The following is a 60,948-nucleotide window of genomic DNA, read 5'->3' as shown; positions in this document are numbered from 1 at the left end:
GAACCAGTCATTGACACATGCACATGTAGCCCCCAGCCAAGACCCAGCCCACAACAGCCCTGCCAATCGGTCTCAGCCGTTGGTCTGGGCGAGTGGGAGCCCTGGGTTCAATCCCTGCTTCCGCGCAATGCTACACACACACACACACATACTGACACTGGCGCACACACTTGTACAGCGCTCACATTTGCGCTGATTCAACACATTCCATAATGTGTCGCAAGAGCTGTCAGGAGAGCCATATAATGTTGCAGTCTATTGTGATTTGTAGGTCCACAACACATGGCCCGTGACAAGTCCCTCGCTCGCCTCATCTACTTGGCTGACTCCCCCAGGCTGTTGTTGGGAAAGAAATGGATGCCAGACGATTCTCCATGTGGAACCTAGAAATGTGCTGCGTCATGCGCGGCTGTGATCGGGCTGGGGCCGCTGAATTGACATTTAATACAGTTGGTGATGAGGTCTGTGATGAATACGGCACCGTGCAGAACCCATCATTATAGCGACACCACGGTATAGGCGAGAGGTATAGAGTCCTTCGACTACTTGGGGAGTATCATCAGCAACCTGCAGGGTGGTATACGGATTATGTGAAAGCTAGGATAGGCAAGGACAGCATTGTGGAGTGGAGGCCACGGACCTCCAGGCAGACGGGTCACCCAGGTCCTCTTTGAGCAGGCCACCATTGGGCAGGTTAAGAGAATTGTGTCTGACCACCAGTAACCCCTCCCATGTTTACTATACCCTGAGTATAGGCTAATGCCATCGGGTAGGAGGTACGAGGTCCATGCGTGTATATAATAGGTACAAGCATTCCTTTGTCCCTCTGTCAATCACACTCCTTAACCGAGTCCCTACAGCCAGCAGACAGGGTAGTAGGGGTAGAAGATTTTGAGGTGGTGCTACAGTAGGGTGTTGCTCTCTTTTATGTTATTTAGATGTTGTACGACTAGTCACTGTGTACCTCTATAGAGCGTCGCAGCCCCGCCCCCTCGAGAGACCCGGAAAATAATTCCCTGTTCATTTTCCTCATAGACTTTTCAAAAAGTATTTATTTAAAGACGTTTACGCCGCGGACAAAGCCAACTCTTGTCGTGACAAATCATGACAATAAACACAATGTTTTGGGCCGATCAAATAATTATAATGAAGGAAAGAAAAATGCTTTTTTGTTGTTTTTACTTCTTTGTAATTATTTGTTTGGTCCAAAATATTGTGTTTGTTGTCATGATGTGTCACGACTCGAGTTGGCTTCGTACGACGCTTAAAAAGGTCTTTAAATAAATACTTTTTGAAATGTCTATGAGGAGAAATGCATTGGGAATTATTTCCTGGGCCTGGCGTCGTCATGAAAGGGGGCGGGACTGCGACTGTAACGAAGACTCTGACTAGGACGTTGGGCTATATGACATATGACATGTTTAGTATGACAACCCCTATATTTGGGCCAGAGCCGACCTAGTGCTGATATCAGATAGATATGGTAGAACCATATATGGATAGATCTAACTGGCTTAGTCATCGTGACAAGCCTGGTCGGAGAATATATAGAGGGTCGGCTTCAGGAAGAAGGCAGAAGTCGAAGCATCCTGGTTTAAGTTCTAACCGGACACCACTGCGGGGGTCCTAACCTAAGTAATCAGCAATAGAGCCTTGAGCTATTTTATAGCGACGCTCTATTGTCTTGTATTGTAATGTATTGTATTTTTGTATGCTGCAGGGAGGGTCCTTCTTGTGTCCAGGACAAAGTTCTCCCTCGTGAGACAAAATAAAGTGACCTTGAACCTTGACACCAAGAGACTGGGATACACACCTGGTCGCAGATAGAACGCCAGTGACCGTGAACTCTGGAGGTATACATACCTTGTCGACGGCCTTTACCCCAGTAGGGGTGAAAGGCATAACGGTCTTGTCCATGTCTAGCTATAAACACAAAACTGCATCAGCAACCTAAATTCAATTAAATTTTCAGAACGTTATATACACTAAAGGCGGCAAAGGCCTGTTGCCTCTCCGCCTACTACACACACATAGACGCCACATAGAACTCCTCACACAGCTATACACACAAAGGCACATGACACTAAATATGTATATACAATCCTTATATGGTGACACATATTAATTATGTATATATTCATATAATGTGGGGTGGTATAGCTCAGGCAGAGCGGCCGCTTGGGATATGGAAGGTTCCTGGTTCGAACCCTGGCTCTCCATCCCCCTGGATTAGCGTCCCAAGTGTCCTCGAGCAAGACGCTGAAACCTCTAACTGTCCTATTGAGCAGGTTGACTTGGTGCCTTGCGTGGTTTCATTCACCGTTGATTCGTGCGTGCGTGCGTGCGTGCGTGCGTGCGTGCGTGCGTGCGTGCGTGCGTGCGTGCGTGCGAGAGAGAATGGATGAATCTAATGCACACAATGTATGTAAACTGCTTTGGATAAAGATGCTATGCTTGATGTACAACATACTCGCCTATTCCTCACATTACTACCTGTTGCTATTCTTTTTTTTAAAATATATATATATATATTTTTTTGCTTTTTACCTTTATTGGTATAGATTTACAGTAGTTTGACAGGAGGGGGGAGAGAGATGAGGGGGGGGGGGGGGTGGACACGCAGCGAGGGTCGTCGGGATCGGGACTCGAACCCGCGACACGCTGTAAGGCTGGATTACCAGCCAAGGTGCCTGGACCGCTGGGCCGGCCTGGGCCCGCCACTGTTCCCATTCGTATCTATTTGCTATATTGTTGCCATTTGCTGCTATAAGGAACTGAAACAAAATAATGTAACACATGGTACAAAAAAAAAAGAAAATCTTGAACAAATGACATTTGTAATGTGCTTTCAGAATCACATACAAATAAAACTCTCACACGCTCATGCTTGGCATTTCTCCATTATTTTATTAATGTAGAAGACATGTCTTCCATAACCACTGCATGGGAGCAAACAGTACATAGATAGGGGAGATACACAGTACAAAGATAACCTGGACTTAACCCATTTGGACCTGAGAACAGAATCATATAACCTCTGTTTCTATATGTCAGTGGTGCTCAACCAGACCCCCAGAATTATCTGTATTTGGCCGTGGACCCCCCGGACCCCCCCAGTAGTTTAACTTCTGGGACCAGCAGTCCCAGAAGTTAAAATCGTTCGCTCTGAAAGAATATATATTCAAATAGATTTGCGGCACATTTTCAAGATTCTTCAAAAATAGCAGATCTACAAGCTCGCGCTATGAGCTAATAGCTATTTTTCGAATAAGTATGCTTATAAATCACCAAAAGGGGTTCTCGTCTTGAATGGGTTAAAAGTGCAATCCTTACTCAAACATTCCCACAGAGATACACTGAGTGTATGTAACCAAAATATATGTCTCCTATACCAAAGTTCAGGTTATGAAAGATTGAACGTTTCTGTCTGAGTAGAGATAAAAGTATATTATTATTGCATCTGGTGGGAACTGGAAAATATGTGATAATCCAGTCAAGATTAAAGAGTTTTGAACATCAAGAAAAAAAATGGGGGGGAAAAAAGCTTAAAATAGAGCTACACTCAACAGCAAGTAAAATGGATACAGTTGGCACAAAGCCACGGTGAAAAAGCAATGTCAAATTTGTATTCTATCTATTTTAAATAAAACAAACAAACAAAGATACCGTAATCAAGCCCCTTTTTTTTGTTAAAGGAACAAATATGAACCCAATTGTAATTTTACAAACATTTGTTTTGTAAATTTGAAAAGAAATAAAGTTCAACCCCTCTGGAAAAAATAAAATAAATAAATAAAACAAAACAAAATAGCAACAATGGATGCCTGAGCAACATACCGGTATCATGTGTAACCTGCTCCATTCCTCCGTCTCTCTCTCTCTCTCTCTCTCTCTCTCTCTCTCTCTCTCTCTCTCTCTCTCTCTCTCGTTTTACTCCTGAAAAAAATCTGAAATTGAAAAAAAAAAAGTCTAAACTAAATAGAAACGATTCAAAACGCTAGTGGCATCAATGGACCGTGTATATGTATAGGATCGTATATCAAGACGTATATATATACGTTTATTTTCCATTTCTATTTTAAGTTTGTTTAGGACTCAACCTTTTGCCCTGAAAACGTACAGCTTTAGTTTCAGATTAATGTATAGCTTGGCAAGAAAAAGGGAAGCGTTTCCCGGCCGTGGTCGGTTTAATGTCCTTGGTCCGCTGATAATATAGGCTATCTGGTACACGTGGCGGTCAAGGAGATATCATGTAATAAACGACAGCAACCTTTGAAGAAAAACCCTCTGTGTTCACTGACTGAACCTTTGAAGAAAAACCCCTCTGTTCACTGACCTTTCCCCAGTTTGTGACACCATTAACCCATCCTGACAGTTTTCTTGAAAAACCCATGTTTCTATGTCAGTGGTTCTCATACATCTGACAATATGTTGTTCCAGGGACCCCCCATCCCCCAGAAGCAAAGATTTGAGTTAAAAACGTTGGCTCTGAAAGAATATAATATATTCAAAGATTTGAGTTAAAAACGTTCGCTCTGAAAGAATATCATATATTCAAAGATTTGAGTTAAAAACATTGGCTCTGAAAGAATATCATATATTCAAAGATTTGAGTTAAAAACGTTCGCTCTGAAAGAATATCATATATTTAAAGATTTGAGTTAAAAACGTTGGCTCTGAAAGAATATAATATAGTCAAAGATTTGAGTTAAAAACGTTCGCTCTGAAAGAATATCATATATTCAAAGATTTTCACTACATCTTCACGATTATACTTATAGCATCATACAGCTTGTAGATCTGCTATTTTTCAACAGCTAAAGCATAACGTAACGCTTAAAACACCAAAAGGGGTTCCCGCCCAAAACTTAACTGACATGAGGAACTAATACAGTAGATATAAAACAAAGTCTGAAGGTTATGTATGCCTCAACGTCGGGGGAAGAGAATAGTTAGGGAAGAGGATATTGTATTGTATTTATATCATAATGCTTTGCTGAATTTAAAAGCAAAGATATGGCATTTCAAGAAGGGAGCGTATCATTTTGTTATGACTGTTAACGTGACCTGGCAAACTGCTTAAACCAACAATTCTAAAAGTACATTAGATAAAAGAGTTTAAAATAACCTACTTATTTTATTTATGTATCTATTGTGGGCTACGGTTCAAGGATACCATATCATTATATCATTCATATAATAAGTAGTATAAATAAGTATATAAGAAGTATTTCTCTAGTGTGAAAAGGTTAAATTCTAGTTTTGCATCAAAAACACATCAGCTTTAGTTGTATAAAAATGGTGGAGAATCTCTTGTTTAGCTGGAACTATCTGCTGAGGTTATCTGCTTTTTGATTCTATGGTAAAAAAAAAAAAAAAAAAAAAAACATTACAAAAAAGAGATCTTGGGGACAATAATGAAATACCCAGATCTGTAAAGTGACTGTTTTCTGACCCGTAGGCTGTTCTGTTTTTAAGACAGATGTTGGCACAACCAACCACAGAGATTCTTTGACCCGTAGGCTGTTCTGTTTTTAAGACAGATGTTGGCACAACCAACCACAGAGATTCTTTGACCCGTAGGCTGTTCTGTTTTTAAGACAGATGTTGGCACAACCAACCACAGAGATTCTTTGACCCGTAGGCTGTTCTGTTTTTAAGACAGATGGTGGCACAACCAACCACAGAGATTCTTTGACCCGTAGGCTGTTCTGTTTTTAAGACAGATGTTGGCACAACCAACCACAGAGATTCTTTGACCCGTAGGCTGTTCTGTTTTTAAGACAGATGTTGGCACAACCAACCACAGAGATTCTTTGACCCGTAGGCTGTTCTGTTTTTGAGACAGATGTTGGCACAACCAACCACAGAGATTCTTTGACCCGTAGGCTGTTCTGTTTTTAAGACAGATGGTGGCACAACCAACCACAGAGATTCTTTGACCCGTAGGCTGTTCTGTTTTTAAGACAGATGTTGGCACAACCAACCACAGAGATTCTTTGACCCGTAGGCTGTTCTGTTTTTAAGACAGATGTTGGCACAACCAACCACAGAGATTCTTTGACCCGTAGGCTGTTCTGTTTTTAAGACAGATGGTGGCACAACCAACCACAGAGATTCTTTGACCCGTAGGCTGTTCTGTTTTTAAGACAGATGTTGGCACAACCAACCACAGAGATTCTTTGACCCGTAGGCTGTTCTGTTTTTAAGACAGATGTTGGCACAACCAACCACAGAGATTCTTTGACCCGTAGGCTGTTCTGTTTTTAAGACAGATGTTGGCACAACCAACCACAGAGATTCTTTGACCCGTAGGCTGTTCTGTTTTTAAGACGGATGTTGGCACAACCAACCACAGAGATTCTTTGACCCGTAGGCTGTTCTGTTTTTAAGACAGATGTTGGCACAACCAACCACAGAGATTCTTTGACCCGTAGGCTGTTCTGTTTTTAAGACAGATGGTGGCACAACCAACCACAGAGATTCTTTGACCCGTAGGCTGTTCTGTTTTTAAGACAGATGTTGGCACAACCAACCACAGAGATTCTTTGACCCGTAGGCTGTTCTGTTTTTAAGACAGATGTTGGCACAACCAACCACAGAGATTCTTTGGTTCGGCGGAAAAAGATCCCTGAAGTTGTTGTTTTTTGGTGAATGCTTTCACTCAGAGAAGGAGAATAACTTCATAAACACTTGACTGCTGACCGACCGTACATGCACAGAGAAGCTTCTCCTGGTGGTAATCTCTGTGGTGATAAGTGGTATATCATATTCCACTTAATGTCCTCCTATCCTATATATTCTATATTCTTGAATATTCCTATATACATTATATAAGTCAGCATAAAGACTAAAGAGAATGTGTATATATGTAGGATATGGTGTTTACATACGTTATAGGAAACAGAATATAATAATTAATAGGCCTACTGATTGTCCTGAAGAATTATTCAGAAGAATACCAATGATGTGCATGTAAACCCTATCGTCGTAGCCGTGGGTGTCTCTGTCTCTCTCTCTCTCTCTCTCTCTCTCTCTCTCTATCTCTCTCTCTCTCTCTCTCTCTCTCTCTCTCTCTCTCTAGGACTTCGCCGCTTCTGAGGCTGACCGGCAGAAACCATTCCTGAGGAGAGGAGAGGAGAGTCTTTTAGTTTTTCCAACAAAATGTATTCGTTCATGAATTTAGTTGTCTGAAGTAGCATGTCATGTATACGAATACAACGTAATATGTATACACAGGGACAAAGTAGCCATTGGGCCAGTGGGGCCGTGGCCCAGGGGCCCTTGGCTCTCAGGGGCCCTTCGGGGAAATTGGACCGTGAGGTACTAGGTTTGACGCCCTGAAAAGGGCTCCTGGGGCCCTTCATTATTGGCTGTTAATTTTGTAAAATGTAGGTTAAAAAGATGATAAAAACACGGAAACACACGAAAATGTCACGCGCACGTTGCGCTATGGGGGCCCTGCAAATAGTAACGGCCCAGGGGCCCTCATGGGGGTTAATCCGTCCCTGTGTATACATGCTGTGCTGTATGTGTTCATTTGACATGCCAAGTATTGTTACTCTCAGTACAGTAAGTATATTCAGACTCATAATTATCTAGATGCATCGATATAAAAAGAGTTTTATCACTCCATGATGAAACTTGCTGGAACTGACCAACCTGAGGCTTGTGCTACAAAGGCATCATGTCAGACTGCATAGAACGTACCATTATATTGACCGTTATACTGTAATGACATGATGAGTATTCCAGTTACCTGCAGACACTGGTGGAGCACTCCATGTTTTCCTTGCAGTATGCGTTCAGCGGCTTGGTCATGATCCTCCACAGAGGCGTCATGCGGGCCACTCTCCTCGGGGTGTGGAGGCTCTGCGAAGAACTGGACTGGACCGTGTCGTGGGCCTGGACTGGAGCCGCACACGCCTGGAACATACATGCACACATACAGTATGTTGCTTTAATATGGATGGCATTGAGTAACAGACAGACAGACAGACAGACAGACAGACAGACAGACAGGCAGGCAGACAGACAGACAGGCAGGCAGGCAGACAGACAGACAGACAGACAGACAGACAGACAGGCAGGCAGGCAGGCAGGCAGGCAGACAGACAGACAGACAGACAGACAGACAGACAGACAGACAGACAGACAGACAGACAGACAGACATGTCCTCTGCCCTCTCTGTCCTGTGTCATTCTGTTCTAACAAATTAAGTAAAGACACACAACAAATATCACGATATTGCTCAGAAGTCCAAATAATAATGCATTTTTCCTTGCATTAATTGAATTACAGAGTATACTGTAGTTTGTATGAGTGTATTTAATGGAGAGAGAGAGAAGACATCATATTTTGTATGCCCTATATATGGAGAACAGAATGATACTGTAGGTAATTGTTGGGATCTGCTATTGAAAAATAGCAGATCTACAAGCTCATATTGCGGCACCGAGTGCCGCGCTACGAGCTTGAAGGTCGAACGTTTTTAACTCAAATCATTGCTTCTGGGGAGGTCCCTGGAACTACATATTTTTAGATGGGGGTCGGCGACCAATTACATATAATTCTTGGGGTCCTTGACATGAAATGTTTGAGCACCACTGAGATAGAAACATGGGTATTTCAGAAAACTGTCATGATTTAGAAGACCATGTTTTAGAGAGTAGAGAGACATCAAGCCAAGAGCACAGGGAATGTGACATGCTGGACTCGAACCCGGGTCCTCGTTCACTCGGGGGATAACGGCCCGCGCACTAAAGAGCTGAGCCTATACAGGCACCCTGTAGTCTATCTATGAGTCTAGGGGCTCCATTTTCGTCACCGCTAAACCCCTTATCCCTAAACGTCTTTGTCTTTTTTTTTACTATATTGCAAAACATTTTTGAATAGTTAAAATGGCCAGTCTACAAGCTCACAACGTGTCAATGTAGATTGGCTAGTTGAACTATTCAAAAATGTTTTTCAAAATAGTAAAAAAAAAGGCAAAGAAGTTTAGGGATAAAGGGTTTAGCGGGTGACGAACATGGAGCCCTATATGTTCACTCTCAGAGTGAACCCATTTAGGCCTGACGTCGAAATTTAAAAAATGTCTTCTAAATTCTGACAGTTTTCTGAAATACCTCATGTTTCTGTATCAGTGGTGCTCAATATTTCATGTCAAGGACCCCAAATAGCAAAAATGATATGTATTTGGCCGCCGAGTGTGTGTGTGTGTGTGTGTGTGTGTGTGTGTGTGTGTGTGTGTGTGTGTGTGTGTGTGTGTGTGTGTGTGTGTGTGTGTGCACTGCACAAACGGAAAATAAAATATACTTTGCATTTATGTGGGGGGAAAAAAAGACTATCTATCTATCTATTCACCATGCCAATCACTTTAACCCATTTTGACCTTAGATCAGACTGAGTTTGTCTGAGTTTCTGTGTCAGTTCGTTTAAAAAAACAGCAGACCTACAAGCTTGTAGATCTGCTATTTTTCAATAGCTAAAGCATAACATAATGCTAACACCAAAAGGGGTTCCCGCCCAAAATGGGTTAAAGCGAGTACCGTACGTACAGTGAGTCAGAAGTGAAATGAACTGACCTGTTGAGCTGCCATCACAATGAGCAGGCTGAGAACCACCACTGCCATCGTCCTCCTCACCAAGAAGCCTTGCTGTCGCTGCATCTTGAACCAAATGGCAGAGCAGATCCAGAGAGTTGTGTATGGACTTGACTGAAGACTTGACTCCTCCAAAACGTCTTGTTCTTTAAGCCTGACCTGGTGTGGCAGCGCCGCGGTGTCACAAACGTCTTGTTGTTTAAGCCTGACCTGTGGTGTGGCAGCGCCTTGGTGTCACAAACGTCTTGTTCTTTAAGCCTGACCTGTGGTGTGGCAGCGCCGCGGTGTCACAAACGTCTTGTTCTTTAAGCCTGACCTGTGGTGTGGCAGCGCCGCGGTGTCACAAACGTCTTGTTCTTTAAGCCTGACCTGTGGTGTGGCAGCGCCGCAGTGTCACACCGGCAAAGTATACATACACTTAGATGTCTTATAAGTATAATTGAATTGTCATCGGTCAGTCATCAAAATGTTTGCTTCGAGGCACAAACACTTGATTCAACCCGATTTCAACCTATATCACTGCTATTCCAACTTAAAAGAAAAGAAAGCAGCTTTTGCGGGTGTCGTCCTGCAATCTGTCTTAATAAATAATGTCTCTAAAAGATTTGCTGCAGCTCTTTGATCTGCCCCTCAGGTCTCACTCAGAAGAACATTAAGGAATATAAGACTGGTCTCAGGTAGAGCTGTGTGGAACGAGGGAATCCAACCTGCAACCTCTCGTCTGTTCAGATCACTGGACTGTACCCTGCAACCTCTCGTCTGTTCAGATCACTGGACTGTACCCTGCAACCTCTCGTCTGTTCAGATCACTGGACTGTACCCTGCAACCTCTCGTCTTGTTCAGATCACTGGACTGTACCCTGCAACCTCTCGTCTGTTCAGATCACTGGACTGTACCCTGCAACCTCTCGTCTGTGGCACTATGGGAGGGGAGCATCCTCTTTATAGCGAGCCAGCCAGCCAGCCAGCCAGGCCCCTTTAGCTGTCCCCGCGGGGAGGGGTGTGGAGAGAGGGAGGGAGAGAGAGGGAGGGAGGGAGAGAGAGAGAGGGAGGGGTATGTGAGACAGAGGGAGGGAGAGAGAGAGAGGGAGGGATGTGAGACAGAGACACAGGGAGAACGGGGAAAGAGAGACAGTGGTAGAGATATAGGTTAATGAGAGAGAGAGAGACAGAGAGAGAGAGAGAGAGAACATACTGTATAAATAGATAGAGGGGGAAGACTGGACCCCCACTCCACCCCAACCCATAATCTCTCCTGTCCTTTTCTCTCTTTTCCAGAAGTGACGTTATGTCTGCAGAAAACCATGCAGTCATTTCGAATGGGGTGAATGTGGCCAAGATACACACACACACACACACACACACACACACATGCACACTCACGCACGACACACACACGCACACACGCACACACGCACGCGCACACACGTGAGCACACACAGGGCTGTCACGATTATGACATTTTACATGACGATTCATTGTCACAGATAATTGTGTGACAATGCCTGAAGAAGGTCAGTAGACCGAAAGCTTGCAAAATAAAGATTGTGCACAGATTCCCTCATGATCCCTCTGTGACTCCACCTCACTGAAGTGTTTTCAGCAGGTGGTTCTTTTTACATTTTTTATCATTTTAAACTTTAAAAGCGTAAATATAGCTGATATTTATATGAACATTTGTCAACGTGGCAACGATGATGATGATTATTATGTATCGTGATTAACTCTAATAATAATGTGATTTCATGATTATGTAATAATGCCATATGTTCTGCAGCCAGCAACAGTTGTCATAAATAAGTCCTATACAGAGATACCATGACCAAAGGTAGACTACCGTATAGTGCCCACGTGATCAGTCTAACATAAAGGAATGTCAACAGCGAAAGGACAAAGAATAAGGCTTAAATTAAAGGCACTATGTGTGCGTGCGTGCGTGCGTGCACACGTGCGTGCGCGTGTGCGTGCACACGTGCGTGCCTGTGTTCGCAAGCCCTTGCTATGAGATAAGCGGTGTGTGTCATTTTGGCTTACATCACTATATCTACCCGTGTGCCATATTTATATTATTTGACTTCAAATGACCTTTGATATGATACCGCCCGCCTATCTATGTGTCACGTTCAGTATGTCAGCCTATATAAACTAACTGAAACTATATATTGTTGTTTGTTTAATGTTTACACAAAATGTCCTTTAGCTTTATGGCTCTTTTCTACTACAACAACTAAGATAGCGTGCCGTTCGTGGAACATCTTTCACAGGTTCTAGATAGGTTTCCACAGGGATAGATTTCAGAATTCAGATGAGGTTCCTGTAAATGGTAAATGGTGCATTTATATAGCACCTTTATCCAAGGCACTTAACATAGATTGTGCATTACATTCACCCCACACACATTCACACACCGATGGCGGTGGAAACCATGCAAGGCACCAACCAGCACATCAGGAGCAATTCAGGGGTTCAGAGTCTTGCTCAAGGACACTTCGGACACTAACTCTAGCGGGGCCCACAGGGATCGAACCGGAAACCTTGCGGTTACCATCCGGCCACTCTACAATATCATACGACTTTAGTCGACTAAATCTACAGGTGATTTAGTCGACTAAAGTTGTATGATATTTAGTCGACTAAAACTAGACTAACACTAAAACATTCCGGGCGACTAAAATGTGACGGAAACTAAATGAAGACTATTGAAGAGACTATGACTAAAACTTAAATCAATATTTGCTGCCAAAAACAACACTGGTGTAAGGCAGGGGTTCTCAACCTGTGGGTCGCAACCCCTCGGGGGGTCGCCAAATTATTTTAGGGGGTCCCCAAATTATTTTCAAAAAATAAAAATAAAAAGTTTTTTTTTTTAATTTTTTTTTTCACGATTTTTCAAAAATAGCAGACCTACAAGCTCGTAGCGCGCCACTCGGTGGCGCGCTATGAGCTTGTAGATCTGCTATTTTTCAATAGCTAAATTATAACAATTAGCTTAAAACACCAAAAGGGGTTCCCGCCCAAAATGGTTTAAGGTTATTGTAGCAGTCAATTTATATTGGGGGTCGGGAGGGGGCGGGGCGGGGGTCCCGAGACGTTGCCAAAGCATTTCCGGGGGTCCCCGGCCAAAAACGTTGAGAACCCCTGGTGTAAGGAATCAAGGAAGAAAGTCAAAGCAGAAGGAGGGTGCTGTCATCAGGAGAGGAACATCTAGAGAATGGCCGCCACACACTCTTGTATAGAGCGCCACAGCCCCGCCCCCTGCGAGGGCACCGGAAGAGAATTCCCCATTAATTTTCCCCCATAGACGTTTCAAAAGCCACCGGCTGAGCTGATAAACACATTTGTTTGGGCCGAAGAAATAATAAGGAAAAAAAGGGCAGGGTAAATACAGCACCTTTCTTACCGCTTTTATTCTTTCTAATTATTTGTTCGGCCCCAAAACATTGTGTTTATTGTCATGATTTGTCAACTCGGCTGTTGGCAGCTTTGTACGAGACTGTTGGCAGCTTTGTACGAGGCTTACAGGTCTTTGTACGAGGCTTACAGGTCTTTGTACGAGGCTTACAGGTCTTTGTACGAGGCTTTGTACGAGGCTTACAGGTCTTTGTACGAGGCTTTGTACGAGGCTTACAGGTCTTTGTACGAGGCTTACAGGTCTTTGTACGAGGCTTACAGGTCTTTAAATAAATACTTCTTCTTTGGGGGAACCTTGACAGATGTGATACAAAAATAAAGTAGGCCTACCAGGTACAATTTACTATTTTTGGAAAAGAAGAATTAGTAGAATTGAGTCGTGTTGAGTGCATGTTGTTGGAAAAGTGCCAAATCACACGTGCGAGCACACACCCCCCCCCCACACACACACACACACACACACACACACACACACACACACACACACACACACACACACACACACACACACACACACACACACACACACACACACACACGCCTTCTTGGAAAGCCCTGCTGAGATGGCTAAACTTATCTTTTTCAACACCTACCACCGATAAGCGATAAGCCCACCAACGCTCACGTGCAAATGCACATTTGAATTGTCTTGACTGTCCAGACAGACAGGCAGGCAGACAGACAGACAGACAGACAGACAGACAGACAGACAGACAGACAGACAGACAGACAGACAGACAGACAGACAGACAGACAGACAGACAGACAGACAGACAGACAGACAGACAGACAGACAGACAGACAGACAGACAGACAGACAGACAGACAGACAGACAGACAGACAGACAGACAGACAGACAGACAGACAGACAGACAGACAGACAGACCAGACCAGACCAGACCAGACCAGACCAGACCAGACCCGCCCCGCCCCGCCCCGACAGACAGACAGACAGACAGACAGACAGACAGACAGACAGACAGACAGACAGACCCGACCCGACCCGACCCGACCCGACCCGACCAGACAGACAGACAGACAGACAGACAGACAGACAGACAGACAGACAGACAGACAGACAGACAGACAGACAGACAGACAGACAGACAGACAGCAGCTGACAGTAGTCCAGTGGTGGACAAAGCACTCAACCCTAGTGCTTAGAGTAAAAGACCAGGAGTATCTAACTGTTAGATACTCCTGGTCAAACATTAGCCCATGTGGTTCCCAAACTTTTTCATGTCAAGGACCCCCAAATTGACACTAATTAGCCCACGGACCCCCATTTGAAAAGACATGCCAGGGACCCCCCCCCCCCCCATGAGAGAAGATGTTTACAGCTCTAGCAGTGATTTAAAGTAAAAATCTTTTTTTTTAAATGTTTTTTTATTTATATATTTATTATATATTTTTTTGGAGGATCATGTATGAGAGTCGGTCTACTTTCTCTTTGCTTTGTCCCATTTGGTTCCATTCGTATACTCTCTGAGTTACAGACCCATAAGGGTCCATTTGGTTCCTAACTATCATTTAGCTGGGGACCCCCTGGAACTCCCTCAAGGACCCCTGGGGGTCCCCGGACCCCACTCAACTACATGTGAAAGTGTACTATAGTATTCATAAGTACATTTTCTTTTTAATGTTAATATGTAGCAAACACATTGTCTTAAGTAACCAGATTTTAATTGTATTTAACATGTGATATGTTTCACACCCCCTGGTGGTTGTTCAGTGTCGTTGTGCTCTTCCTGTGTCTTATTTTGATAACCTAACAAGCAGGAAGTGCTTCTTATTGTGATAAGCTCGCAAGCAGGAAGTGCTTCTCATATTCACCTGAAGATCTTAATGCCTGAGGCAGCTCCATGTTGCTGCTGTCCTCCTCTTGAGCCTTGGCTCCCAGTGGGTTTTTAGGATTGATTTTAAAGTTATTTTACTTGTATATAAAGCTCTAAACGGTCTTGCACCTACCTTCCTACCTCCTCGACTGCCTACCTAGTTATGTCCCAGGCCGCCCTCTTAGGTCCTCAGGTGCGTGCCTGCTCGAGGTGCCTAAAAAGATGGCGACCAAGAAATATGGTGAGGCTGCCTTCTGCTTTTACGGCCCGACGGGCCTGGAATAAACTTCAGCTCAGACAGGCTCCCTCGGTAGATATTTTTAAAGCACAGCTCAAGACTCACCTTTTCACTATTGCTTTTAATTGAGTGTTCTTATTCATGTAGCCTACTCACCGGTTTTATGCTCCATGCTATTGTTTTACTGTCATATTGCACTGCTTGATTTGCTGCCGGTTTTATGCCTCAACGTTATTTTGTTTCTGCTTGTTTGCTAATGTGTGTACGGTCTGTATTTTATATGATTGTATTTGATATGTTTGTTCTCTGCCTTGTAAAGCACTTTGCGATGCATTTCTGGCATGAAAGGTGCTATAGAAATAACGTTTATTATTGTTATTGCTGCAGAGGATGGAGATTTCCTTCTTCTGGAGCTCCATCTTCTCCCTGTTGAGCCTCTCAACGTCAGCTGAAGTGTACTTCTGATTATCCAGGAGCTGCTGCAGTACTCTGGCCTACTCCTCCTGATTATCCAGGAGGTGCTTCAGTACTCTGGCCTACTCCTCCTGATTATCCAGGAGGTGCTTCAGTACTCTGGCCACTCCTCCTGGGCTAGAGAATCAAGATGGTGGCCATGCAGCCCAGCGGCCTACAGCTCTTCAGCCAGTCTGGAGTCCTCTCTCTCTCTCCAGACTATAGTTTTGAAGGTAGGTAGGTCCATTTTCTGGAGCTTATATATCCTTCTCAATTCTGTTTTTCATGAGCGGATCCAAATGTTTCTCCTACTAGTCCAGCTGCTCCACCTGGTGAGTCAGCAATGTGTTTTTTGTTGCTCCATGATTGACATCAGCTGGGCCTCATCGGTAACTGGAGAGCAGTGTTTTTGGCAGCAAATTTATATTTTAGTTTAGTCAGTCTTTGGACTGAAACTTCATTTAGTTTTTGTCATATTTTAGTCACCTGGAATGTCTTGGTGTTAGTCTAGTCTAGTCTAGTTTTAGTCGACTAAATGTCATAAGATTTTAGTCGACTAAATCTACAGTTGATTTAGTCGACTAAAATGTATTTTGGCGGGCCTTGATGCCGTCGCAATGAGTGTTTTTACACTTGCTGAAAATAGCCGATCTACAAGCTCACAACACGTTGCAGCGTGACGCGTTGTGAGCTTGTAGATCGGCTATTTTCAGCATGCAACCAAGTGTAAAATTACTTATACTGGATCTCTTGTCCACTAGTCCCTTCCTAACATTTTAGTCTAGTTTTTATTTGTCGACGAAATTGTCAGTATATATTTAGTTTTAGTCATCGTAGCTTAGTTTTCATTTAGTTTCCATTCGTTTTTGTCAGTGAAAAAAGGTAGTCGACGAACATTTTTCGTCTTAGTTTTAATCGACAAAAACAACACTGGTGGAGAACTCGCCGGTTTAGTACATTTTAGTTTTACTTCAACCTTTTATTTAAATTGCATTGAATTGAGAGAGAGAGAGAGGATAGTTGTTTAGAGTTTACACTATGAAGCAGGAAATAATGCTAAAGTTGAAACATTGCTCTTAATTAGAGCAGAGCCAGGACAATAGCAGAAACACAAAGCCATTTAGATTCAAAATCAGACCATGATCTGATGGTCTGAGGTTGACACTAGTGGGCTTGATGGGTGGACTTAATCCCCTCAAAGATAATCACACTTTAATCATTGACCTCCAGAAACCTACCTCAGCGGTAACTAGATTAAGCCAGACTAAATCTACATATAAGATTGAGAAACTTTTAGTACTTCTAAACCTTAATTGCCCAGACTCTTCTTCAACAAAGATGGCGAAAGCAAACATTATTTGTTCGGTACTCATACAATAGTATGGTACAAAACACTGAAGTCCTTAAACCAGAAACTTAACCTCAGTAAAACTATGCCTAAACCTAACCTTATTCCTAACCTTAACCCCAGTACAACTATGCCTAACCCTATTCCTAACCTTAACCCCAGTAAAACTATGCCTAACCCTAAACTAACTTCTAACCTTATTCTCAGTAAAACAAAATAAGGAATACAAGAACTGTCGGACCGAGCGGTCGGCGGAAAAAAATCAAGGGGCGAGATGGTTTAAGGGCGACCGTACCTGATGCCACATCTGTGGGTTTGACATTCTAACTATACTGATGAAGATAGCATGTTAGCATAACCATGAAAGACATTGAAACTTGCTTCTCTCCACTTTTCGCTGCGGTGAGTTGGTGAACCGGCGAGTTCTCCGGTATTCCCTCATCCACACTGTATGCCTTTTTCTTTCAGTTCTGACAGGAAATAGACCAGGGGTGCCCAAAAGGTAGATCGCGATCTACCAGTAGATCACAAAGGCTGTGCATGTATAGATGACATAATGACATGTCCCTAAAAATATCCAATTTAGGCCTTACGTCGAAATAAAAAAAAGTCTTCTGAAAGAATATATTTTCAAAGATTTGTGCCTCATTTTCACGACATTTCAAAAATAGCAGACCTACAAGCTCGTAGCGCGCCACTCGGTGGCGCGATATGAGCTTGTAGATCTGCTATTTTTCAATAGCTAAAGTATAACATAATGCTTAGTTAAAACACAAACGGGTTCCCGTACAGAATGGGATATATATATATATATATATATATATATATATATATATATAATATATATATATATATATATTATAAAGGCATCTGCCACTTGAATTCAGGTGACTTGATTGATTGATATCAAAAAGGGCCTCTCGACTCAAACCCACAATGAAATACTTTGTTTTGTGTTGCGCACAAAATGTCAACTTTGGCATTACAAAGTTTTATAGGGAAAAAAGCCCCCCCCCCCCTCCTCTATTTCCCATTCCAAGTGCGTTTGTCTCATATCCAACGCCATTATTCCACAGGGTACATTCTCTCAGGGTACATTCTTTGCATATTGTTTTTGTTTATTTAATAAGAAGATCCTCTTCTTCGAATGAGTCTGTCTGCTCCCTGCAAGAACTTGGCGTATGTGTGTCATCATGTCAGCCACCATGTCTTTAACACGCAGCTTGTTACTCTCAACAGACTCTCCAGTTTCTTCAGAAAAGCCCTCGAGCATGAGGCATCACTCTCAACGAGCGTGGCCCTCGAGCATGAGGCATCACTCTCAACGAGCGTGGCCCTCGAGGATGATGCGGCATCACTCTCAACGAGCGTGGCCCTCGAGCATGAGGCATCACTCTCAACGAGCGTGGCCCTCGAGGATGCGGCATCACTCTCAACGAGCGTGGCCCTCGAGCATGAGGCATCACTCTCAACGAGCGTGGCCCTCGAGGATGCGGCATCACTCTCAACGAGCGTGGCCCTCGAGGATGATGCGGCATCACTCTCAACGAGCGTGGCCCTCGAGCATGAGGCATCACTCTCAACGAGCGTGGCCCTCGACACACTCAAGACCACGGGAGTGCAGGGACATGCACACATAGACATCAAAGGGGGGCTTCAGCCCACTGCCCTTTTACCCGTCTGTAAAACAACTGCCCTTTCCAGACCACAAATGCAGCATTTACTATATTGTGGAAGAAATGCAAATGCCACTCCCTTCCATGCCATATATGTATACCGGTAGGCAGCATTCAGGAGAAGTGCTTTTTTTCCCCCTGAAGTCTCCTGAACTTGAACACAGCATTTTTGCCCACATCTCCAGTAGATAAATAGTGCTGGGGTTTGCGCCCCGAAAATAGCAGATCTACATGCTCTCAACGCGTCACGCTGCAACACGTTGTGAGCTTGTAGATCTTCTATTTTCGGTATATATTTTAGTCCAAAAATAAACGCCAACTTCAGAATAATCGAGCTTAATCAGAAGTTGCGTCGGAAGACTAAAGTTCACTGCAGACATCAAGTCAGTCAGAAGTCTGAAGTTCATTGCAGACTAAAGTTTCCAGTAAAGCATAAGATAAGGCCTTACCCAGGTTTTGTAAGGCTTCCAGAATGTGAGCAAAATCTTTATATTTAAGGAGGTAGTAGGCCTACAAAGCTAAATATGTCTTGTTGCACAATTTGACTGATTGATTTACGGGATTTCAGCCCCTGCCTCGATAACATTCTCTGCACGTCCGCCCCTCCACGGGGAGATTCTGACCGTGTCAATGATCCAGATGAGAACTCCCCTGCTGCTGCAGCTGAGGCCATGACGTGAGGAGCTCCAACAGAATAATAATAATGATAATAATAATATCTCAAACTTATATACCGCTTTTCTGAGTACCCAATATCTATAGAGGGCGCAAATCCACGGGCATGATGTGAGGAGCTCCAACAGAATACATAGAGCTCTTGGACAACAGAGGAATGGGCATACCAGAGGTCTGATGATGATGATGATAATAATAATAATGGATTGTATTTTTATAGCGCTTTTCTATGCACTACGTGCTTACTCAAAGCACTTTACAATGGTCTATTCATTGGGATGTGAAGCGGAGAACAGTCGACGCCAGCGTCCTCACGTCCCACACTCGCACACCAATGGTGGCAACCACTGGAGGCAAGGTGGGGTTCAGTGTCCTGCCCATGAAGGACACTTCGACACGTCGACAGGAGCAGCCGGGATTTCGAACCGCCGACCCACGGATCATTGGACGACCTGCTCTACATTCTGAGCCACAGCCGCCCCAATAATAATAATAGTAGTAGTAATAATAATAATAATAATCCACGTCGGATTTAGGCAGCACAAAGGTTGCGTCCAGCTGTTGGAAAAAGGACCTCAAACACTTTGAGGAATTCCTTGGCAGAGGGAGACTGGAATGTTTTGGTGGACAGACGGCGCTCCATCCATACGCGTTTTCAGAGGAACTCGGACACAATGGCTCCGAAGGGCTGATTGCCATTGATGGCAGACCTACTGATAATTAAGTTCCTTGAACTTCACACATGATTCACATTCGCAGCAGAAATATATATATATAGTTTTATTAGGATCCCCATTAGCTGGTGCATGGCAGCAGCTATTCCTGTGGTCCACGACCCTGCAGGACACAGCATTACAGCAGTATTGAAATATTTTCCAGAATTACATGTTTTTAGTTTTGTTTTATCATTTTTATCCCACGATTTTGTAACCCATTTTTCACCCCTGTGTCAATTATCTAATGAGATCCTGGGCTCTACACACCCTCCGCCAACCTGGGGAGAGCAACGGACTTGAACTCATGCTTCCTTCATGCATGAGTGTCCAAGTTGCTGAAATACATTTTTTTTTTAAAGAAATCAATAATAATAGTGGGACTCGCTGACTCTGTGATGATTGATGATCTCTTTACAACACTGATTCCCAAACATTTTCATGTCAAGGACCCCCACATTGACACTAATGAGCCCCGTGGATGGACCCCCATTTGTAATTATATGCCAGGGCCCCCCCCCCCCCCCCCCCATAAGATTTTTACGGCTCTAGCAGTGATTCTCGACCCGTTTATTTTCACATTTGACAATTAGTCTACGGACTGTAGGCCTACATTTTTTGATTTCCTGTTTTTATAGAAGTGTATATTTGTATGTCTCTAAATGTTCTGATGAATTGAAAATGCTGGACCCTGTTGTAAACAAGTGTAATGCTTAATAATCATGGTGTGTCCAGACAACAGTTTTTGTATTGACTGACTTGACTTGATGTTTGTATTGACTTTCGTTTTATTTCTGCATACTGTGAAATAAAACAATTACAATCTATCAATCAATGCCTAGGCTGAATGACCCCCCCCCCCTCTCCCACCTGATGGACACTAAAGTAAACTCATTTGGTTGCATTTTAGTTATTCATCATCTACAGTATAGAATTGCTCCATATGGATTTTAATATATTATGCATTTAAGTACTATAGTTCTCTTTTAAAAGTAGGGTTTATATAGTTTTATTGCATTTGTGTATTGTGAATTGTTGTCTTTTTAACCACTGTACGAAAGACGTTTCCCGTTTGCGTATACGTTTAATTTAAAAATGCACAGAGTTGTACGTATACAGGCTTTCACAAATACAATTCTTCGTTAAACGCACCTCAACAGTGATCTTAGTATCTGTGACCAAATTTGACTGGGGGACTGCCAATTGGATTTTTTTGAATTTTCGTTTTTTCATGTCATGAAAGCAGGGAATCGTAGCTTCAAATTGACATTGGTTGTTCAGTTTGACCCACCAGTTTTGGAGATATGGCTTATAGAGTAATGTCTTGCAGAGAAACGGCGAGTTGAGAAAATAGGCTTGAAAAGGTTCACTTCGGTGGTCTCTAACATTACACCTAGATTTAAGCATTTATTTCATATTTACATGTCCATTTCAGCTCTGACACTTGTTTCAGACATGCTCTAGTATGTGAAGAGTCTGCCTGTGCTATTAACTCATTTTCTTTTGGGGGGGGGGGGAGTTTTTCTCCTCTGGTGAAAAGCTGGAATGTGCGCGATGGCAGTCTCTCAGTCAAATCTGATCACATCTGATAGACAGTAGTAGGAATTGGCTGTTTTCCCAATGTTCTATCCCGCAAAAGAAATCTGGATAATACTCCAGTGTTCTAACCACTATAGCAGAGAAAAGACCATGCATGGAGGGGGTGCTGCATGCAGGGACAAATTAGCCATTGGGCCAGTGGGGCCGTGGCCCAGGGTCCCTTGGCTCTCAGGGGCCCTTCAGAGAAACTGGACTGCGCGGTAATAGATTTGACGCCCTGAAAAGGGCTCCTGGGGCCCTTCATTGGCCATTGATTTAGTTAAATTTAGGTCAAAAAGATGATAAAAACACGGAAAATCATGAAAATGTCACGCGCACGCGTGCTATGGGGGCCCTGCAAAACGTACCGGCCCAGGGGCCCTGGTGGGGGTTAATCCGTCCCTGGCTGCATGGAATGCACATAACAACGGGAAAGGGTTAAAAAGAAACATGGGAAGCACAGGTTCCGACTCACTACACTTATGAAAGATGTTATGCACTATTTGCAATTGGAAAAGATAAAGTTTGAATTGAGAGGGAGTGAAGATAGATGTTACCAGACATGGCAACCCTTCATTGACTATTTCAATAGGTGCACGCTAACCCCTCCTACACAATAGATAACATAATCAAAAATTGGAAAGAAGAAAAAAAAGGAGAAAGGAGTGTTTTTTCTTATTTTATTTTCTCATTTAAAAAGAAGAATGTCGTGTTGGGAAAGTTTGAGAGCAAGAGTGTCTGTCCTGTTGTCTTTATTTTGTTTGTCTGTTCACATTTGTCACTGTTTAACTGTTTTTTGTTTTTTCTTTATCACATTTATGTACCTTTTTTATTATGTATTGTATGTCACTTAATTACTCTATCTGTCAATGATATTCTAAAGTTATGTCATAATACAAAAAGCCTAATAAAAACTATTTTAAAAAAAAGAAAAGAAACATGGGATATTTCTGTGCCACATCTAGTGACACATCGATAAAGCGGCACTGAGGATTGTACTGTCTGTGCACCAGTTTATTTCCACAGTAACGTAATATCTAACTGAAAACATCTGCACCGTAACTCACTGCCAAGTCTGAGTCATCAGAACGGGTCCGTTAGACATGTGGCTCATCATTAGCCCACTGGAGAGGATCTGTGAGGGGAAATAATACATAATACAATGTGCTTCTTTATTGACACATTAGAATAGGCTTTGCAGTTAAAGATGTAGCATTAACCCATTTAGGCCTGACGTAAAAAATAAAAAATAAAGTCTTCTGAAAGAATATATATTCAAAGATTTGTGCCGCATTTTCACGATTTTTCAAAAATAGCAGACCTACAAGCGCTATGAGCTTGTAGATCTGCTATTTTTCAATGGCTAAAGTACAACATAAATACATAATGCTTAGTTAAAACACCAAAAGGGGTTCCCGCCCACTGTTGGGATTTGGGAAAAGAGAGGAAAAATAGGGTTTAAAACCTTCAGAGCAGATGTTGTGCACTTCAGTCAGGATGTTAATACAGTTACAGTGGCCTTCTCTGCAAATATGACTTATGAGACAAATATCTTTGACAGTTTTGAGTGACCATACATGTCTGCACTTCACAGAATCATAATGCCAGCCATGAACGTGCGCTATCACACACAGTAAGTTATATGATCACAACACTTATCCAAGTGTCAGTGTCGCCTATCATGATGATAATAGGCTTTATGTCTGTTTGCTTTCTATATTTCTATATCCTGGGGTCGTGGCTGCTATGCACCAGCTAATAAAACACTAAACTCCATATATTTCTGCTGTGACTGTGAATCATCTGTGAAGTTCAAGGAACTTAAAGGGATATTTCACTTTCAAGAAAACTTTCATTTTATCGTCTATATTCAGGCTAAGTTGCTTGATTGAATATTTACTGATATTTGATATTCATTAGAAAACAGTAATTGGAAAAATACGGCTCCCTCACGTATTAGGAGGGCAATATCAGTCACCAGAAAAAAGATTGTTGTTGTAAAAAGAGTGTTATGATCAGTAGATCAAAGGGCGACCAACTAAACCTAACCTTAACCCATGTCTAACCAATGACTAGTCTAAACTAAGTATGCACCCCCTCACGTTTCCCTCTTTCTATTTGGCAGGTGAAGCCCTCGTGGTTGTAAATAAGTTTAAATACCTGGGGCACATAATCAGGGAAGATTTATGTGATGATGATGATGTTCAGCGTCAGTGCTGTAAGCTATATGGGCGACATGCCAACATGCTGGCACGAACGTTTCATATGTGTACAGACAATGTTAAAATAGCACTTTTTAAAACCTCCTGCACTCCACTTTATACAGCTCACTTGTGAAGCAATGCGAAAATGAAAAAAACATTATAAAAAAAACTATAATGATGCTTTTCGAATCTTCCTGAAACTCCCAAGATGGACCAGTGCAAGTGAAATGTGTGTGACTAGTAATGTACCTTTCATGCTGTACGGAGGCATTTTATGTATAGATTCATGTGTAGACTGAAGGAATCAAAGAATGTATTAATTATGGCCTTAACAGAGATCACACAGAGTGATACAATCTTTTCCTCATGTTTCTGGAAACACTGGAGGAAATGTTTATATGTTTTTAATTGATAAGGACTATGGAGTGAAAATAGCTATCTCTGTGTTGTTTTGTTTTTGTTGTTTTGTTTTTTACTGTGTCTTGTTTTTCCCTGTTGTTTGTATGGACCCATTGTGTCTGAAATAAAGTTTTCAATCAATATCGCTCTAGAAACTGCTTCTCATTCTCTGTCAGGAAAAGACTAGTTCTACAGCTTATTTTACCCATATTTGATTATGCCGATGTCGTGTATCAAACCGCATCTAAATCCAATCTGAATAGTCTCAATATAGTTTATAACAAACTTTGCAGATTTATCTTAGGTTGTCCTTTTACAACTCACCATTGTACTATGTATGAAAATCTTGAGTTGCCCTCTCTCACTATAAGAAGACAGAAGATCAAAGTACTCCAATGCTGAAAACCAAATTAACTATCTTAATGCTGACCTATGGTAGTGACACTGATATTTGACGGAACAAATGATCCATCTTGTTGCTACTCTGCTTGTCTAGTGTAATACCCTGTTTTGTTTTGTGTTGTTTTGTAACCGTTTGTTTTTCTTTTCTTTTTCTTTTTTGAGTGGTGCAACCACTCCCTTACGGAGTTATGTGGGTGGCTGGCTGGCTGGCTGGGTGGGTGCCTCCCTGGCTGGCTGGGTATGAGCACGAAAACAGCATGGTTGGCAACCTAACACACACACAAACACAAACGCACATATTAACTGTATATATGATGATTTTGGGTGTGCCAGTACAGTACAGTACAGTACAGTGACAGTACAGTACAGTAGAGGGTACAGTAGAGGGACCGGCACACGGTCATTTTATTTTTCTGTTAATTACCTTGTATTGACTATACGTGTGGACCCTCTCAAACGAGATATTGTATCTCAAGGGGTATTCCAAATAAAGAATTTCAATATATAACATAGTAGGTCTGCCATCAGACAATGCAGTGTTCCACAATGGAAATCAGCCCTCAGAGCCTTTTGTGTTGTCGATCAATCAAAAATAATCAATATGCATTTCAGATCACGCGATCGGAAGTCGGGCCGATCGTGTCATTTTCAAATAATCAGATCGGGAGCAAAAAAAACTTCATAGGGGATCAATGTTATATCCATATCATGATATTAGACTGGATATTGTCTTTGATTTGAGATATTGTACTATTGTGATATGGCATAAACGTGTTCTATACAAAATGAATAGGCTATTGGATCGGGGAAAATCGCTATCGGCAGAGACTCAAAATTGAATCGGATCGGGAGCAAAAATACTTGATCGGGACATCCCTATAATTTCAGATATCCACTACTCAGAAAGTTACAACAGAAATCTTTACCGAAAAAAACAACAACAACCAAACCCTAAATCAGGGGTAGGCAACTTTGACGCTGGAGTGGGCCCATATATTTCCACACTCACTCCAGAGGGCCACAGTAGTACATATTACTCGTACTCGTACAGTCGTAGCAATTTTTTTTTGCTATAATTGAATTGAAAACCTGAATAGGTTTGTTTTTGCCATTTTTTTATTGGAATCCTGAGAAGTAACCTTTTTATTGATTTTCAAATGCATTTAGTTATAGTTATGTTAACTTTATGAACTGTTAACATAACTACATTGGACACAATATAACAGCTGAAATCAATACTATATCAGTATTCTGATATTAACATGCGGGCCGCATTAAGTGAAAGTGGGGGCCACATGTGGCCCCCGGGCCGCCAGTTGCCCACCCCTGCCCTAAATGGAGGGCCACAGACTTCATATTCAGGTTCCAGTCAGAAAATGGCACACGTACACCATGTCTGAATTCCATAATCCTCCTGCCACATGATCCAGAACAAGGCATTACGTCAGCCCTAATACAGCAACGTCTGAAGTTGAACTTCAAACCTTGATCACTGAAAAGGGGTAATTAATCCGATATGAAGATACACTCTGCCTTTGATCAAATAAAGGCCAGAGGTGCATTGTAAACATGACCTGGCGTGCCCGGAGAGGCAGTGAATGCCCAGGGACGTTTCACAGAATCACCTTATCTCCAGCGGAGTGGTCAAAACGTGCACTGGACAGTGGACACGGGCCTCGACTCAAAGTCAACAGCTGGTGTCCTAGACCTATAGAGCAGTGGTTCTTAAACATCTTTGATCTTTCAAGGACACCCGGGCCAGTTTGATGTGCATCATGAGGCCCCCAGACTACATGTTCTATCTCTGGGACCCTATAGTCCAGTGGTTCTCAAAGTGTGAAGAAAAACAAAAACAAAAGTGTTGTACCCTGCCCCTTTTTCTTCTTCTTTCTAATTATTAGTTTGGCCCCCAAAAAATGTGTTTATTGTCTTGAGTTGTCACCTGCCGAGTTGGCTTTGTCCGAGGCTTTAAAGGTCTTTAAATAAATACTTTTTGAAAACGTCTATGGAAACAATGAATGGGAAATTCTCTTGCGGTGCCCTCGACGGGCGCGGGCGGGACTGCGACGCTCTATTACCAGTGGCTTTGAGACTGCATAGCCGTTTTCCATTCCTCTCCGTGTGCTGCTACCTTGCCGTGGTGGGGAGGCTTGCGTGCCTCCGTGACTCAGAAGGCTATACCGGAGAGGGTTCATACCCTCAGCAGGTTTCTAGAGTAGAGGTCGGACGAAAAGCAGCACCTGGCCCTCCAGGTTGGGGGTTGGGCGTGGGGCTAACAACCTCACCTGGCCCTCCAGGTTGGGGGTTGGACGTGGGGCTGACAACCTCACCCCATAAAACAACCACTTGTTACAGAAACTACGTTTTCCATGCGGCAGCATATTAAACAGGATAGGATGCATTGGATCCGTCATTATTCCATGAGCTTTGCTGACACAGCGACCGTCGTACAGGGCATCGATGGGAGGGAGATCACACCGTCGTACAGGGCATCGATGGGAGGGAGATCACAGCGACCGTCGTACAGGGCATCGATGGGAGGGAGATCACAGCGACCGTCGTACAGGGCATCGATGGGAGGGAGATCACAGCGACCGTCGTACAGGGCATCGATGGGAGGGAGATCACATCCGCTGACACGGTGACCGTCGTACAGGGCATCGATGGGAGGGAGATCACAGCGACCGTCGTACAGGGCATCGATGGGAGGGAGATCACAGCGACCGTCGTACAGGGCATCGATGGGAGGGAGATCACAGCGACCGTCGTACAGGGCATCGATGGGAGGGAGATCACATCCGCTGATGCTGCAACCGTATCGAATGCCATCAATGCATCGAAAGGGACACAATCACGTTTCATCAGAGCATTGAATGCTCTAGACACGTCGTCTACTGACCTACCAGTAGGCTGCATTCTGTGCAGTTGATCACGGTCACGGCTACCAGCGAAGACGCACATTGTCAACTGACTCACTACACGTACATGGCTGGTTAAAACTGATATGAGGTTAGGGGACTCACTGTACATGGCTGGTTAAAACTGATATGAGGTTAGGGGACTTTCGTGGCCGGTTAAGGTTAGGGTTAGGGTATCACAGTATGTGGCTCTGTGTTGCCATACTGTGGCTGTGTGTGGGCGTCGGCTTTCCTCCCAGCTTCCAGCCTTGGCACACCTGCCTGTGGTCACCTCATCGCACTCAATTGACACACCTGCCGGCCATCAACTCATCAGCCCTGACAGTATTTAAGCCCCTTCACTCCACTCGTCGCCAGATCATTGCACAACCTTTCATGAACCCAGCTCACCTGTTCTACTGCTGCTCGTCTGCCTGCCGCCTGCCTGGACTGCTCTCCTCATCCTCCATGTCTGTTTTACATGCAACCTTCCACAATCTCCAATTCACCATATTGTGAATAAATAACTTAATTTTTCTCCTGTGTTTGGCCTACAGTCGCAATGAAGAATCAACGCCAATGTTACTGCTGCCGAATTAGATACATTTTTGCTAGAAACAGACTCTATCAAATATGATACTCAGAGTTAAATTAACATTGATTTTACAATATAAATCGGGGTCTCAGAGATATAAATCCCATTAAATGGGGGTCCGTAGCCTAATGCATATCAAACTAGGGGTGAAAATGGTTGAGAATCACTGCTAGAGCCGTAAAGATCTTCTGTTGTGGGGGTCCTTGGCATACCTTTTCAAATGGGGGTCCGCAGGCTAATTAGTGTCAATTTGGGGGTCCTTGACATGAAAAAGTTTGGGAACCACTGGCTTATATGAGACGATTTTGACCCCCAACATGACCCCATGCATGTTATTCTCCATAGGGAAAAGCTTCCGCGAACCCCTTGTAACCAGGGGGGATGAGCGAGTGACGTCAGGACTCTCGGCGCTCTATAGAAAAGGTTTAGGGACTTTGGGACCCATGCCAGCTTTCTTGAGCTTTCTCAGAAAGTAGAGACATTTTTAGAATTGGTTAACCTTGATGCATGGGGTGATTGCGGTTATTCTGGCAGGACATCAGCTGATTGCAAAGGCGATCAACGGGCTGTAACATGAGTTATTTCATAGCAATCTGGACACGCACGCACGCACGTACGCACGCACGCACGCACGCACGCACACACACACACTGGGTCCAATTTAGACCAAGGGCCACGGACAGACGAATGGGAGCAGTTTGTACCGTCTGGCGTCTGCTCACACAGAATGCAAGCGGCTGTAATTCCTTTCACCCCACGACCCAGTTTAGTAAATAACACTCTCAGATAAACATTATTGATTCCCAGAAAGAGGAGCTAGCACAAAGCAGTGATAACACAAGATAAATAAAGTGCTAAAATTAAATGTTTGATCGAAGATCGCGGCTCATTTAGCTTTTAACCCATTTAGACCTATACATTTTCAATTCAGTTTTCTGAAAAACCTGTGTTTCTATGTCAGTAAAACCTGTGTTTCTATGTCAGTAAAACCTGTGTTTCTATGTCAGTAAAACCTGTGTTTCTATGTCAGTAAAACCTGTGTTTCTATGTCAGTAAAACCTGTGTTTCTATGTCAGTAAAACCTGTGTTTCTATGTCAGTAAAACCTGTGTTTCTATGTCAGTAAAACCTGTGTTTCTATGTCAGTAAAACCTGTGTTTCTATGTCAGTAAAACCTGTGTTTCTATGTCAGTAAAACCTGTGTTTCTATGTCAGTAAAACCTGTGTTTCTATGTCAGTAAAACCTGTGTTTCTATGTCAGTGGTGCTGACATTAAACCTGTGTTTCTATGTCAGTGGTGCTGATATAAAACCTGTGTTTCTATGTCAGTGGTGCTGATATAAAACCTGTGTTTCTATGTCAGTGGTGCTGACATAAACCTGTGTTTCTATGTCAGTGGTGCTGACATAAACCTGTGTTTCTATGTCAGTGGTGCTGACATTTTCCATGTGAAGTACCCCCCAGTATTACCTGTATTTGGCCACAGACCCCCATCTGAAAATATTTAGTTCCAGGCACCTCCCAGAAGCAAAGTGAAAAACTGTGAAAGAATATATATATTCAAAGATTTGCAACACATTATCATGGGTTTAAAAAAAAATAGCAGATCTACAAGCTCGTGGCGCGGCACTCAGTGCCGCGCTATGAGCTTGTAGATCTGCTATTTTTCAACAGCTATAGTTTAAAATAATGGTTCTTTACATTTTGGTTCCATTGATGGCAGTTTATCTTGTCAGCACAATAATCCTAACCTTAATCCCATTTTGGGCGGGAACCCCTTTTGGTGTTTTAGGCATTATGTTATACATTAGCTATTGAAAAATAGCAGATCTATTTTCAAAAATAGCAGACCTACAAGCTCGTAGCGCGGCACTCTGTATTTTTTGTGTTGTTCATTGTGTTTCTACCATGTTTGCTTTGGGCCAATAGCTGACATGATTACTAAAACTACAACATCAGTCAACCTGACGTGACCCCAAACAGTAACAGCAGGACGCATGCTGCAGAAACAACAAAAAGACTCAGGACACTTGAGAGGTTTCTGCGGCCACTTCAGATGAGGGGGTACCTGGAAAAATGTCTACCCCAAAAGGGGTACCTGGTCCAAAAAAGTTTGGGAACCCCTGTCCTATAGGGCAGTGGATCTCAAACGTTTTTTAATGTCAAGGACCCCCAAATTGACACTAATTAGAAAAGATATGCCAGGGACCCCAATAAAAGGGACCCCAATAAAAAGATTTTTATGTCTAGCAGTGATTTTCAACCATTTTAATTTCAAGGACCCCCAGTTTGACATGCATTAGTCTACGGACCCCCATTAGAAATGATATGCCAAGGACGGTCAGACCCCCATAAGAGAAGATGTTCACGGCTCTCTAGATAGTGATTCTCAACCATTTTCATTTCAAGGACCCCCAGTTTGACCTTTGCATTATAGGTCATATTATGGTCAGTAGCAGGTCAATTCTTTGTTGCCGCCAACGTGACACATTTATGGGAAGATGATTCACTGTAACGTACTGTATTTGAGCGTGTATGCGCGGCTGCGCGCGCGTGAGTGTGTCGAACCCATGCACACTCATGTGCGATCCTGGAATTCCACTGCCTCTGTCGTAACAAATTAGGCCGATGGAACAAATCGCACGCACGCACGCACTGTCGCACACATTCAACCTCCCACAGGGACATGTGGGGCCTTCCAGTCAGTCCTCTGTAAGACGTTTACCGTAAAACAGGCCCATCGGCCGTAGAACCACCGTGGAAACCTCAGAACTAACGCTATAGAATTACAATAACATCCTCGTGGGCCGTGGCGCTCTGCACTGTTCCATAAGACCTTACGCAACACGCTACAATAACATCTAGTGTTATTGTTTTACAGTAGTATTCACGTTAAAATATCCAATAGCTTTTACAAATATTTAAAAAGAATATATATTTCAAATGTATAGAAGACAATCCCAGCTCTTCAAGTAGGTCCATGTGTCTCCTGTCACAGGCCTAATGGTGTATTTTATTTTATGGTATTTTATTTGATGTTGTCCATCCATCCATCCATCTTCAACCGCTTATCCGTAGTCGGGTCGCGGGGGCAACAGCTCCACCAGAGTGCTCCAGACTTCCCTCTCCAGAGCAACATTAGTGACTTCCTCCTGGGGGATTCCGAGACGTTCCAAGGCCAGTGAGTCGATGTATTTCCTCCAACTGCGCCTTGGTCTGCCCCGGGGTCTCCTCCCAGTGGGACGTGCGTCGATGTTGATGTTGTATATTATGTAATCTGCCTCGTAAGGATCTGGAGTGTCAGTTTCGTATTCACTTGATCAGTGTTTGCAAACCGTCATGTCGGTTTATTGTCATTGTTTATGTAAACGGTAAAAAGTGTCCTGTAAGTCCATACGGGCTTCTTAAGTCCATACGGGCTTCTTCTGAAGCATGACACTTAAATAAAGAACCAATCATCATCATGTATAGATTTTTACTTGTATGCTTTATACCTTACTTTTATTGAACTCTGTTTTATTGTCTGTGGGGCTCTTTGAGTACATTAAAGGACCACTTCACCACTTTTCAACATCTCTTCATATAATTGGTCCTCTGTGTTCATGATAAAACACCACCATTTTTTCCTACTCAGTCTGTGTTTCATGGGAGGGTTTGGGCAGTTCGGACACCCGTCCACCAGTGACATCATCATTAGGCAGATTTTTTTTTAAACAAGATTTGTTTTCAAATATATTTAGATTTTTATTATCGTGAGAACGATGGCTTCAACTTTTGCATTGCAACTTTTCAGGAAAAGAAAGCCTGCCGTTTCTATTAGCTTGGATTCACCATTGATGATGTCACTGGTGGACGGTTTTCTGAACTGCCCACAGCCTTCCTATGAGACACAGACTGAGTAGGAAAAAATGGTGGTATTTAATCATGAACATTAGTTAGGACCAATTATAGGAAGAGAAGTTGAAAAGTGGTGAAGTGGTCCTTTAATGTATTCAAAGATACTTACAAGACATTATATATTTTCTTTTACAATGGGCTAAATCAATTAGTTTCATTACAAGCTCACAGCTCACGTTATTTCAACTTGATATAATTGTTGATATAATATTGATTTGAAATCCTGCCCAGACAGTGCCCAGCCCCGGGCCATCACATGCCATGTCTGCTGACTCAATGTTCACAAGCTTTGCTGAGTCACACATTGTGCAAAATGAACATCAACAAGGTCCTGCAAGGTCCTGCACAAATATATTTACTTAGCAGTGTCGCAGAATTCATTAACACAATTAGACCAGGGAACGATTCTACAAATGTCTTCTAAATCCTGACAGTTTTCTGAAATACCTCATGTTTCTGTATCAGTGGTGCTCAATATTTCATGTCAAGGACCCCAAACATGATATGTACTTGGCCGCCGACCCCCATCTGAAAATATGTTATTCCAGGAACCCCTCAGAACCCCTCAGAAGCAAAGATTTGAGTTAAAAACGTTCGCTGTGAAAGAATGCATATTCCAAATTTGCGACACATTTTCACGATTTTTCAAAAATAGCAGACCTACAAGCTCGTAGCGCGGCACTCGGTGCCGCGCTACGAGCTTGTAGATCTGCTATTTTTCAATAGCTAAAGTATAACATAATGCTTAAAACACCAAAAAGGGTTCCCGCCCAGAATGAGTTAAGAGTGAATCACATAGAAATCAGAAACCAGACCCGTGTTGATTTCGACATTTCGTCGACTAAAACGTGGGTCGACTACCTTTAGAACTAAAACGTGGGTCGACTACCTTTAGAACTAAAACGTGGGTCGACTACCTTTAGAACTAAAACGTGGGTCGACTACCTTTGGAACTAAAACGTGGCTCGACTACCTTTAGAACTAAAACGTGGGTCGACTACCTTTAGAACTAAAACGTGGGTCGACTACCTTTAGAACTAAAACGTGGGTCGACTACCTTTAGAACTAAAACGTGGGTCGACCACCTTTAGAACTAAAACGTGGGTCGACTACCTTTAGAACTAAAACGTGGGTCGACTACCTTTAGAACTAAAACGTGGGTCGACTACCTTTAGAACTAAAACGTGGGTCGACTACCTTTAGAACTAAAACGTGGGTCGACTACCTTTAGAACTAAAACGTGGGTCGACTACCTTTAGAACTAAAACGTGGGTCGACTACCTTTAGAACTAAAACGTGGGTCGACTACCTTTAGAACTAAAACGTGGGTCGACTACCTTTAGAACTAAAACGTGGGTCGACTACCTTTAGAACTAAAACGTGGGTCGACTACCTTTAGAACTAAAACGTGGGTCGACTACCTTTAGAACTAAAACGTGGGTCGACCACCTTTAGAACTAAAACGTGGGTCGACTACCTTTAGAACTAAAACGTGGGTCGACTACCTTTAGAACTAAAACGTGGGTCGACTACCTTTAGAACTAAAACGTGGGTCGACTACCTTTAGAACTAAAACGTGGGTCGACTACCTTTAGAACTAAAACGTGGGTCGACTACCTTTAGAACTAAAACGTGGGTCGACTACCTTTAGAACTAAAACGTGGGTCGACTACCTTTAGAACTAAAACGTGGGTCGACTACCTTTAGAACTAAAACGTGGGTCGACTACCTTTAGAACTAAAACGTGGGTCGACTACCTTTAGAACTAAAACGTGGGTCGACCACCTTTAGAACTAAAACGTGGGTCGACTACCTTTAGAACTAAAACGTGGGTCGACTACCTTTAGAACTAAAACGTGGGTCGACCACCTTTCCTCACCGAGGAAAACTAAATGCATACGAAATAAGAAGTAAGCTATGATGACTAGAAATATTGACAATTCTGTCAATAAATAAAAGCTAGACTAAAAATGTTAGGAAGGGACTAGTGGACAAGGGAACTAAAAGATAAGTCATTTTATGTTTGGTTGCATGCTGAAAATAGCAGATCTACAAGTTCACAACGCTTCGCAGAGCAACGCGCTGTGAGCTTGTAGATCTGCTATTTTCAGCACGACACCATCAAGGACCGCCAAAACACACGTCAGTCGACAAAATCAACTGTAGATTTAGTCGACTAAGTTTTATTCCAAAGACTATGACTGAACTAAAATCAAAATTGGCAAGGATTTTATACCATTTAAGTGGTATAAACGTCAACCAGATATCGTATAATATCATTTTGCATCTTTGTAACAGTCCTATAAACATTCTCCCCTTCCTCCCCACACACACACAGGAACAGTTTTGACGTGGGTTTTTCACATATACAGTATACAGTATATTCACAGTAATAATACATTTTGGAAATATTCAAATTTTCCCCCTTGCACACAAGATTGGTATCGGTATCGGAAGGGAGCCAGCAGCCAAATACACGATGACAACCTTTTGAAAACCATGCACTGCATTACATTTCTTTGTTTTTTTTTTGTTTTTTTTTTTTTTCCGGCTTTCGCCTTTATTTTATATTTTTTATTGAGGGACAGACAGTAGGCTGACAGGAAATGGGGAGAGAGATGGGGGGGGGAAGACATGCAGTAAAGGCCGTCGGGATCGGGAGTCGAACCCGCGGCACACTGCCAGACTCGGGCTACCGGCCAAGGTGCCTGGACCGCTGAGCCACGGCCCATGGCCTGCATTTGCATTTCATTCCCATGATAATTCATAGATGAAAACCTTCTTGTACTGTCCTGGGCCATAGTTCAGTTATGGATGATGATGCAACGTTATCGTTGATCATCAACATAAATGACGTACATGTGTGTGCTTTACAGTCTAGACCAGGACATTGCAGTGCATACAGATACAGATAGAGATACAGTACAGAAGATTGACCTGGTAAATCTGTAACAGAAAACACACAGCGAAGCACTGCTGTCTTTATTTGACTGGTGACACGGTGCGCGCCTGTGTGTGTGTGTGTGTGTGTGTGTGTGTGTGTGTGTGTGTGTGTGTGTGTGTCTTTATATGACTGTGCACTTCTCAATTCGACACACACACACACACACACCGTGCAGTCTTTATTTGACTGGTGGCACGGCGCGCGCCTTGTGTGTGTGTGTGTGTGTGTGTGTGTGTGTGTGTGTGTGTGTGTGTGTGTGTGTGTGTGTGTGTGTCTTTATATGACTGTGCACTTCTCAATTCGACACACACACACACACACACACACACACACACACACACACACACACACACACACACACACACACACACACACACACACACACACACACACGTCAATAGACGTGATTTTGACACGGCATACTGTTAACCCTTGAGATTCCTTGGAATGTAAAGTGCGTTATAAATAAAATCCATTATTATTATTATTATTAACCCATTTAGACCTGAGCTCGATTCTACAAAATGTTTTCTAAATCCTGACAGTTTTCTGAAAGACTTGTGTTTCTATGTCAGTGGTGCTAAACCTTTTTCATGTCAAGGAGTCCCAGATCCCAGATGTATTTTGCCGCGGACTTCCATCTGAAAATATGTCGTTCCAGGGACTCCCCCAGAAGCAAAGATTTGAGTTAAAAAGCTCTGAAAGAATATATATACAAAGATTTGCACCACATTTTCATGATTTTTCTAAAATAGCAGATCTACAAGCTCGTAGCGCGCCACTCGGTGGCGCGCTATGAGCTTGTAGATCGGCTATTTTTCAACAGCTAAAGCGTAACATAATGCTTAAAACACCAAAAGGGGTTCCCGCCCATTAAAGTGTTAACGTATTCTATGCCTTGAAACCTCCGGGTGCGTATATTACTTTTATGTTCAGTGATTCTGGTTCTTAATTCTAGTTTTTCCTACATAGCAAAAGCCACAGGGACATTTAACTCTTAGCCTGCCGCCATTAATTAATCCCTCGATTGCGTATTGCCATGGTTTAATCACGCGTGACACTTACTTTGAAGAGCCAAATATCCGTATCGCATTTTACTATGAAACCATTCCGTGTGTGTTGACGAAGCTGGTGCTCGTTCTCTCGGTCGGTGGTGGAAAAAGTGGACCGCGAGTATCACAGCGCCTGCTACAGGCCGTTGAAAACGCTTGTCTGGGACAAAGCGTCCTCTGCAATGTCGCTTCTGTGAGATAAAGCCGTCTGAAAACAGAGCCGGCAATGTTAGTGGATGCGCGCGCATTTTCAAAATGGCCGCGCCCATTGTGTCAGAAGCATAACAAAGCTAACGGACGGTAGATTTCGATACGATCGTATTAAAACATGCATTAATGAATACATCGCTGTTAAAACGGCTTTTCCGTTTGTGGCAGGCTACAAGATTCTACGTGTTAATATTCCTATGTTCCTGGCGGGTAAACGATTAAGGAGATAGACAACATTTTTCGTTACAAGTGATTCTCCCTTTTACTTTAAAGGAGCATTCAGTGATTTGGGTGATTTGGAAAAAAAACCCGGTCCACCCGGTAACAAGATGTGCACATGCACACGCTCTACAGTGGGGGAAGTACAACAGACCAACAGCACGCGCACCAATGCCAGCCACACTTGATCATGATTGGAGGAAGGCACCTCTCATCCTGATTGGATGAAAGCTTTGCCACCCAAAGCCCAAACCGAAACTAGGGTTTTTTGACCCCAGGGGCTCACTGGGGACAGGGAGGAACTCCTTATATGGTCAGCACACTTTATAGTAGGGAGGATTATCCAAAAAATAAGAAAAAATAAATTGAATTAAGTGAAATCACTGAATGTACCTTTAATTTAAGGCCCCACTAGCCATGTTTACCAGTTGAACCTTTGGCAAGCAATGTGGGGCAGCGGTGGCCTAAGGGTTAGAGGAGCGCCCTTGTTGCCGAAAGGTTGCCGGTTCGATTCCCCGGACGGGCAGGAAAAATCTGGGTGGGGAAGTGATTGTCAATGTCATCACTCACCCAACACCGCTGAAGTGCCCTTGAGCAAGGCACTGAACCCCCAACTGCTCCCCCTGGAGCTGCTTAGTGGCCAACAGTATAAGACTGTGGTTGTACTGGTCAGCTCCCAGGTTTTAATGTGTGTGCGTGCGCGTGTCTGTCTGTGTGTAGAAAAGGCTCTGGCAGTGGAAAAGTACTGAGCCAATTGCTCCCCATGGCAACCCCAGCCTAGGCTTGATTAGGGGAATTCCATACACCTGCTAAAGCCCCCACACCTGTATCTTGATTAGAGAAGTATCCAAACCACCCACCGTACTCCACTACAATTTGGTCCTTCGAGCCGGAGCAGTTATCAGTATGGCTTCAGGAGGAGAGACCCCCCGGCGTTCCACACGTCCTAGTCACCCACCATCTCACCTAGGTGATTATCACATGAGCTACCAGATGTCGACACAGTCACAGGTACATGGGCATGAAGAGGAGGAAACGAGGAGAGCGTATGAATCACCTCAGACCCACATTAGCCCCCAGGAAATGATGCTACAGCAAATACTGGAGACAGCTCGTCAGCAAAGCGAGATAGCTCGTCAGCAAAGCGAGACTGCTAAGCAACAAAGTGAGACGGCTAAACAACAGAGCGAGATTGCAGAACTAGTAATCAAATCCCATTCCGCCCGGTCCTCCGCCCGAAGCTCCAGACAGGCTTCTGCACGCCACTCCCTTCAGTCTTCAGTAAGGTCGTCCAGACAAGTGTCACGACAGCAGTCACCGACTCGCCCCCCACAGGTTGGTTATCCAGAGCAGTCCCGCTCTCCACACCAAGCCCGAGCTGAAGATAGTCAAGTTTCATTAGGCGCAGAACTGTCTGAGCGATTAAGCACCATTCCACAAGACAAAGAGCAGTCCACACTGCCTCCGCCAGTGGAGGAGGATGAAGAGGACGATGAAGACGATGAGGAAGAGAAAGAGGATGATGAAGCTTCGCTGTCATGTCACTCACGCACCTCACAAGTCGTCGCACAGTCATCTATTCCAAAGCCCCCAGACTCCTCTATTAAGTCAGCTGTTCACAAGTCCTCACCAGTTGCTACCCAGTCAACTGTCCCCAAGCAGGAGTTTCATACACGCCAACAACCTCAATCGACCCCCCAAGGCAGGTTGCCTGATAACCCAAGTCAGCTTAGTCATCAGTTAAAGTCAGTCAAACCAGACCCAAGCCCCCCTCAACAACAACGTGGGTTTTCCTTCCCAACGCACTCTGGGCCATATCCTCAGCCTAACCCTGGTTACCCTCAAGTTAACCCAAGTGGCTTCGCACAATATCCCCCTGTGATGTTGATGCCACCGCAGCTCCAGGTAGAGGGTCCAACCTTCCCAGACTTTACCAAGGAGGACAGAGCTCAGTATGTTGAACTCCGCCTTGCTCTTCGCACTCTCCTGCAACCCAGCCAACCTGAGCATTACAAGTATGCCATCTTACTGAAACACGTCAAAGTCCCAACAGCCCATCGACTCATCCTAGCACATGCAGAATCCAGGACCCCTTACACTCTTGCCTTAGAGACTCTTGATGATCGGTATGGCCGTCCATACCAGTATGCTCTACGGGAGATAGAGGAACTGGAGTATCTTCCCCCTATAAGAGATGATAGAGCCTTAGATGACTTCTCCACCAGAGTCCAGTCACTGGTTGGGATGTTAAGGTCCCTAGGTAAGGATGGCAAGGAAGAGCTGCGATGTGGATCCAATGTCAACCGTCTCTTAGGCCGACTTCCCAAAGAGAAACAAGAACGGTTCCGTCGCCATCAGTATTACAAAGACCCACTTAAGCTCAAGTTCACCCTGATTGAATTTTCCGACTGGTTGAGATCAGAGGTCAGATGTCTGGATTTTGACTACACCAAGCAACTCACCGAGGAGAGGAAGATCAAAACCAGATGGAGATCTGAGACCACAACTCTGCTCCAGGGGACTTCAAACCCCACCCCAGTCACCACACCAGCCCCATTTCCCCAATCACAGCTCAGTGAGCCCACTAATGTTGTGAAAGGTAAAAGCCATTGTGCGTACTGTGAGATGGAACATCACCTTAGCCAATGTCCAGAATTTTCCAAATTGACCAAGGAGCAGATCACAGACTGGGTGAAGACAAATAAGAGATGCTGGCGGTGCGGCCGCAACCATTTTGCATCAGCTTGTGACCTTAAGAAACCCTGTCCTTTGTGTAAGTCCAAACACCTTGCTGTTCTCCATGATGTGAACCAGAGGGATCAAGTGAATCACAAGCCTGTCGACACCACAATGTTTGCTGCCTCCTCTGCCGATGTCAGCCCCTCATCTGAATGTCTCTATGTCGACCAGTCTAGTGCTTCAAACCAAGTGATGCTCAAGGTTGTTAGGGTCAACCTGCATTACAAGGACAAAGTACTGGATACCTACGCCATCTTGGATGATGGGTCTGATAGAACGATCCTGCTCCCATTTGCATCCCAGTACCTTGACATTGAAGGTCATCCTGAAGATCTCCCGCTCCGGACAATACACAAGGGTGTGTCAAAACTGCATGGTTTTTGTGTATCCTTCCATGTTTCCGCACCAGCACCTTACCAGAAACTCCACAAAATCCAGAATGCCTTTACAGCACCACAGCTTGGTCTTGCTGAGTACACATACCCCATTTCCCATCTCCAGACCAAGTACCGACACCTCCAAGGCCTCCCACTCTCCCCAATCAACTGTGCTCAACCAACTTTGCTGATCGGCTCTGATCATGTGAACCTGATTGCGGCACTGAAGCCAATGAGAATGGGTCCACCTGGTGGACCAGCTGCAGTAAAGACCCGCCTTGGTTGGGTGCTCCAAGGCCCAGCTAATTACCTCAGTAAACAACTCCCATCCTCCTACTGCCTATTCACTTCAGCAACATCATCAGATGCTCAGCTGTACAAACAGGTTGAGCGACCGTGGCAACTTGATGTCATCCAGAAACAGGAGACAGAGGGATATGTCGCCAAGCTCCAAGTCAGTACAGAAGAAGCCCCAGTCCTTGCACTCACTTCTTCGGCCCCAACTCTTGGCGTTCCTCTGGAGGTTGTCACTTCCTACGAGGATCCGGTAGAGTCCACCTGTCAGGACCTTCACGGGGCGGCCTCCACTACTGAGGCACCTACAGCTGATGATTGTGTACTGGCAGAAACTAAGATCCTCCAGAAGGCACAGCTGGACAGCTCCGGAATGGATCTGAAGAAAGTACCAAGTGTGAGACCAGCACTATCCACCCGCCAGCTTGTCACACTGTTCCCACGAATGAATGTGTCCCTCGGACTCATCCGAGTTGGAGGACAGTCACGCTGCATCAGTGAGTTAGAGGAAGGAGTCATCCATCCGATAGCCCAGCACTACAAACACCCCACCGCCCAGACGACTGTCCGTCAGTATCACCAAACCACCAGACCACCAGAAACCGGGTGTGCCCTCTGGGCAGAGGGACGCTGTTTCTGCAAGGTCCAACCGGATAACGACCCAAACAAGATGGAAGATCCACCGCCGGAGGCACCAGATCCTCCTCCCCCTGCCCCCCTACCTACTTCAGCCAATCCTCAGCTCAAAGGAGTGATCAAGGCAAACCCTCAGCAGGAGGTACCGAGCCCCAATGACCTACCAGTTGTTATCAATCCAGCAGATGACAACAAAACCAAATTGAGCATTTTCTTTAGAGCTAATTCACATGGTGAATTAGGGGGCGGCTGTAGAAAAGGCTCTGGCAGTGGAAAAGTACTGAGCCAATTGCTCCCCATGGCAACCCCAGCCTAGGCTTGATTAGGGGAATTCCATACACCTGCTAAAGCCCCCACACCTGTATCTTGATTAGAGAAGTATCCAAACCACCCACCGTACTCCACTACACTGTGTGTTTCTATGTGCGTTGCTGAAAATGAGCACCTGTGCTCAGCTACTTCCCTGGGTAAATAAAGTAAATAATGTTCGACACTAGTTACCGTCTTATCTAGCATCCGTTTTCTTTTGACTTTTACTCCACTAGCATTGCAAAGGACAAATATTTTACTTCTCACTCTACTTACCAAAACTCACACTACAAGCACACAAATTAAGCACACATGTGTTTGGGGTCATTGTAACAGCTTCTGTGGGCACCCCGCGCAGTTTTTAAGTGTGATTCAATATTTTGATATTTGAATTTGATCTGAAGTGTGTGTGGGTCATGACCGAAAGAATAAGGTAGCGAATACAAGCGGCCGAAATGAGTTTTCTCCGACGGGTGGCTGGCATCTCCCTTAGAGATAGGGTGAGAAGTTCAGTCACACAAGAGAGACTCGGAGTAGAGTCGCTGCTTCTTCGCCTGGAAAGTTGACAGCTTAGGTGGTTCGGGGCATCTGGTTAGGATGCCTCTCGGGCGTCTCCCTATAAGGTAACCAACATGTTTAAACCAACCAATGTTTCGACCATAACGGTCTTCATCAGGGCTGCCCCCTTCCTATACAAACACATCTACAATCTCCATTTTAACCGCTTTTTCAATTAGGCTATACTTTTCATACTTTGATATAATTTTGTGAGAAAGAACGAACAATGGTCATGAAAAAAACATGGTCCCCTCCCATATTAGGAGGGCAGTATGAGTCACCATAACCAAGGATGGGTGTCGAATCTATCATGATGGAAACAAGACCTTTTCGGTGATCCCATTGGACTGTACCGGTGTACCCTGTACCGATTACATTTCTGTTTGACTGTACTTTAGAAGGAAGGATTTTTATTATCTGGACTTTCCATCAAACAATCAAGCAGCAAGCATACTGGTCAATTAATTAAGACGCATACACATTTGTATGATAAGCTATGAGGTTCAATTTGAATGTCTAGTTGATCATGGTGTTTATTTATATATCAATAAATATATCAATAATAGTGTAAACCATATACAGCAGTCATGTACATACTATTTTAAGTTACGAGTCATGTAAATACTAGCATTTTATTTTAAGAAATCAGTTGAGTGAACCCGTGGATCAGCTATTTTCAATGAACAAGATTTAACAGTTAAAAACCATTTAACCAAGTCGGCCTTCCTACTTACCGGAGAAAGTTTATTGTTAGTGTGTGTTTTTCAAAATGTATTCCTAGATGTGTTTATCCTTAGTTTATTTCTTTATAGATGTGAGATCATTTTATTTGAAGTTAGGGAAAAAAAATGGACCGAAAGATAGAAAAGGATTTTTAAAAATAGCAGATCTGCGTGCACAAAACAGACCTAGCACGTTGTTTCAATTATAGATAGACTGGCAGGAGGAAGTGACGAATAGGGTAAAATAGCTTAGTGTTAATAGGATGTTGATGCTGTTAAATAGCTTAGGTAATATAAAAAATGTTTAAAGTAAAGCGATGGTTCTAGCAATTATGAGCAATTCTATGGATAAATTCTATCTGTATCCGACAGAAGTGCTCAGAGGGGGGACATGTATAGTTTAAGAAGTGTATAGTTTATGAAGTATAGTTTAAGTTGAACGTAATTTAATTCAAATTCATTTTAAGCATTGGAACATAATTTAATTCATTCTTGAGTCTATGGCGACATATTGTCAAACCTCTAAAACTACATTCAGTAGGCTGCTGAAACAATAAACAAACAAAACCTCTACGGCATTTTAGATTGCATGTCAAATTGTAGATGTACCGAGTAGAATTGCGGGCCCACATTTGTCTGAAAGATCTGATGAGTAAATTAATGTTATTTCAAAGGACCTGGCCTCATGTCGCCTATTTTGCTGTTTACAGTAACAGAACACGTACTGCTTGTGAAGAGTTGGTTCCACTCAAACCAGTAGTAATAGCAGTAATTCAGATACAGGTACAGGGGAGACTAGACTACACATGGGGAAGTTTTTTCACTCAAGTACTACACTATATTTAAATATTTATAAAATACTGCAAAACCATACACACACACATAGTGCAAACTGACATATGAGGAAAGTACCCAGTCCACATATTCTATACAGTATAAGGTCCAGCGACCACATTCTAACTTACCTCAAACAAAGGGTAAAACGTAGGTAGTCACAGCAGCAGATTACATGTAAAATCTCATTCCCCATTGACCATTCAAATAATTTGGTTTTTCAAAAATAGCTTTTTGAAAAACAAAAGGTAAAAGGAGAAAAAAAAAAAGGTAAGATGTTAGTGTATGTAAAATAGTTTGTTTTCATGTTCTCGGTCAAAACCGGTTTAAGTCACTCTTAGTGCACGTCTGTGAACGTATTATTGTTAGAAGGAAACTTTATGCGTAGGTTCCCCCAGTGATGAGTAGTTCGTAGGCGGGGTCTCGGTTCCACCGGCAGAGTACCACACATGCACACAGCATCCCCAGCATCTGAATTGCAGTAAATGTTAGTGCAGCCCAGATGACATACATCATGATCTTTTTTAGTTTCTTCACAACTAGAACTTCACATCCCTCCGGGTAGAGGTCTTCAGTATGAGCAAGAGATCCAGTGCAGGCTTCTGTATTACTGTTGCAGCAGCTAATGGGGACGCTGTTGTTTTTAGTTTCATTAAACCAGCAAGTGTTCATCCAATCTGAGTAATTGTGGATTCCGCAGCACTGAAGCTGTCTCTGCACATAGTCGATGGCACGGCTCGGGGCATCACTGTTGGTGCCACTGTACTCGTCATACACGTTCCGGATGGAGCCGTTAACCTCATCTTCAACCTTTGCTCTGTAAATATATCCAAGAACCACCACAGCCACTTCCGTCATGAACACCAGCAGAAGGATGATCACAAACGTTGCAAGTCCACAGTAGCTCTCTCGTACTGTAGCACAGCATCCAATGAGTCCAATAATGAACAAGAGGGCTCCGACAGCGATGATGGTCACAGCAGGGATAAAGGTATACACATCCTCAAAGAAGTGGTCATAGTCATCATATGTGATGAACACATAGGCTCCAACATAGCATAAAATACCAGCTGCTGCCCAAAATATCAGATTTAGAAAGACCAACACCGTCTTTGACGACGTTATGCCGCACTGCCCCATGCCTGATACTGAGAAGGAATCCAGTATTGCTATAAAAGTTAAAAGGCTTTTCTTCTATTCAGACATATTGTCCTGGCCCGCTGACATCCCGATACCCCGACCGACCGACTGAACCTCTGGATGTTTTGGTTTGAGCCAATTAAGGGTCCTAGCAATTACGGGTCCTAGGGTTGTCATGTCAACCTAACTAGGTAACATTAACTTGTCTTCATGGGGGGCATGAAATCAGGTCACCAGTCTAAAAGAAATTGTGACAACAAGAGTGTCTGTGACACATGTAAAAGGAAGCAACCAAGTTAAGCAGACAGGTGGGGCCTAGCCGGGGGTCAAGTGGCGACCTATGGGTTAGGCCACTACACAGATTTGGTGTGATATGGAGCGAAGTAGAATGAAGACCTACGCAGTGGCAAGTGTGGAGAATGAATGACCCGGGTATGTGTGGAATGTGATGTTTATCGAGTAGGCCTATAAGTAAGTAAAATGTTTTAAGGTATCACTGTGTACAACAGTGTTATTTTTAGGTGAAGTCATTCTAATGAAAATTGTTCTTTCCTACTTTCCAGGACTGGATGGTGAATCAATGAGATGGTCTAAATGTGTTGACAATTTAATGAATATCTTCCTTTCCCAGTGTGCATGGCATGGTTAATATGGCGATATTGACTAACTCACTAAAAACTTAGAATAACTCATCTAGGAAGAGTGTTGTGATACAATGCAATTACAGGAGGAAGGACAAAGGGAAAAAATGAGTATCCATAGACATTACGTCGACAAGGTAAGAACCCACTCACTCCCACACGATCTCATACATTATTGAAATATTTGTATTGACAGGAGGATACTAGTAGTGATGAAATACAGTGTAAAGATGCAATAATGTGTAACCTGTCAATGTAGCTAATAACCATAAAAGAGGGAGTTAACCATAAATCAGACTGTGAAAGATTGTGATCAACTGTGATCAAGATAGATCTTAATAAATTCCTAATTATGTATTATCATCTGGGGAAAAGTATAGAACAAATGTTTTAGAATAGGGGTAGTGTGTTGTTTTGTTTTTTTCCCAGCTCTGAAATCCAATAAATTAAGAGAAACATATCAGGAGATGTGTTTAAACAAGGGAAAAAACAAACAAGCAAATGAAGACAGCCGGAGAAAGCACTAAAATAGGTTTGTATGATGGGTAAATATACACACATACATTGACGTCAGTCTAGTGTTATATGAATTACAATTTAGGCATTTAGCAGACGCTCTTAATCCAGAGCGACTTACATTAAGCAATAACAAAAAGCATGGCATACATCACATGTATAAAAAGTAGTTATCATGAATCATGCGTAAACTAAGAACGTAACATTGGAGTATCTATGTAAACTATACATACTATACTATATAATATATTATACATGTGTACTATAAAGTGCTATGACTACATAAAGTGCAATTCTAGAGCTGTCTACATAACAAGCTGAAGCTGAAGACAATTCATGTAAAAATAATAATAATAATAATAATAATATTGAAATGAATTTTGTATAACCACCTTTTTAACCACGGTGGAAATAATTCAAGTGAACAAAATTACCTGCAAGTTGTTCTCCCTCTAAGAAAACCTGACAGACATATAAATATGTCACATGGGCCAGTGACACCAATGAGAGCCAAGCCACATCATCATGTCCGTCCAGAGACTCCAGACGTCCCTACAAGGCCCACACGCATTCGATCCCCGCAGTCACCCCCCAGTGACAACGATGGGAGCCGGATAAAGACGAGATACTGGGCCCACCATGGGGAAAAAAGACTAAAATGCCATGCCACAACGTGTGACAGAAACATAAGGAGAGGAGAACATTTGCATGGAGGAAAGAACCAGGGAAAAAGACTACACCTGATGCTGGCTTATGAGTGATCGCTCAAGACAAATCGAGGGTCGTAGGTTGGAATTTCCCAATAAGAAGGAAAAGGGTTTTCGCCCCTACCAGCCATCAGAAGTTGTGTGTAATAAAAAGAAAATTATCATGTGGATGAACATTGAATACACTTAAATGTAAACCTTTCTTACTCTAGGAGATAGTCCATATATAAGTAATCTTTTTGTAGTAAATTTGCAGACAGTATAGTATCTCATGTTCCTTGGTATAAATTAATATGAGACATTTAATTTACATATTTGAAATGGCGGAATGTAGTGGCAGAAAATACTACACTGCCTGGAGCAAGGCTTCCACCTGTTGATTGTCTGTCAAGATGACCTATTCTTACCCAAGACCCATGTTTAGTCTTGTCCACTGACCACACCTCAAATGTATTTGTGTTCCTTCACTGTGTATAAGAGAGACTCATGTCTGCAGCGAGGGAGGCTTGCATCCGTGCACCTCCCTGGGCTGGTACAGACCACTCCTTGTAATAAACGTGACATTGTTTCAGTCCACTCTCTACCTCGATTATTTCTTAAAGTCTCTGTTAGGAGTATTAATAATCCCACTACACTGTACTGATTACATTTCTGTTTGACTGTAGTCTGTACTGATTACATTTCTGTTTGACTGTAGTCTGTACTGATTACATTTCTGTTTGACTGTACCCTGTACTGATTACATTTCTGTTTGACTGTACCCTGTACTGATTACATTTCTGTTTGACTATACACTGTACTGATTACATTTCTGTTTGACTGTACCGATTACATTTCTGTTTGACTGTACCCTGTACCGATTACATTTCTGTTTGACTGTACCCTGTACTGATTACATTTGTTTGACTGCACCGATTACATTTCTGTTTGACTGTACCCTGTACCGATTACATTTCTGTTTGACTGTACTGATTACATTTCTGTTTGACTGTACTGATTACATTTCTGTTTGACTGTAGTCTGTACTGATTACATTTCTGTTTGACTGTACCCTGTACCGATTACATTTCTGTTTGACTGTACTGATTACATTTCTGTTTGACTGTAGTCTGTACTGATTACATTTATGTTTGACTGTACCCTGTACTGATTACATTTCTGTTTGACTGTACCCTGTACTGATTACATTTCTGTTTGACTGTACCCTGTACCGATTACATTTCTGTTTGACTGTACTGATTACATTTCTGTTTGACTGTAGTCTGTACTGATTACATTTCTGTTTGACTGTAGTCTGTACTGATTACATTTCTGTTTGACTGTACCCTGTACTGATTACATTTCTGTTTGACTGTACCCTGTACTGATTACATTTCTGTTTGACTATACACTGTACTGATTACATTTCTGTTTGACTGTACCGATTACATTCTGTTTGACTGTACCCTGTACCGATTACATTTCTGTTTGACTGTACCCTGTACTGATTACATTTGTTTGACTGCACCGATTACATTTCTGTTTGACTGTACCCTGTACCGATTACATTTCTGTTTGACTGTACCCTGTACTGATTACATTTGTTTGACTGCACCGATTACATTTCTGTTTGACTGTACTGATTACATTTCTGTTTGACTGTACTGATTACATTTCTGTTTGACTGTACTGATTACATTTCTGTCAATAAAGTATTCAATCAATCAATAGTTAAAATGGGTTTTGTACAGGATGGGGGCATTTCTGATCAAATTAATATGACCTCTAAATACTGAATCGAGCAACTTAAAAACTGTCTGGGGTGTCTGGGGTGCTCCCAAAAGCCTGACTAGACATTAAAATGACCCCAAACGTGTGAAAGTGAAATATCCCTGCAAGCCCTATAAGTGAAAGTATAGCTGATCTACAAGCTCACGTGTCACAATGTAGAACATTTTCCCACCATGTGTGAACATTAAACTTCTTTGGATTAAAAATAAAATCTAATTGTCTTTCAATCGAGCAATGCAATGCTACTACACAATTTATATGTATGCCAGTACTTTAACTATAAGAAAAAGTAAAAGTTGACTGAGCAACTTTTACTTTCAGAAGAATCTATACTTTGACTCCAGAACTGAGATTAGTTACTTTCAGGGGCAGGGAGGTGCAGAGAGTTAGAGGGGCAGGGGCTGAAATCCCATAAGAGGGCACTTTTGGTCCAAAATAGCAGATCTACAAGATCTGTGGCAACTTTTGATTTTCCGTTTTACACACCATCATAATGTTCTTATTTTGATCATAACACCCACTTACTGAATGTCAGTCTCCAGGTTTTCTTCAGAATATGTATTTATTAGGACACTATGGAACATTAGGAGTCCAACTAGTACTAGTGGGTCTCAAATGTTTTATTTGCAAAGACCCCAGGAGAATTCCATGCTAGAAGGCTTTCTTACCTGTATTTGTAGTTACGTCACCACCAAAGCGGTCCAGGTGTTATTTTGTGCAAAAGTGCATTATTGGCTATTTCCCCTAATATGGGGGTTGGGTTTTTGTGCTAATTCGCTTATTTCCATCGAAATAAGTAGTATAGTGTGCCGCTTGGGATACTATTTACATTATGAAGAGAGGATATATACAATCTTTTTTTTTAGCAATGGAAATAAGCGAATTAGCACAATACCCCAATGCCCAATTCAATTCATTGAGGGCTTATATTAGGGGAAATAGCCAATAATGCGCTTTTGCACAAAATAACACCTGGACCTCTTTGGTGGGGACGTAACAACTACAAATAAAGGTAAGAAAGCCTTCTAGCATGGAATTCTCCTTTAACTCTGAGTGTTCAAATACGGGTCCATTTGGTTCCACTTGAACACAGACCTGGTATGGTAATTCAGGGCCATCTATTTATGAGTTTCTGGTAATATTTACTCATTTTGTTGTCTGTGGCAAAAATGAAATGTTAATAAAGAAATGTCCACCACATACAAGCCAACATGGTGATGATAGAACACATCAAAATGCCTGCTGTAAAAAGGGACCATTACATGAACAACTGTAATAATCAGGCTACTAATAAAGCTACAATGTGCATATTATGAAAGAAGTTGAATGCATATTAAAAACCTTTTGGGCACGTTTTAGCAGATTTGTAGCTATAGTACAGGGGTGCCATCTGTTGGCCAGAAAGCAGTACTACTTCCAATATCTGGAATATGGGAGTGACTGGATGAATATTTATGCACAGAACCTTAACACTCATTTAGACCTGGGAACAATTTACAAATGCCTTCTAAATCCTGACAGTTTTCTGAAACAAAACAAAACATGTTTCTATGTCAGTCGTTCTCAAACATTTTCATGTCAAGGACCCCCAAGATTATATGTAATTGGCCACCGTCCCCCATCTGAAGATATGTTGTTCCAGGGACCTCCCTAGAAGCAAAGATTTAAAAACGTTCACTCTGAAAGAATATATATATATATATATATATATATATATAATTCAAAGATTTGCACTACATTCACGATTTTTCAAAAATAGCAGATCTACAAGCTCATAGCGCGGCACCGAGTGCCGCGCTATGAGCTTGTAGATCTGCTATTTTTCAATAGCTAAAGTATAACATAATGGTTAAAACACCAAAAGGGGTTCCCGCCCAGAATGGGTTAACACTCATTTAGCGTTTGTCACAAACAAATAGGCTTTGTAGAAAACGTTCCTTTTTATTCCATTAGCCTTTTCAATTTAATTCACAGAAATCACACAATACATTTCTTTTCTTTTACAATTTTCAAATACAATACATTACTTTTCTGAACTTTTTCCACAATCAAGACAGACTGCGACCGGGGCTCTTTTCATTCCCTTTGTCCCGAGTCAGACGACCACTAAATTGCACCATTTTGTTTTTTTTGTCTTTTTGTGCTTGGAGTCAACCTTAGCTGCTTGTCCATTGTGTGGATATTATCACAGCCCACACACTACGGGGAATCATAGGCAAGGCCTTAAAAAGGTCTAAGACAGAAAAACCTCAACCGATACAGACAGCATATGTACAGAGACCAACACACACACACACACACACACACACACACACACACACACACACACACACAGCTAAAAAATAAATGATGAAGACACCAAATGCCCCGCCACTTCCGTCATAATCAATTTCTCCTTCCCATTTAGTGCTGGCAAGCTCGAGGTAGAATTAAATTCAGCATTGTGCAAATTGAGAATAATCACTGCCGACTAGCTCAGCCGAGACATGGGTGTTGGTTCACTGCCGACTAGCTCAGCCGAGACATGGGTGTTGGTTCACTGCCGACTAGCTCAGCCGAGACATGGGTGTTGGTTCACTGCCGACTAGCTCAGCCGAGACATGGGTGTTGGTTCACTGCCGACTAGCTCAGCCGAGACATGGGTGTTGGTTCACTGCCGACTAGCTCAGCCGAGACATGGGTGTTGGTTCACTGCCGACTAGCTCAGCCGAGACATGGGTGTTGGTTCTCAACAAGTCCATGAATGTCAATCACAGCTCAGATCAATGAATCAACACCAAACACTCAGACCATCCATTTAACCCTATATTACACTTCGTTGTACCAAGTATAATCGTTGCGGCGTACAAAGATAGTAACAGCCGATCTACAATCTAGTAGATCTGCCATTTAATTTTTTTCTATATACATATTAAATAAATTGTACATTTTTAATTAAATAGAAGTCATATCACCCACAGCCAGCCCTACTCGGGGGGCGAGGGGGAAAACAGAGAGACCCTCCCCTTCCCTATCTACACGTGCACGACTCGGCCACCATGTCCTCCAGCTCGCGGTACTCCACCTTGCGCTTGTGCACCACCAGCACGCTCATAGGCATGTAGTGGTACGGCACGCAGGAGGGCGCCGGCACGTCGCCCACCTCCAGCTCGCGGATGACCGTCTGCACGATGGCGTGGTTGGGCGAGTGGTAGCCGTAGTGGAGGATGCGCGGGCAGTCGCCGCGGCAGAAGCGTGGGTTGTAGATGGGCGGGGCGATGAAGTAGTGGCCCCAGTCCAGCTCCTTGAAGGACAGGCGGAACGAGTGCAGCTTGCAGCGGCCCGCCAGCGCCGCCGATGCCGCGCTCGTTTTCTTGTGGTCTTTTGCGCGGTCGACGGCGGAGGAGGAGGAGGGCGGCGGCGATGATGAAGAAGCACCTTTCAGCATATCTGGAGAGGGACGGGTGGACGGACCCGAGGAGGACGACGACGTCGATGATGATGACGGTAAGGAGGAGTTGGTGGAGTCTTTGGAGCGGCGGTAGCGCTGGTGGTTGTTGGAGGGCCGGAGTGGGGGCGGCGGTGGCGGCTCCCGCACCACCCCAGCCTCCACCTCCTCCATCCCCAGTAGCTCCTCCATCCACTCGTCCACGTCCTGGTCCTCCTCCAGGTACAGGAGGAGCGAGGGGACCTCCAGGTGGTCACCACTCCTCCTCCTCCTCCTCTCCCTCGACCATCCCCTGACCGCCCGAGTGCCGCCGCAGCTGCCTCCCCCACAGGGTGGCTGCCACCAGGAGGAGGCGGGGTTGTGGTGGGCCCATCCGGGTTCCGCGCACCAATACTGGGCCGTGAGGGTCAAGGAGCGGCCCTCGCTCCCGGCGTCGTCATCCTGCTGGAGGATGTGGCCGCTGACGTGGGCCGTGATGTCCGTCTCCGTCCAGCGGTCGTGGGGCTCCAGGGTCGCCGTTCTCCTCCTCTGGCCGCCGCCGTCCTCCTCGCCCAGCGAGGTGATCTGAGCGCGGCAGCGGAGCGCCGGGCCGCCGCTGCCCCCTCCCTGGGTGGTGGCGGAGGAGGATGGCGAGCGGAGGTGGACGAATGATGCTCTGACCAGCTGCTCCAACGGCACGCCGTCCAGGTTGTACTCCACCGTGAAGGTGTACTGGTGGTCTGAGGGGGGGGGGGGGGGGGTGACACACACACACACACACAAGAGAGTGAGAGGGATTAGGAGATTTGACATTCTAAAACAGTTTTCTGAAATAATATGTTTCTATATCAGTGGTGCTGATTGCTGAATATTTCATGACAAGCACCCCAAAAACCGCCGACCCCCATCTGAAAATATGTTGTTCCAGGGACCCCCCAGAAGCAAAGATTTGAGTTGAAAACGTTCGCTCTGAAAGAATATATATATATATATATATATATATATATTCAAAGATTTACGCCACATTTTCACGATTTTTCAAAAATAGCAGACCTACAAGCTCGCGCTATGAGCTTGTAGATCTGCTATTTTTCAATAGCTAAAGCAGAACAGAATGCTTAAAACACAAAAAGGGGTTCCCGCTCGAAATTGGTTAAACACTATACTTCGATTGACCGGAGTCCCTCAGGGTTCTAGACTAGTACCTCTTCGGTTTTCGCTCTACACTAAATATATCTTCCCTGAAAACAGCCAATCTACAAGCTCACCTTGCATCGTGTCACGTGCGATTAATAATTGCAAATAGGAGTCGTAGAATTATCGTGACAGGCCTAGTACGGGATGTGCCCACCATAACGCTCCTAAAATGGTAACATGTCTTTATACTAGCTCAGTGTCTCAACGGGAGGTCTGGGGACAGTTCAGAAACCTGCCAACCGGTCAGGGCAGGTTTTGTCATTTCAAACCAAATTTTTATCTTTTTTTGAGTGGTGTAAAACTGTAAACCACTCCTAGAACTGGCTTTGTTAGTTTACGTGTCTGTTCGTATCAAAAAATGAGCATGGTTGCTATGGTCACCCAGTTCACACGGGTGTGATTTCATTACGTCAGACATTACGTCAGACCACAGTTGATCAGTCTATATAAGACCTTACCACTCAGTTTTTTTGTATTAATGCAAGAAAAATGCCTTTCATTTCAGCATGCTAACCTTTAAGAATAGGAATTCCTAAGTCTTCTGGGGCTCAGATAATTATAGCTAGGCTTCTAAAGTGTCCACTGTACTGTACTGTAGCTGTACCAATGATAGATGGATGGAGTAGAGGGAATTCTTAGGACAGCTTGTGCTCTTTTACAAATCAAATAGATCAGACACACATTCTTCTGACTAATTATATTTTGGGATGTACAATTGAGATAAAGTAATACATGGCACATTTCATACAACAAGTGCAACCCAATGTGCTTCACAGATCAAAATAGGAAAAACATTAAAAAAAAACATTCATGGGGAAAGAACACACAAAATAACATAGGCATACATACAGGCTACTGCAATTAAATTAGTTGATGAATACACAAATGACTGCAGACAGTCACTCACAAAATTATGCGAGTGTCTCTTTAGAAGCCAACTTTAACTTATTTCTTTCTACATTATGCTGCAGCATGGCATTATTTTATTATCACGATCTTTGATGATGGACATTGACATCAGGAGGAGTCAATGAACTTGAAATGTAATTTATGTGCATGTGAATTTAATTGTTTAGCCTAAGACTATAATACACGTTTGGCCAATAGATTTTTAAACACCCATGATGAACGCGCGGCTCTCTCCTCTCACCTCTTGACGCCATCAACAGGTAGTCCACAGAGGACGCCAGAGGTCTGAGCAACTGGACCGTGTTGGAGCCGAACATTCGGTGCCGCTTGGGCCTTCCGTCCGGCCCGGCGGCGCTGCGGTACAAGCTCAGCATGAACTGCAGGTTCTGGTCCGCTTTCTGCTCGTCCGTCAGCGGCAGGTGGTGCGAGCCTCTGTGTCTCCTGAAGTCTTGTCGACGAGCGTTGTTGTTGTTGTACTTCAACTTGGGATGCGGCGGCGAGGAGGAGGAGGAGGAGGGCGAGGCGGCGGCCACGACCTGGGTCAGCAACATCAACGACACGACACAGGACAGGACGGTGGCCTTCATCAATGCGGTACGCTTCATGCCCTGAGGGGCCCTCATATTTAAAACCTCCCCCGGTGCTGCTAGTGAGCACTGAGCTCCACCACAGAGGCTAGGCCCACCGGCGGCCATAGTGCTCAGTCATTCCCGACTCCCGAGGGCGTGATCTCTCATCTAGGGGAGGAATCATCCGATCACCTGTCCTGAGCCGCGTCTAAATCGCTGTCATGAATCAGCTGAGCCATTTTACACATTGATAATGATCAACTTCCTGCCAATTGGCTTCCAATTTACCACGCAGGGCCGCCTGCGATGGCAAAGAGGGGACATGTGATTGGTGCGTAAAATGCGTAAATGTTGTTTATTTATAGGCCTACAGAAAGTACAGCATGCATATTTCATATTTCACACCAAAGCAACTCACAGTGCTTTAGAGTTGCAGAATAAAAACAAATATAGGCCTACTTGAGTGCAACAGATTTAAAAAGAGATACAAATAGATAGATTAAATTAAAAAAAAAAAAATAGATAAAGGAGAATATTAACAAATCCCACATTTGATACAAGAAATAATACAAAGTGAACTGACAGCACAGCTCATTTAAAGCCCAGGCAAGAACAGCGGTTAACCAGTGGTCCGGGGACCACCAGTGGTCCTTGAGGGGGTTCCAGGTGGTCCCCATGCTAAATGATGGAGAGTTCATGGTAACCAAATGGACCCTTACAAATCTTTAACTCTTAAATGATTGTTAAACATCTGCATTACTTAATTTTCAAGAAGTCTACACAATTAGAGAATGTAGAAGAATTGTTATTTTGATCAACGTATGCCTGTTATCTCTCCTAATGGTACCGACATCATGCAGCATGGAATGGAATCTTATTCAACAACAAAATATTCTAAGGGTAAGTTTTGGGTCTGAGCGGCTAAATGTCATCAAATGGTGGTCCGTGGCTTACTGTGTATGCAGAAACAATTATGGACTTTGACATGAACAGGTTTGAAAACAGGGGTAGAGTAAGCAAAGTTAAATAAATATGTTTTTAACTTGGGCTTAAAAAGGGCTATAGGGTTGGTTGGGGCTTGTCTAATGTAACCTATACTGTAATGTAAGTTTGTGGTGCATATATTGGTTATAGTTTTCTGTCACACACTGATGAGAAAGTAGTGTGTGTGTGTGTGTGTGTGTGTGTGTGTGTGTGTGTGTGTGTGTGTGTGTGTGTGTGTGTGTGTGTGTGTGCGCGTGCGTGCGTGCGTGACAATGCATCTTAATCCCATGCACAACACCACACTGACTTTAATTATTTTTTGTGTTTTTACAAAACAATATAAATACCTATAACTGTATGAATAAATAAGTCACCATCACCACCAGGCTAGACCAAGAAACCATGCATTTAAAAACACATTTAGACCGAGATTTAAATTCTGTAACATGGTATGTATTTGCATGCAAACAAAATAAAAATCTTTATGTTTTGCTTACCATGGTATAAATCCCATTCTGGGCGGGAACCCGTTTTGGTGTTTTAACTAAGCATTATGTTATACTTTAGCTATTGAAAAATAGCAGACCTACAAGCTCATAGCGCGCCACCGAGTGGCGCGCTACGAGCTTGTAGGTCTGCTATTTTTGAAAAATCGTGAAAATGTGGCACAAATCTTTGAATATAATATTCTTTCAGAGGATTTTTTATTTATTTCGTCGTCAGGCCTAAATGGGATAAGCATATACATATACCACTGTGTCACATACAACACGTATGGAACGAATAGTTATTTCAGAATGGATTGTTTCCCATTGCACTGTTCTTTACAACAAGGCCTGTACAGGTCAGAGGTCACAGGCCTTGTTGTTCCACTTAGCAAATAATATACGTCCGAATCCTGGGATGTTCTGCAAGAGATTTAGGGCTTATGTATTCCCACATGTGACGTGACCGACCTAACAGTACATCTAACCACACAGCGTGCGTGCGTGCGTGTGCGTGTGTGTGTGTGTGTGTGCAGTGCACCCACTACCCAAGTGCACACACACCAAGGGGGAGAAGATTCCTATAAAGCAGGGGTTCCCAAACTGTGGTGCGTGGACGCCCTCTAGGCCCGGGGGACGGGGGTGCATGCATGGTTTTATGATGTGATTTAACACAAACGGTAAAATCCTGTAAAACACTCTGTTGTGTAATATAAGGAGATGCATAGAGCAGCTGTGGGAGTATACAGCAGCAGCTGCATGGCCCTCAGTGCAGTGACATTCTGTGATTATTTGCCATAATCATATTAAAAAACATTTTTGGCCATGAAAAATAAATACAACGAGACTGAGCGTTGGGGCGGGGTGCGTCAGCTATAGGTCAGGAGGTAACAGGGAGTGCACGGCCCCCTAAAAGAAAAAGTTTGGGGACCGCCCAGGGCTCTGAAGCCATGGTTTTAATCATTTTAAATGTACTGGTGGTCCCGGCGTTCTAACGTTCCAGCCCAGGCACACAGGTGGCTCCTCCTCAGCCTGTGGTGGTCTGTCTTATACACACTGAGGAATGTACAGCCGAGATGCAGGGGACAGACAGTAGGCCTATTTATTGCCCTCCGTTATGCCCCCAGGGGCAGTTAAATGGCTTCTTGCCAGGAATGCGAGCACTGCAGGAATGAAAGCAGGTAAAGCTCCGTGCATTAGAGAGAGAGAGAGAGAGAGAGAGGGGGGGGGAGAGAGCAATTCATGGGAACAAGGGCCTGCATTGTTGGCAGTGTCATGTACTATAAAACCCATCTTAATACCTATAGCGTCATGGATCACTTACCACAACACCCACCCTCCCTGGTTTACATGTATTTAAACTGTTTTTTAGTCCATACCACTTTGAATTAGGTTTCAATGCATTTAGGTTGTTTTGTTTGTTTCATTCATACAATCTGCACTCTTAGGAATTAAAGGCATCGTCATCTTCAGCTGACCAACCATTCCTGAGGTCCAAACAAGAGGTCTTTTTTTTTGCCTGGGCAAGTATAAGAAACCCAGGACTTTATCTTGCACCACCTCTTAACTCTTATCCCTAAACGCATTTTGCCATTTTGTACTATTTTAAAAAACCTTTTAAAATAGTTCAAATAGCTGATCTACAAGCTCACAACGTGTAGATGTAGATCGGCTAGTTGAACTATTTTAAAATGATTTTCAAAATAGTAAAAAATGGAAAAATAAGTTTAGGGATAAGGGATAAGGGTGGCGCAAGATGGAGCCCCCAGTCTCATTCATCATATGACTCTCTTACAGCACGCACGCACGCACGCACGCACGCACGCACGCACGCACGCACGCACGCACGCACGCACGCACGCACGCACGCACGCACGCACGCACACACACACACACGCGCATGCAAGCAAGCAAGCAAGCAAGCAAGCAGGGGGAGATAGTTAAGTGTCTCTTTCAACAACAGTTATTATTTACAATCACAACCATTGTCTGGAGCGAGAGAGAGTGTACGTGTGTGGGAAAAAGTACGGCCAATAATAAAGAGCAAATACACAATGCGCTGCTGTGGGCGCGAGCATGTCAACAAGACGTCAGAATATAAACGGTTGTGAATCTGGAAACATTAAATTCACTCAAAGTGCAATAAATGCCAAATGATTTGGACTTGTTGATGTCATAAGAACACAGAGGGAGTTTAGTGTGACATTACATTGAAACTGTATTCTTTGTCCAAACAAGTAAATTACATTTATGCCAATTTCTGTGTCCTTTATGTAGGTCTGGCTTAAGGACAGTGGTTCTCAAGGTGGGGTCCTTGAGGGGGGTTCCACGGGCCCCCCAGTAGGAACCAAATGGACCCATACACAATACAAATTGAACCAAATGGATTTGTACTTTCAGAGTTATAGGCTATATGGGGGCCTTATGCTGCATTCACATGGAATTAGGCAAGCGGTAGACGGCAAACGGTGAAAAGATTAAATATTTTAACATTGATGCCGTCTGCCGTTACCGTCGCCAGTTCTGGCTGCCGCGCCGTCCTGTTCCGTTTATCGTCCTGCTAAAATGACTTCCGGTTTGCCGTCTGCCTGATCTCATGATGTGAATGCAGCATTAGGGGCCTATATATGCATAGATTGCATACCAAACTGGGGGCAAAAAGCAAAGCAAGTTCTTTGTTTACCCAGGGTAAGTGGACTAAGCTCGAGATGCTTGTTTACAGCCACGCCCTGCTCATAGAACATTTCATGGTTGGGGTTCAATGCCTTGCTCAAGGGCACTTCAGCGGTGGCAATTTTAACGTGCCGGTCCGGGGATTCGAACTGGCGACCTTCCGGTATCAAGACCGCTCCGCAAACCGTTCGGGCCGTCCTTGAAATACATGATTACAAGTTTAAGAACCACTGGCTTTAGTAGGAACGCATGCAGGCTCCACTGAATAGTAGCCTATATTGTTCAAGTTTGTCCAAATAGTAGCTATTATAGTATTATTATTATTGAAGGGCAGAAGGCATCGTTGTGTGAAATGAGCTGATTACAGTATATGCAGTGTGATCTTTGCGACCAAAAAGTGGCAGGTTTCGTGTTTCAAATGAACGGTGACTCTTATGTCAGTGGTTCTCAACCAGTGGTCCAGGGACCACCAGTGGTCCTTGAGGGGGTTCCAGGTGGTCCCCATGCAGCTAAATGATGGAGAGTTGGTAACCAAATGGACCCTTATATATCTTTAACTCTTGAGAGTGTATAACATGAAACCAAATGAACCCATACGGGTCCATTTGGTTTCATTTTACGCTCTCAAGAGTTAAATTATTGTTAACCATCTGCATTACTTAATTTACAGTCTACACAAGAACACAACTATTGAGTGTAGAAGAATTGTTATTTTTGTGAATATTTGCCTGTTGTCTCTCCTATAATTGGACCAAATTTTATCCCAACGATAACAAAGTCTTGGCTCTTTAGAGTCTAAATCTCATCAATCTCATCCGTGGCTCAAATGCTGAATAAAGAATGGGCTTTGATATGAAAAGGGTCGAAACCACTGTATCCTTATGATGTGTGGGTCATGTTGCCGGCTTGCCGCTGCTGTTGCTGATACAATGCAGAGGTTGATACTCGCTGGTCCCGGATCCCAGGATACTTCCCATTGGACAACACGGAGCCAAACCTCTCTGCCATTGGCTGGTGCGGCTGTCACTCACACCCACCGTTCGAACAGAGCTGGGACAGGCAGTGTCGCCATGTCTGGTTATTATAAGCGACTGTGGGACTTATTTTTCTATCAAGTTTTCTTGTAAATGTAGTTGCGATTTCTGGGGGGCTGGTTTATGAAGTGTACTTATTTTAAAACAGTATCTCTCAAATATTTTCCATGTCATGAACTCCCATCCCCCAAATTAATAAATGTTTGTCCATAACCCCCATCTGAATACACCATAGGCTTTCATGGGTTATCCTTTTAGCATCCTTTTGTATAAATCTGTACCTCTGTACCTTTTTTTTGCAAAATATATATTTTTGAAAATATCAGATCAAGCTCACAAAGCGTTGCACGATGCATCGCGAACCATGGACCAGTGGTTCTCAAAGTGGGGTCCGGGGACCCCCAGGGGTCCTTGAGGGAGTTCCAGGGGGTCCCCAGCTAAATGATAGTCAGGAACCAAATGGACGCTTATAACTCTTGAGAGTGTACAAGTGGAACCAAATGGAGCCTGTACATTTTCAGAGTTAAATTAACATTGATTTAACAATATAAATTTGCGGTCCCAGAGATAGAAATGCCATTAAATGGGGGGTCCGTAGCCTAATTCAGCAGGCCAAACTGGGGGTCCTTGAAATTAAACATAAACATCTTCTCTTATGGGGGTCCCTTACCGTACCTGGCATATATTTCCAAATGGGGGGGGGGGGGGGTCCGCAGGATAATTAGTGTCAATTTGGTGGTCCTTGATTTGAAAAAGTTTAACTGCCATATATTGCATCATGGGTTGCTTATTTCTCCCTCCAAATCTCGCCAATCTGGCAACAACAACACTGGGGGGACGAGGCTTCCCTCCCTCACTCACTTCTTTGGAAGTTTTTGGAACGCGTGCAAAGTTTTTCTTTTTTTTGTTGCCCTCCCCCTCTTTCACTGACACTCACTCACACTCACTCCTTCCTTCCCTGTCGTCTCAGCCATACATTTTTTAGTTGTCTCAGCCAGCAGTGAGTCAGACAGAGTGAGTGAGTGAGTGGTGAATGATGATGATGATGAAGATGTGATGGAGACTAGTTTGGAGAGCCCGGTGGGAAGGGAATGCGACCGAGCTACCGGCAGAACCAGAAGCAGCACTCTGTGATTGATTCGGGTGGTGGTGGTGGTCCTCCGAACCCGGAGGTTCTTCCAGACAGAACCACCGCGGACCACCGGTTCCAGCCAGAACCAGAACCACCCTGTCGGACCACCAGTCCACAGGGTTCCAGGTTCCTTCCAGCCTATATAGAGGAGAATAGGGAGGAATGGAGGAGGAGACGGTGGAGCAGCTCGTGTCCTTCACCCACATCCAGGTCCAGTTGAGCGGCGGCGCGCCGTGGGGCTTCACGCTGAAAGGAGGTCTGGAGCACGGAGAGCCCCTCATCATCACGAAAGTGAGTGGTTTGTGTGTGTGTGTGTGTGTGTGTGTGTGTGTGTGTGTGTGCGTGTGTTTCCTGATGATGATGTTGTGAGGTGGCGATTCTGGCTGCAGAACACAACAATGTGTGTGTGTGTGTGTGTGTGTGTGTGTGTGTGTGTGTGTGTGTTCTGCATTCTTGCATATATTATTTCACTTTGCATATGGCTCCTATAGTATGGCCGGGCAGCAGCAACGACTATAGGCTACCTACCGGTCACTTTCTGTCTGGAGGACTATTTTAAAAGTGTTTTTGTCTTCATGCTGAAAATATGGACAAGAAAAAAAACTCCACTCCAACTCTCCTGCCCAGGGGGAACTTTCTTTCTTTCCACTCTTTAGCTACTAGGTATAAGGAAGGGACTGCAAGGCAAAGTCTGGCCTCAGTCAGTCAGTCAGTCTGTAGATTCTCTTGAGACGCGAAGAGTGAGAAGTTATTGTCCGAGACTAAAAAGCACATATCTCTCATCTGTGCTGCTGCCCCTGGCCTGGCCTCTGGATGATGTGTTAAGTCAGCTGTCAGTGTCTTGTTACACCAGTGGTTCTCAAAGTTTTTCATGTCAAGGACCCCCAAATTAACACTTATTATCACACGTGACGGACCCCCATTTGAAAAGATATGCCAGGGACCCCCCCCCCCCCCCAGTTTGACA

General features: G+C 43.6%; 4 protein-coding genes and 2 long non-coding RNA genes across 8 annotated transcripts in view; 3 read left to right on the top strand and 3 right to left on the bottom strand.

Moving 5' to 3' along the window:
* The first annotated feature begins 3,181 nt into the window (after positions 1-3,181).
* Positions 3,182-7,117, top strand: LOC306914142. The gene is made up of 2 exons (XR_013788652.1): positions 3,182-5,484; positions 6,581-7,117. It is a non-coding gene; the product is annotated as an uncharacterized lncRNA (long non-coding RNA).
* Positions 7,020-9,770, bottom strand: leap2 (liver-expressed antimicrobial peptide 2). The gene is made up of 3 exons (XM_079491075.1): positions 9,586-9,770; positions 7,760-7,926; positions 7,020-7,123 (listed from the first exon to the last, which is right to left on the bottom strand). Exons 1-3 carry the CDS (start codon positions 9,667-9,669, stop codon positions 7,081-7,083), a joined length of 294 nt encoding a protein of 97 aa, XP_079347201.1. The 5' UTR covers positions 9,670-9,770; the 3' UTR covers positions 7,020-7,080.
* Positions 9,771-14,861: 5,091 nt separating this feature from the next.
* On the top strand, positions 14,862-20,724 carry LOC306913962. Of its 2 annotated transcripts, none has more exons than XR_013788620.1 (3): positions 14,862-15,091; positions 15,562-15,774; positions 18,129-20,724. It is a non-coding gene; the product is annotated as an uncharacterized lncRNA (long non-coding RNA). The 2 variants fall into 2 exon arrangements; XR_013788621.1 differs by having other exon boundaries at positions 15,476-15,774.
* A 22,381-nt stretch (positions 20,725-43,105) lies between these two features.
* On the bottom strand, positions 43,106-44,079 carry LOC306913933 (tetraspanin-3-like). Of its 2 annotated transcripts, XM_079490770.1 has the most exons (2): positions 43,896-44,079; positions 43,106-43,703 (listed from the first exon to the last, which is right to left on the bottom strand). In XM_079490770.1, the coding sequence occupies exons 1-2, from the start codon at positions 43,956-43,958 to the stop codon at positions 43,197-43,199; spliced, it is 570 nt and encodes a 189-aa protein (XP_079346896.1). In that variant the 5' UTR covers positions 43,959-44,079; the 3' UTR covers positions 43,106-43,196. The 2 variants fall into 2 exon arrangements, with proteins under 2 accessions (XP_079346896.1, XP_079346895.1); XM_079490769.1 differs by having other exon boundaries at positions 43,182-44,079.
* Positions 44,080-49,513: 5,434 nt separating this feature from the next.
* On the bottom strand, positions 49,514-53,916 carry bmp15 (bone morphogenetic protein 15). The gene is made up of 2 exons (XM_079491462.1): positions 53,346-53,916; positions 49,514-51,738 (listed from the first exon to the last, which is right to left on the bottom strand). The coding sequence occupies exons 1-2, from the start codon at positions 53,797-53,799 to the stop codon at positions 50,603-50,605; spliced, it is 1,590 nt and encodes a 529-aa protein (XP_079347588.1). The 5' UTR covers positions 53,800-53,916; the 3' UTR covers positions 49,514-50,602.
* A 5,872-nt stretch (positions 53,917-59,788) lies between these two features.
* The window catches only part of shroom4 (shroom family member 4), a gene marked incomplete at its 3' end in the record, with an annotated part of 144,195 nt that continues 143,035 nt past the window's right edge, over positions 59,789-60,948 (top strand). Inside the window, exon 1 of the mRNA XM_079490631.1 lies at positions 59,789-60,272. Within this exon, the coding sequence (XP_079346757.1) occupies positions 60,144-60,272 (129 nt within the window). The 5' untranslated portion in view covers positions 59,789-60,143. The remainder of the gene's footprint in view (positions 60,273-60,948) is intronic.

The sequence above is a fragment of the Electrona antarctica genome (genome assembly GCF_951216825.1).
Source record: "Electrona antarctica genome assembly, chromosome: 21".
NCBI lineage: Eukaryota > Metazoa > Chordata > Actinopteri > Myctophiformes > Myctophidae > Electrona > Electrona antarctica.
Note: the sequence above shows the minus strand (reverse complement) of the source record. Positions and strands in the feature narration are given on the sequence as shown.

What these genes read in the sequence shown, in the direction of transcription:
- LOC306913933 (XM_079490769.1), bottom strand. Translation starts at nt 43,958, where the DNA reads ATGGGGCAGTGCGGCATAACGTCGTCAAAGACGGTGTTGGTCTTTCTA.
- leap2 (XM_079491075.1), bottom strand. Translation starts at nt 9,669, where the DNA reads ATGCAGCGACAGCAAGGCTTCTTGGTGAGGAGGACGATGGCAGTGGTG. An exon ending in TTGTGATGGCAGCTCAACAG is followed by an intron (nt 7,927 to 9,585) that starts GTCAGTTCATTT and finishes TGTATGTTCCAG; the next exon opens with GCGTGTGCGGCTCCAGTCCA. An exon ending in TGCTCCACCAGTGTCTGCAG is followed by an intron (nt 7,124 to 7,759) that starts GTAACTGGAATA and finishes TCCTCTCCTCAG; the next exon opens with GAATGGTTTCTGCCGGTCAG.
- bmp15 (XM_079491462.1), bottom strand. Translation starts at nt 53,799, where the DNA reads ATGGCCGCCGGTGGGCCTAGCCTCTGTGGTGGAGCTCAGTGCTCACTA. An exon ending in CCTGTTGATGGCGTCAAGAG is followed by an intron (nt 51,739 to 53,345) that starts GTGAGAGGAGAG and finishes CCCCCCCCTCAG; the next exon opens with ACCACCAGTACACCTTCACG.